Below are 68,119 nucleotides of genomic sequence, written 5' to 3' on the forward strand. Positions count from 1 at the left end.
CCTGCAGCTTTATCGTTAGACTTCTCCGTAGTCCACTTGCCCATGCATTTTGCATACTTTGGCTATTACATTTAAGCATAAAACGCTGATTTGTACTGATTTGTGTGCAATTCATAGATTTTCACATCTGATATTTTCAGTCACCCTACTCCCTCTGTTTGTTAGCTTCCCAAGTGCAAGTGGACTACTTACTTTGATTTGCGGTTAAAATTTTTAAAACGGGACTCTATGGAGAGTTAGGCCAATTTCTGGCCTAACTAAAATTGGCCATGATGTAATGCATCTTTAAATGGACCTGGCTTGTGATTGGTCGCCCAGATCGCGCTATGGTTTAAATCCTCCGGGCACGTGCAATTACCATTAACTACATCGTACACAGCAATCTATGGAATTTGCGGCATGTTTGATCTGGCGCGAAAGTTAAACTCTCAGTGGTGTGTATGGACGTACATTTAGCGCGTCTTACTACCATGCTTGGTACTTGCGGTTAAATTGGATTGATAAACAAGAATGATTGACAGTGTGTTTTAGATATCAAAGTCCCATGGTTAAGTTCTGCTTAAAAGTCAAATTACATAGTCGGATCTTTTACTCGGGCTTTCGCGATCAATAAACTGGTAGATTCCAAAATCAGAATTGCTCAATATTAAGTGAGCAATATAATTATGCAAGATATGTTACATTCAATATAACTTTTATTGTCACTAACCATCTAATTATATAAACTCTTTATGACCATTTTACTATTGAAAACTTTAATTCTAATAAACATCAGTATAATTTTGAGTTCAACGGAATGCGTTCATCATGATTAATATTATAACATATGTTTTTAATCAAAATTCGACTATGGCATAGTCTACTTTATCGTCTAATGAAACGCCCGCTTCTTTGAAATTCTACATTAGACTGTAAGCAGTGGAGTACCGTAGCCGCTCCTACCCCGAGGGGCTGAAGGAAATTCAATTTTGCCGCCCCTTCCTCTACAGCCCGAAAAGGTTGACCCAACTTTTTTTCGGTGGTTTGAAAATTGAAGAGGAAAAAAAATAAAATTTATACTTTTCAAATTTTTTCCGCCCTTTTTTCTTTACTAATTCTTTTTGGCGCCCCTTATTACTCTGCCGCCCCTTCGTTTGCCGCCCCTTCTTCTTGCGCCGCCCCTTCGTTTTGGCCTCCCCCTGCTTTTACCCCGGGGGGCTGGCGCCCACAAAGCCCCCCCCCCAATACGCGCATGGCCTATGCTTCGACTATATTTATTATACAGCTCAACTTACCGTACTTTGCCTAACCAGACAGTCCATGCCAAAATTGTTACTACACCTTTACATTTCATCGAATCTCTTTTGATGTCTGTCATTTTGAACATCACACTTGAAAGATGTATGCTATGTAGAAACTTTATTTTGCAATTTCATAATTTGCATATTATTAGCATATTTGCAAGAAAAAACATGAAAATCAATAAATACCTATATTTTTCACAATTTCAATATTTTATTAGAAATTAAGCATGAACGAAGCTGTTAAGGGTATACGAGGTATTGTTGGTCGAAGCAGCCAAACAAAAATTGATTTTCATTATCTGAATCAATATATTATTGAAAAATAACACTTTGTTGTTTTGTAAAAGCTCATTCTACAAATCATATATGTATACTTTGAAAACTTGCTTAATTTATTATTGTTAATGAGTTATGTACGTTTTACAAAAGTGTTGTTGTTTCAGCCCTCTTTACAACATAACTCAAGAACCACAGGGCCTACAAAAGTATATCTGTGATATTTGAATTCTTCTACACGCTCGCAATGAATTGAGCAATGCAATTTTTGCTAAAGCTCACTACCATTCGCAAGATGCTGTGAACTACCAAATCGCAACACTTTAAAATAGTGTCAAACCTTAAAACAGATTTTGATATTTTTGCTTATTTTTCCTTTTTTGCCCCAAAATGTGTAAAAATCAACATTTTTTGGATGACCTATATTTTCTTTGAATATTTATCAAATTTCTTAAGGGATCTAGAATGAGCGTTTATGGCGTTTCGACAGTATTTTTTGTGGGACATGAGAGCACCTCAGACGTATCGAATTGCATTCTGAATACGAAGCATGTCTTTCTGATATCAAATAATTTTCATTTTTGAAATTCACGATATAATACAAATTTTATGACAAATTATTAAAAGTTGATATTTTTCGAATTTTTGATATAAAACAGTCCTCGAAATAAATTTTTATAAATCTAATGATATATTCTTAAAGTGTATGCAGCTGGGAGGAAAAGCCGATGATCAATTGAAAATGTTGACCTTTTATATTGAAGATATGGATTTTTTCCCCAAAAGACCTTTTTTTTTTTTTTGTGTTTTGGAAAAAAAATCCATATCTTCAATACGAAAGGGCAAAATTTTCAATTGATCGTCGGCTTTTCATCCCACCTACATACACTTTAAGTATAAATCATCAGATTTATAAAGTTTATAAATGCAATTCGATATGTCTGATGTGCTCTCATGTCCCACAATAAATACTGTCCAAAGGTTCATACCCCACCCCTTAATTTAGGTATAATACAGTGCAGAAAAAGATGTCAAAAAAATCTGTTAAAACAGATTTCCAATAAATTGTTCCATTTTCCATTTTGGGTTAAATACTCAATTTTCATGCGCGGGATATTTGAAACATAAAATGAAAACATGTCCATTACACTTTTTCCTCGAGATGTACTATAATATCAAGGTTACGGATATATTATTGTTTACCCAGGTTGGTCCGTGAGGAACACATGCTAATCCATGGAAAACCATGGACCGTTCCAAGCTCATACAAATGCACAAGCCTGGATAGCCAGTGTAGGCTAATATATGCATGCTGGCCTAGATAGCTTTGATAAACAAAGCAAGAAATGGAAGAAAATAGCTAGGAAAAGAGAAAGAGAGAAGGCCACTCCCAAACACAATTGTACAATTTTACTCTTAGCCCTTACTTCGTGAGAAAGGAAACTGGAATTCCAATCTCAGGCCCCGATGCAAAGGCTTCCCTTCTTATCTTCACTGATCCATCAGAAAACCTCATTATAACGAAATCTGATACAAGAAAAACCCTGTTATAAAGAAGTATTTTTCCAAAAAACAAGATACAAAATTCTTTTGTTATTTATTGTTTTTACAACCCTGATATAACGAAATTTGGATATAAAGAACTAATTTCTCTGTCCCTGACAACTTCGTTATAATGAGTTTCCACTGTACCTATTGTTATGAATGATCAATGAAAAGGTTCAGAACTGGGCTAGCTACTAATGGTCTGTCAAGTATCTATAGTTATTTTCATGACTGTGTCAACTCAAAAATCATGCAAGGTCGAATGTAGGAAAAGTATGATCAGTTGAGCTGTACGTTTTTATAAATACGCACGTGACCACCTCCACGCTGCCATAACAGCTTGTATAGACAGCATGTCTCGAAGTGACCTTCTGCATAGTGAGTGGTCTTCCTATACATTTGAATGCAAAGGCGGAACAACATGAGACTGCTGTGCAGCAAAATTGTCTATTTTGTTCATCTTTGTGACTATATTGTAAACGTTTTCGTCGTTGAATATTTTTTTCCGTCGTCAAATAATTTCAAAATGTTGTTTTTTATAACATAGGCCTATTATAAAAATTCGGAATCCCCGCATGTGTAATAATTTTGCTATTCAATCATTACTTAAATTTGATGATATTTATCTATCATTTTCTGTATATTATAATCCCCGAAGTGGTCAATGCGTGAGGATTTGGTCACGCTTGCTGGTCTTGGCATGTCATGCCCATGGGTCACGTGCGTACTAAAATACGTATTCATAAATGATAGTCGAAGCATAGTGTTAGATCGTCTTAAAATTATACAATTCATAGTTTTATAACCTTTAAACGTTACATAAATTTACATAATAAGGTGGATATCATACTGCATTTTGACTGGGACAGTCCTGTCCAAAATCACTGGATATTGATGGGTACCAATTTTGATACACCCTGTATACAATCATGATTCAACAAAGGAATCGAATAGACAGCTCCAGAAATACTTTAAAAAACCTGAATAAAATCTTTTCAAAAAATCTTTCTCAATCTTGGCAGGTGCCTAGATTCAAGACAAAATGTTTTTAACCTGGGATGGCCTTATCAGTGTTGGTTACTTTGTGAAGTGTGACTCAATCAGGGCAGACTTGAATTGTCGTCTCCCCTCGTCTGTTTCATTAATCAGGCTTGATTTTTATAGCCCGCCCTCATCGTAAATTTTATACTTTGATAACGTATACGTATATCGTGATGGCGCTATTGCACATAATACATAATGGGGGGGGGGGGGGCACTCACTATGCTCACTGAAAAGATGCATGGTCACTTTGAACTCATTTTTCATTTCCTCACGCCCTATGACCCCCTTTATGTTTTTGGTGTTACCGAATGACCATCTTTTTTTCTTTAAAATGGCTAGAAATTCGATCGGCACTCACGGTTATATGGGCCCAAAATCACGGTCCAGGTCTCATAATTGTTGGCTTCTCATCTAATCCTAATGACCCCTTTTGATGCAAATTTTGATAGACCCTAGTTTTGAATAGCTGTGATACAACCTCGTTACTTCGAAAGTCGATTAGAAGGTGATTCTCGAGGGTACACGACAACCCCTTCTTCCAACTAAACTGTTATCATGGTTATGAGACAAAATTCCCACTGAATATTCAGTCGAATAATTTGAATTTTCAATCTAGAAGAGTGATTCTCAATTAATCTTTTAGGGACTGAAGTTTGGGAGAAATCTTTTCCGATTGTTCACTTGATTTTCATTCGAGAGATTAACACACTTCGTTTTTTCAGTCTTTCACCGATTGAAGTTAGGGACACAATCCTTTCTAACTGAATAAAGATTGAACATGTTCGCTGTAAAAAAAACATGAGAGCGTGGCGCAATGGTTAGGGTACTTGCCTTTATAGTGCATGAGGTCACGGGTCCAATTCCCGACGGTGGCGATTTGCTGGGATATTGACTTGGGAAAAAAATTGGCAACCTCTGTAGATTAAATTCAGACTTCTCCGCTCTCCTCATGGTTCATTTAGAATTGGGTAAATGAATCATGAAAGTACTCCGTCCTTCGGAGGGGACGTTAAGCCGTCGGTCCCGTGTGCAGAGAGCCATACCTGTACATGTATCTCGCAGCCAGTTTCGAAAAGAGTAGGGTGTTAACCCTGACTGTTCCCAACCCGACCCGGTGTTCAAATGAAAATAAGTTTCAATAGAGGCTTTCTTGGGTTATCAAAACCCGAACAAATCCAATCAAAATCAAAAATCTCATTCCAACCACATGCAACGCAACGCCATTTGGCAGTAAATTAGTAGTATAAAAATAACTTGATTGAATGATGACTAAAAGGGAAATAGTCAATCCAAAAATCCATTCAATCTATTCCTATCATCAATCATTAAAAGATTGAAATATTTCAATCGGTCAATTTAAGAGAGCAATGTTTTGATATCACATCCATTCTTTTATTGCTCGTGTAATGGGCTATACAGAAAATAAATGCACATCCCCTATAGAGGAGTACCTTTTAAATAACAGAAATGTCTGGATTTCCAAGTTTGCTTTCTGTAAAGAACTGGAATTCCAGTTGCCAATGTTACTGGAAAAAGGTTGGAAATGCAATTAAATGAGTGAAAAATCACGGAGTTAGGCCTATCCAAAATGAGCCTTTCAAACTCTGGATTTCTGATTTTGGACTATTTTTGCTGGATTTTTTCGCCTTTGGACAAATTAAAAGTTTGGATTTCCAACAATCATGACTGGACAAAAAGTCCGGAAATCCGAACTCCTCTATAGAGGGTGTGCATCTATTTTCTGGAATAACCCAATCATGTATTCGTCATGCGTAAATCACGGTGCATTTTTCTTTTCAATTTTTGTCGCCAAGGAAATAAAACACGCAAACAATTCACACAAAATCAATCAATTTCCAAACTCAATGTCTTTAATAATTGTTTAAAAAAATAATGGCGTGCAAACTTATATCACATCATTTTCTGCTAAAATATACAAAAATGCCATAATCAACAGATACACTGCTGTTGGACCAGAGGACACACATGTATGTTATTGTCATTCTCTCCCACAATAGCTGTCTCTAAAGCCCGATTCATACTTTATTCCATTCGACTTCGATCCAGCAAGTATGGTTATAAGTCATAATTATCTCCTGCATCCAGTGATTAGATAACGAAGTTCGTTTGCTGACGAGAAATAGACTATAAGTCGACGTCACCGATTCGAAATATTTGTTACAAAATCGGGCTTATATTCACGTGCTGTAAGATTGACAATAATTATTTTATGCTACATTATATATTTATTATAGGCTTTCATGCTGCTGCTGATATAGATGAGTTTTAAGTCAAGAAAAATGGCGTGGATGTATATATGAATATAAACTTATTAATTCATTTATTACCACAGCTTGATATAGATGAGTTTCACGTGAACACGGTGTAATGAACACATATATAGAGAGAGAATAATTTGTCTGATTCTGGTAAATGAAAACCTGTATTTGATTCCACAATTTCAGCTAAAGTTCTATACCTCATACTTTCCTTAAAGCAATACTAAATTAATTTACTTTGTTCTTGATCTCCGTTTACCCAACATCACTGTTTGCATATACCAGCATTTTTTTAAATGCGCATTTTTAAGCACATAAGCACATGTATACAGTGTAGGCCTACATTTTGCCCGCAACAACTTATTGCCTTAATGGTATACGAGGTATTGTTGGTCGAAGCAGCCAAAAAATCGATTTTCATTATCTGAATCAGTATATTATTGAAAAATAACACTTTGGTGTTTTGCAAAAGTTCATTCCACAAATCATACTTTGAAAACTTGCTTAATTTATTGTTGTTAACGAGTTATGTCATAGTGCACTTACGTCCACGGCGAATTCACCGTGACCTTTCCAGCCATAAACCCGCTTATTGAAGATTAAACCGATATATGCAGTACTAAACCATTATATAGTAATCTATTGTCCAATGCAAATTTATTACCACCTGATAATATTGATCCAATGAGCGACCGAATTGTCCGCTACGGACGACTAATCCAATCGATAATGAATCTACTGACATGTACGAGCGGAGCTCCACTGACCGAGTTTTGGGATATTTTTCACTGGTTTGCAGCTGTTTGCTGTCATTTACTCATCAAGGCGGACCACCGTTATTATAAGGACTATGCCAATTAGTTAAAGATTGACATGTAGAGAATAAGCCATAATTGATTGACAGAAAGTACTAAATTTGTACCTATGACGGTTTTATGACACCAATCTTCAAAATACGATCAAAAAATGGCTGCCCGGTGAAGTAAATGTGAATTGGAATAACACAGCGAGTTTGGATAGATGGTAGGATTTCTTTTTAATAAAAATGTATGTTCCCCCGTTATTAAAGCTTTTACCGGGTTGAAGATTCAGATATTTGGAAAAGAATAAGTAATTGAAACATAGAGAAAGTACTAAAATCATAGCTTTTATACTTTTTGATACATGATACTAACTAGTTCATCCCCAATAGCTACAACACAGCGCTACCAGTAGGGTTCAATTGCCTATTGTGAGTGCTCCTGTGTTGTGTGCATACATGTAGTTAACAATAACTGCATGATGTTCGTTTTACAAAACGTGTTGTTGTTTCAGCACTCTTTACAACATAACTCAAGAGCTACAGGACTTACAAAAGTATATCTGTGATATTTGAATTCTTCTATACGCTCGCTATGAATTGAGCAATGCAATTTCTGCTAAAACTCACTACCATTCGCAAGATGCTGTGAACTACATTTTTTGTTGCTGCTTCGACCAACAATACATCGTATACCCTTAGTAGAAGATTTTGTTATATGGGTCTCTTTATCATATCCGTTTCGGGAGCTCTATTGTTCAGAAACGAAAACGCAAGGGATTATGTGAGTTGATCTGTAATTTGATTTCATTGTACCAATCAGCTTAATATTTTAATAGAGGTGGATGCCTGCTGTCAATCAAGGCTGGATAAGACAAGATTATATTATAGAACACACACAGTGTGTGGAACACCGGTGTTTTTAGTGGTCTAGCGCCCTCTCGCTACCCAGCAAACATTGTAAGATTGGCCCAGTAATGGCTTAAACCGGTCTACTTCTGCCAATACCGGACACGGCTGACGGAATAACGCCAGTTCAAATCCGATACGGGTTAATGTTTGGCCGCCGTTTTCTTATCAGGATAAGCTGTGCCGTACTTGGTCCATTATTGGGCCAATTGAAGACTACCTGAATATGGCATCGAGCCGGCATGTACATACTGGCCCAGTTGCGGCAGAAACTTGTTGGCCGAGCTTGTAGGCCCCGAGTACCGGCCCTGTATTGGCCCAATGTTGCATTAATGTGGGCGTGGTTTGGAACCCTGACTTTTTTTACTATCAAAATACAATATTTGATCATTATCATCTTCATTTTGAAGGGCCACATGTTATTATTATTATAACGAAGAAGCAGCGAGTTTACGCTTGTTCCGAATATTTCATTTACTGCCTTGTAAAGAATCTACGTGAGCAAGGCATAATTGTTATCTGATGACACCATAGAATATATATTTCATTTATCAATGGCTCGGTTTTGTGAGCTTAGTTTGTTATCGAACTTTAATACTTTGCACATCAGGTAAATGAGGTAATACCAAGGATTCTCGAGTACTAATATACTATAGGATAAGCCACTCGTTTGCGCAAATGAAGTCAGTCATTCAGCCTGTGCGCGATAATGCATGTGATGGCATAGTACCCCTGTACGTGTAGGAGTGTATTTTCTGTGGAAGAGATGATGCGTGTTTACGTCATCATTTCAAAAAAAATTAAATGACGAAAAACGGCGAACACTTGGTCGAATTTTTCCATTACTATCATATCGTGAAAAACCAAATAGCTGAGGAGTTAGCTCAATATGCTAGGAAAATATTCTCTTCGATGACCCCATGACGAGACTGGCTAAATAAGCTGTATTTTTGCCGGAAAGGGTCCGAATAATTGGCAGTCGATGGGCGCCATCTTGGAAAAATAGCTCGAAATAGACTTCATCGACAGTCGTTCAAGATTGAGGAGATTTTAGCCTGACGATGTTAGACTTGATCAAGACGGAGTGTCGTTTGCACTGTATCGGTCTAAATGTGCACATTTCATACATAAAATTAGCTCGAAATTCAATAAAACAAGTAAAATATGGGTCTAATATTATCTCTACTAATATAAAATTTGATGAAAATGGCACTTCTTTCTTAAAACAAACAAACATACTTTCAAATTGCGTTACAATCGTACCTGTACTTGCAGGTCTGAAACTAAGACTAATTTACCACCTCGATGCCCAAGCAACTGTCAATCAAATACAGGATAAGTCCTTTTGACCAATAAAGCAGTAACGCGCATCATAGCCGTTCACAAGTACGTAAGTTTTAGGCTTACCACCTCGATGCATAGCAACCAGCATAGCAACCGTCACTCAAACTGCCGGCGAAGTGACTTCATTTTTTATACAGGGATTGAATACGAGTGTCACGGCCCTGGTAATACCAATTCAATTATGCTGAGTGCAAGTAAGTTTCCTTTTCAAAGGAAATATCTGGTTGAACAGGTGAAACTGCAATAATGCCTGAACCGGGTAAAAGAGGAATAGAATAACACTGCACAGCTAGACGTGGACCAAAAAAATAAATAAAATAAAATAAAAAGGACCAAAATTGGACCATTACCGTTTACTTACGGTTTCATAATGGGAATATATTGGCAATATTATATTGGCCCAGTACAGTATTGAATAAATTGGACCTGTACTGGGCCAATTTCAACCCATTTTGGCCCAGTGCTGTCAATATCTATTGGGCCAGTCGAATGCCCGTGTGCACGACCGTACCGGACCAATACTTTTTTGTATCAATGTAGCGCACCCTATTTCACCCCCTCCGAATCAGCACCCCCCCCGCGTCTGCTTAATTTCCCGTTATGGGCCGCTGCAACCATAATGGACCACAATACATCTAAACTATAGGGTGAGGGTAAACGTGTATTGCTGCCCATTTATTGTGGTTGCAGTGTAAGGCCTCTGCAGTAAAATGATGTTTTTATAGAGCATTTTGTGGATTAGTGTACGTCTAGTTCAGGAGTAAGTTGGCACTACAGTCTCTTAAAAAAAACCCGATATACTACTTATACATCGCCGATAAATAACGTGGTACCGTATATAGTCTCTTGCAGAATTTTGATTGATGTCGGCTTGTGTGTTTTTGGCGATTAATCTGAGTTCACAACTATGACCCCATTTATACGTTCATCATGTGACATTTTCCTGTAGTTCTTCACTACGTTGTGGTTTAAATCAGCCAATGATATACTCTTGAAAGCAAACTACTTGCCAACACAAATGGTGTATAGGCCATGAAAGACATCTGACCAGCAGTGGGTTCTGAAACGAGGAAAAACATCGAACAAAATTAATTAATATTTCATTTTCACATTATTTACGAAGTTAAAGTTTGACTAACATATCACTCAAGTCTGGCACTTTCCCACCTCCTTGAAACAAGCTATCGTCACACCTATCATAAAGAAGGCGACTCTGGATGAACTTAACAATTACAGACCTGTCTCCAATATTAAATGTTTTTACAAAATTATGGAAAAATATGTTATGACACAGATGTTTTCCCATATGTCTACAAATAGTTTGCAGGAGTCTTAACAATCTGCTTACAAGCGTAATCATGGAACAGATACTGCTCTTCTAAACATGCTAAAAGTGAAAAAAGACATGCTTTGTGCACTGGACAACAAAAAAGCTGTTTATCTTGTGTTATTGGATCTAAGAACAGCATTTGACACTATTGATTTTGATATTTTGAATGATTTTGAATGGCGTGAAAAATCTCTCGGCATTAATGGAGCTGTCCGATCCTGGATACTCTCCTACCTCAAAAGACGCAACAGCCAAGTTGGTAATAATAATAAATAATAATAATAATAATAATAATAATAATAATAATAATAATAATAATAATAATAATAATAATAATAATAATACAAAGTACTTTATAAAAACAAAAAAGCTCTCAATGTGCTTAAAAACATCTTAAAAATACAACTAAAAGCATTATAACACGAAATCAGAATTATTAAGCATGCAAGGCAAAATATACATAGCATGCCTAACAATAACTTTAAACCAACTATAGTAATAAAATACACAATAAAAGCAACATAAAGGCAAGTAACTATATTTCCAAAATCAGTTTCAACAACACAATACATTAAGAAACAGTAGAAGCTGATGACGAGGAAACTACAATCAGTCTTTGGTGCACAAATGTGTTTTTCAGTGCGGTTTTGAACCGGTCGATGGAATTAGAGTTCCGAATGTGAGTCTGGGGGTTGCAACCGAAAACGCCCGATCACCGTAAGTAGTTGTAAGTCTTGGTTGATGATCCTTGTTCTGGCAGGTAACAGTTCATCAATACAGCGGTTGAGTAGCCAAGTAGGCAATGGGTCACACGAGCAGAATTTCGGTGGCATGTCAGATATCAGCTTTCTGATATCATCTTCAGAGAGGTAGCCATATTCATACAACTTTGTGGCGCACAGAGCTTCTGGAGATGCGACATATCTTATCAATGGCATATAGGTGATGACTTTTCTAAAACTAAAAAAATGGAATTTGACTTAACCCAGGGATCAGTGATAGGTCCTGGGATATTTAGCTACTACACATACCCACTTGGAACAACTATCCAGAAACACAGATTAAACTATCACATATACGCAGACGATACGCAAGTGTATACAGAATTTAATCCCCGCATACCTGGAGATAGTGTAACTGCTCTTTCCGAATTGGAATCATGTATTGCTGAAATCAAGAATTGGATGAATGTAAATAAGCTTAAGCTGAATGAGGATACAACATAATTCTTTGTTGCTCGCCCTGCATATAACAGCTTATAACGTAATATATAATGAACCAACTCTCAACGTATATGTGGAACAATCATCAAACCATCTGATTCTGTACGCAAACTTGGAGTTCTTTTTGATTCAACCATGTCTATGTCATCTCAAATATCTGCTGTCTCTATAGCTCTTTAAATTATCATCTTCGTAATATAGGACGCATTCGCTGTTATACTGATAAAGATACTTGCAACCATGCTGTCCGCTCACTTGTTATTTCTCGAATTGATTATTGTAACTCTTTGTTATATGGAACAACTGTAAAAAAACACACACAAACTACAAAAGATACAAAACAAAGCTGCAAGACTTGCTTTCAAGGCAAACCGTATGGAACACACCACTCCGCTGCTGAATGAGTTTCACTGCACTGCTACCAGTAAATGAGCGAATTACCTAAAACCTACTCACATTCGCTTATAAAAGCAGACATGAAACAACACCAGTCATACAACTTATGGGGTTAATGCCTTCTGCAATTCTGTGCCAGCTCTCTGGAACCAATTACTTGTAAAACTTCGTACTTCACCAAGTCTGGCCACTTTTAAATCTCTGAAAACCAATTTGTTTCCAAACTAATTGATTATAAGTTTTTTTAGTTCAGTTGTACATTAAGATGTAGTGTAAGTTGTACTTTTTAAGATCACTGTAAAGCGCTTTGTTCATACTTATGCTAAGTCGCTATAAAAAATTCCGTTTATTGTTTATTGACCTCAAGGTACGCCTACTTCGTGCAACTGTGTTTTCCATTGCCACTTATGGATGCGAGTCTTGGGCTATGACCAAGAATGATAGGAAAAGAGTAGATGCTTTTGAGATGTGGTGTTACAGGAGGCTTCTACGAGTGACATGGAAAGACAGGAGAACAAATTCTTGGATCCTCGACAAGATTGGTACAAGTCTAACCATCAGAAGCTGCATAATGGAGAGAAAGCTGAAGTACTTTGGCCATATTGTCAGGAAACATGGAGGTGTAGAAAAGCAAGGGGCTATGGAAGGCAAACGAGGAAGAGCTAGGACGTCCACCAACATCTTGGACTAATGACGTGAAGCTGGTTTCTAACCAAGGAATGCAAGGTGCAAGAGAGATGGCGTACTCTTGTGAAGACCACAGCAGCGCTACACAGCGCCACCTGACACACACAGAGAGAGAAAAGATATGTTAATGGGGCCCGCCCCACAATGCTCCTGGTCTATGGGCCCGAGGCTCTTGAACCTATATAAGGTATCCCCTGTATAGGACAACCGAAAACCGCTTCAGCACCCTTTTTAGTATAGAAAACGTATATGGCAAGCCAAGTACAGTGAACAATAATCGAGAAACCGTGTTTCGCGATCAAAAGACCAGCTTTCTCGCCGAGAATCGTGGATTATTGACCGAGATTTCAAGATTCCTGATCAAGAATCTCGGAGAAACGACGTTTGTTGATCGAGAAATCACAACGTAAAATGTATAAAGTTGAATACAACGACGCTTCAAATATTATTTCATAGAGTTAAGGTACATTACCGTTTTCTTTGACTTCATACGTAGTTACCATTCCACCTAACAGGTGATCATTTACATGACAATGTAACAACCAATGGCCCGGTTCTTTCAGCTTCATTTGGACAGATGAAAATAAACCTGCATGCAAAAAAACATGGAATGAATGTGTTAGAAGTATAACTCTTAAGTGTAATCACCACCAGTGGTTCCTCCAAATCCTGAAAGTTTCCAAAGTATACGTGTTTCCTGCTGACGTTTATAGCCATGCATGTACAGTCTGTATAAGTTTGGAATCAATTATACATGCCTTATGAGACTAGTCGTATCTAGATATCAGACACCATTCCACTATTTGATAATCGCCAATCGCCACTGATATACCTGTTTTTAGCCTCTGGTCTTATTTTTGACGATCAATACCGATAGAGGTTATCCACTTTACTCATGCGTGACTTCTAACAAAAGGCGCTGATTCCCGTAGTATTCCTCTTTCAAACCAATTCAATACACGACCTCGGAGTTACCTGCCTGACTTTGGCGGGCCATTTTGAAACAGTCATGGTTGCACATTCAGGTCCTTCTTTGAAAGTCCGAAACAAGGTATAGCAGTCGCTGAAAGGATATGCAACTTATAGAACACGGATAACCTCTACACAACAACGTCGTATTGTCTCGTAGTGACGAACCCGTGATGTACCGTCTCTTTGTATTATACTGAATGTAGAAGGCGACGCTATCAAGGTTATGCAGTGAAAGCCGTTATGTCATACGTGCGCTAGGCCAATCGCGTCGGCACTTCACGGGTTACATTATAGAGACTGTGTATATTTGTAATTTGATAATCGCCACTATGCGAAATGCGTCATATTTATTAACATTCAAATGAAAAACACACACATAGTGATAGATTTCTTAATAACGTAAATACCTGGGAACATTTCTACGACATCAACTCGATGTTTGCTAAATTGCTGGTAAAGTACTGATTGACCATGGAAATGTACTGTATGAATATCCACTTCTTCGCCAACTGATATCAGATACCATTCCACCGTCTCGTCCACGTACATCTCTAGATTCTTGAGGTTGCCAAATAGATAACCATTGATTCCTAAACAAACAAGAAAGTTAGCAAATTTAGCCAAGTTCAGTTCAGCATACTAGCCCTCAAAAGAGCCGTACAGACGGTTCACTTGGTAGCCATTCTTCTAGCTCACACCATATACCGTATTATACCGTTTCTCCCTGATGTTGTCAACCCATTCTGACCATTTGCTGACCGCCTGCTTCTGAGATGGACATCTAAATATCACATGTTTGTGTACGTATTATAGAGAATGGACGGTTGTATATTTTCAATCTCTTTAAGTATGATTAGTCACTATAGTAACAACGCTGAAACTATTTTATCATAAAACATTTAACAAAAGTAGGAACATCAGGCAAGCGTTTAAAGGTTACCACTTGTGTTTTTAGTTCGTCACAGGTGGGTCATCTTAAGTATGTGTATACCAATAGTACCTGTGCCACCTGGACAACATTCCAACCACGTCCATAGCAGCTTAATCCCCAGGCGATTGTATGCAATTGTGCATGGTATTCAGATCGATTCGGCGCTATTGGCGAAAGGCCGATTCTATTCGTCGTTTACATTAAGTCATTTGGGAGCGAGGCAAGGGTTCCCCGCGTTTTGTTTTCAACAATATATTTACTTCACCAATATCATACTGGTATTGAAAATGTTGTTGTCATTTCAATAAACATGTTGGTGAGTTAGAGATAACGAGCCAGAAGGGCCAACATCATGAACATGTTTTATCATCAGAATTTTGCTGCTACAGAGGTCAATGAAATGATCAAACTCCTACCTTCCATCAAATTGCAACATTGTGATCAATTTGCAGCACCTGCGTAGCTGCACTTTTCATGTAACTATATATTCGTGCTTACCATGCATTAGATTACTTTCTTCAAATTCTCCATCAGTGACATCCACCTCCTCAGGTTCTATTGCGTACCTCTTAATGTTATCATCCAAATACCAACTCTGATTCTCATCAAACACGTTAAACAACAGTACAAACTCCCTATTAACATCCCAGCGCATGCTGTCAATTCCAAGCGTTCCTTGCTTACAGATTACTAACGGTCCAATAAGGCCAGAATGCGTGTCCCGCACGCGATCCACATCTGAATAATACGCGTATAGCACACAGTCTTGGTCACCGTCTCCTGGACCAGCTTCTTCAGGTACATTCCAGGTGTATGGCTGGATGCCATCTGGATTTACTCGATGTTCTTGCTTCGCGTCTAAGGCATCTTTGGAGTACATTAAACCATGGAGGTAAATTGAATAATCCCTAGATGCCATATTCTTGAAGATAATCTTGATTTGGTCGCCAACCTCGGCGTGTATTATTGGTCCTAAGATACCTAAATGTTGTTGCGATTGTTCCGGGATAACTTCGGTCGTAAATGTTTCGTCTTCGTATTGTCTGAAAACGGCTTTCTTGTAGACGCTGCCCAGGAATGGACCCTCGTGTTTGACGAAAACATTACCCGGGCTGCAATGGTAAATTAGTATAAATCATTAATAACCTTCTTGATGAATTATGGCGGGCATAGAGGTATCGGCGCACCGCTGGGGATTATCATACATTTTATTTGAGTATCCAGCAAACCAAAAGGGTGAAGGCATGAGCAAGATGTAGAGTACATCTTGTGCGCAGTTCAACCTTGTTTTAAGCCCTTTAACTTTCCCGGATCTCCAATCAAAATGTTATCGTCCCCGGTGCGCCGATAGCTTTATCGGCTCTAAATGGATGTTCATCCTTATATGTACTGACGAAACCAGGAGAATCGACAACAAGATACAAACAGAAACGTTGTATATTAGTTTAATGTTTAGTATGTTGGTTGGTTTGGTCAGCATAATCAATACTAGATTTACGTCATATAGGGCCTAGTGCAAATAGAATAGGAAATAGATGCAAATATTCAAAAGACAAAGATGTTTTAATTGGCAAGGAGAAAAGAAATGCAAACCTTTCTTCATTTAAGAGTGACACGTTTTTGATGAAATCAAAACTATTCGGTGCAAAGTCCCATTCAATTTCTGTAGCTGCAATATGGAATGTGCGTACAATATCTGGTTTTGGTGCCATCTCTTCAGTGACATCATTATATGTTGCGTTGACGGTATACATGGCTGTCATTCCATTGACGTAATGGCTGTTAGTCATGCATTCAATTCCCCATGTGCCTACAACGTAGAGAAAGGTAGAAATCGTGCAATAAATGTCATATATTTTATATCTCAATTCATGTAGTCAAACAATGCCTATAGGATTTGGCCTGTCAACAATGCCTCAGACAAAGGCCATTTCCTAGAAACCAGTCCGATGTGGCTCAGACTGATAACTCATTGGGACGTTTGTTATACGGAGTGACTGAGGCTACAGGAACTGAGCTAAGGAACTACATGACTGTAAAAGGTTTATCGTAACTTGTTGATCCATTTGGGCCATTAAATGACTCTGGCTAGTATATGAAGCCATGTTAATATGGTCACCCCAGTTTCAGATAGGAAACATCAGAACTCAAGCTATGAAGTGAAAATTCAAATGTGCTTAAGGCAAATTTAACGTAGGCCCCTAATATTCAATTCTATTCTCAATTGTGAAAACTAAAAACTCACATGAAGCTGATAGCAGGGCAGATTTTTTTTAGTTGAAAGAATTGAGACCCATCATTATTAGATGAGATAAGGTGTATGGCGATGAGCAAATTACGTTCGACATTACTGTTGTCATGATTGCTTTAAAATTCCCATCAAGAGTGCCCGAGATGCTTCCTTGTCCTATAGTTCACGAAACAGTCCAGCTACTCAAATCATCAATGTTACATGCTGATACAATCGTGATACGTGTGTATTTTCATTTCCCCGGATAAAAATCAACGTTTCCAACCTACCTGTCCTTAGTGGCTTCATGAGTGCTGTTGCTGAAACACCTGGCGTTAAACTGATTGTATCGACATGCTGACCATTGTGAGTTACTGTGTGACCCCGGAAGTGAATGGTATGTTGATCGGTGTCACCTCCCAGCGTCGATACATGCCAGCTAACAGTTTGATCAGGATGAATGTTATTTAACCCAGGAAGGTTAGCGAACGAATAACCATTAATACCTGTGAATAAGAAATGATCCAATTGCACGAGTCACATATATCAATAAACCGCTCCTTTGTATCATATTGACGGATACTTTGATCAGCTCGTAATCGGCGGGAATTATTAGGCTTTTCCTCCTATGCCGAAAAGTAGACCCACGTTAAAATTGAAAAAGTTCATCTACCTGGTCAATATTTTGCGTGTTAAAGAAAGTAAACAAAGTATAGGACTTCAGTTAATAATAATTATATAATACTTCTGGCGAGATGTCACAACGTCACAAGACAATAAAATATATTAATATTAATCCGCGATGTTATAAGGCCCGCCGATTACGAGCTGATCAAACTATAGAAGGCGACGTTATCAAATTTTGTTGCAGTACAAAGCTATTTTTGTCATAGTCGTTATCCGCGCTCGGCGAATCGCGTAAGGCACTACACTGTAGCGCTATTCCAGTTGAAATCCATTATACACCCCCCATGGAAGACATAATCTCAAATGGATTCACCCATTCAGGTAATCCCGTTTGAATTCGCACTCGCTGTGTAGGATGATTAAGGCCATGTCTTCCATAGGGGGTGTATGGATTTCAAATGGAATAGCCATTAAGCATGAGGAAGGCTGATGTAATGTGGTATTCCTCAGTTTGCCAAAATTACAGGGCAAATCACGCCTATATGTTATTACATTGTTGAAACAAAGTGATACGATCCACCCAGTACATAAGGCACGACGTCTAATTTGGTCCTGTAGCGCTATCGGTGTCCCGATAGGTATAATTGAAGACCGAACTATAAAAAGACTAGTTTGCGTCTGACGTGAAGGCAAAGGCGCGGTGTGATTGGTTGCCGACCTGGCGCAGTACGGAATTTTTGGTCTGGTTGTCAGGACGTCATATGCGAACTAGTCTTTTTAATTCTGTCTTAAATTACATACAACACATACCGATAACTCTTTCTATCGTACCCTGAACGAGCACAGTGCTTTCCTGTATTCAAATGAAGAACGATATCACTACGCAAATATTATGTTTGATACAAATTATTGCATAACCAGGATATATGGTAGTAAGGGTCATCGGTGCCTAACCGAGTACCGATAGCGCCAGAGGACCAAATTCGATGTAGTGCCTAAAGACATTTACCTTTTGTTCAGAACCTTTGATTAATAGAAGTTTACCTTCCATAAGATTGGATTCCATGAACTCATCATCATCCATTGCGTCATCTGGAGACAGACTAGTGAACATAATAATATTATCATCGATGTACCAACTCCTGTTTTCATCAACTTTCATAAGAAAAAGATGAAATTCTTGAACATCTTCCTAGCAAAAAAATAAAGCATGTATTTTAATCAGAATTGTTTATCAAAAACAATGTATATTATTTGTCTTGTTTGGTATCTGCCAAAACTGCCAAAAATTATGGTAGATTAATTTAATCACCACACTGCCACAGTCAACAACTATTATACGTGAATAATAAGAACTGAATCTACTGCTTATAGTTCTAGGGACACTCTATACTTTCATTTATTTCTGCTGCACGGTATTCTGGCGGACAAACAGACTACCTTATGAATGTATAGCAGATTTATATCTTGGTGTAGATTATTCATCCAGTAGTTCAAAACATTAATTTGTAAATTAAATCTAATACTGGAACTAATTTGCAACTCACTTTGCTGACGAAGTCCGATGATTTCGGACGCAACGTAGCAAAGTGAGTTGCAAATTAGTTACAGTATTAGATTTAATTTACAAATTAATATAGCAGATTTATTGCGCGTCAGAACTCTCGCTCTTTATGTGATGAACTTTTAAGTCAAAGAGTAATTACAACAACAACAACAACAACAACAACAACAACAACAACAACAACAACAACAACAAAAAACTCCATGTACTTGTCAAAACAAGCACATAACATTCTGTATCTATATCTGCGTGAGCTTTATTTTAAGCGAGGTAACTTTTTAAGAGAGCAACACTTTGGCGCTATCGAGTTGGTACTCCTTGAGTACGCATCTATGGCTTCAAAGTACCCTGTCCCAACGTCTATCACTTCACATGAATACAGAATTTAGCTTTATTCCAGTTGAATTCACCATCATTGTCGGCGTGACTACTCACCCTTTTCCCGTCGTCATTAAGAGTTCCAGATCGACAAACCAAAAGTGGTCCAACAAGACCCGAGTACACATCCTTTACAGGATCGACAGCGGAATAATACAGCCATGTAATACAATCCTCGTCTTCCCGAGTGGGAGCATAGTGATCTGGTACTGTCCAGCGGTACCTATGGGTCTCACCAGGGGAAACTGCGTCGTCCATTTTGTCTGATCCTGGAGGCAATAAAATTATTGATTATTTTGTAGATCAACAGATCAAACTCTCCGTGAAATTTTGTTTGTTTCATTGAAAATTTTCTGGACACGTGACTAATGCGAATCAATGTGAGTGTAATCTAGAGCCCGATCCCTGACCCCCGGCGGTGACCTCGCTATACAAGTCTTAGTTATTTTGGATTGGAATAGTATTTTTGGCCGCAGTTTCGATAGAAATTCGTGCATTGCAAAATTAATTTTTTCACAATATCATCAAAACGTAATTTCAAAAATATCTACCTACGGAAAAAAAAATTATCTACGGAAACTCTTGTTATAACATTATTAACTTGCGACAAGTAACTTATTTTGCATCCAAGGAGAAATTTTCCCTATTCAAATACATTGGAAGACTACCCGCTGTGCTCGGGGTCACATTCCATAATGCTAATATGTCTGCGCCCATGGGTGTCACGTGTCCAGAAAATTTTCCCGTGAAAATTTTCCTATTAATCTTGACTGCCCTTCATCCCCTCCTGGATACGTCCCAGCCTGCTTATGTTTCATACAAGGCGACTTACCAGTTGTCCTATCGGCATATCCAAATCCTTCATTTGCTTTATTGTACATAACTCCGTGTGCGAAAATATTATACGCTCTGCTGGCATTGTTTCTAAATGTCACTGCTATCTCATCGCCGACTTCTACCCGTATAACAGGACCAAGGAACCCAAGATGGTCCTCTTCAGTACCTCTTGCCTTACGGGTAGAGAATGTTGCGTCTGTGTAGCCAACATAGCCGACCTTCTTGTATCGTCCGCCGATTCGATTCGTGTCATTAATGAAGAATGGATAGCTTGGACTAAACACGAAATAATGTGAATAAGCAAGTGGTAAAATCAATAGTAAATGATATAGTAGTAGTAGTAACAATTAGTTTAGAGTTACCTTCATTACTTTACAGGCTTAACTTCAGGAAAATGCAGAAATTTTCCTTGTTACAAGCCTCTTACATATTATGCAACAACATTTAACGGAGTTGTCCTGCATGAGAATTCATGAGAACATTGATTTAGCAAAGAGACGAATCGCAATTTGGCATTTTGCCAACTTCACACCGATATGTACTAACTAAGGGTTACTCCAAACATGAATTTCGGCCGGACAGTTTGAACGAAGCTTTTATTGTCACTGCTGGGTTACGTTGTTTGTAATGGTTGATATTGATTCGAGAAGATAAGAGTTACGTTCACGAATACCTGCATTGACAGTTCTTTGAAATATAAACATCTCAAACAAGAAATGTCTTTAAAAAAGACAATGCCTCAAGAGATTCCAGCGGGCACCATTTGTTATTAGCTTATAAGAGATACTTGAAATGCTAGCTTTAAGCCATCCTGCAATGGTAATAATTCTGTTGTATTTAATGTAGGAATACCTGCATGCCGGGTGGTAGTCCGAATAATCAGTCCCAAAACAAAATAGGCCTAGGCCCTATTCATTTACTGACATGATCGATGGACCCTGCATTTTTCAATACATTGATGCTGTAGCCTTCGTACTGAGGCTACACACAAGGAAACTAGGCTATAATCACGTATCATGAGCCCCGGATGCTTATATATAATAGAGGGCCTCCTTCAACTCCCAACTTGTGACCACAGAAATAGCTTAATAACTGTGTAGGAAATACAAAAAAATTGAAATTTGGACACCAGAAACTTAAGGTTGAAAGTCAAAAAGTGTCAATTGGTACACCTTTATACAGCAGAAGTTATCATACAGTGATAGTAAGATTTTTTCAAATAAAATCTCTTTTCTGTAAAATTGATTGCTGTGCTGAAAAATGTTGCATAATGGGTACTTGCTTTTTTGTACAGGTATTCATTGTAAGGTACCATCAATGATGGTCACAGAATTGGGAAAAATACATTTGCCCAAGTTAAATAATCACCTTTCTAAACAAAACAATTTCAATGTGAAATATCCTACTTGCAGGGTTGTCACCAGGACCAAAAAAAGTACTAAAAAGGCTACTTCGAAATTTGATGATCATACCTAGCATAGGCCTAGGACAGGCCTAGGCAAAAACCCCCTTTTTTTCTAATAATTTCTCCGCAAGCGTCATTTATGTCGACAAATTGTTCACATATCCACAGCAGGGTTGCAAATATACCGTACCATATGTCACTCAGAGTGCGACAATTTGTACAGATAAATTTATCACAACAGGTAATTTGGCCATTCGTCTGCATATTACTAAAAATAACGTCATTTATGTCGACAAATTGTTCGCAAATCCATCGGTTAGTTTTAAGGATATAATATATGGCATAAAATATGACAAATGCTTTTGTGGATATTTGCTAATACAATATATACATCTGACATGTGTAGATGATTTATGTCTTCAGTAGGAATTCGGCTGAGGGAATTCCAATTGAATGAACTTTCAATAGCGTGACGAATTTTTGCGTACACTGCGCGATATACGCCAGCGTGTGCGATTGTGTGTGAGTATCACGGAAGTGAATCCAACCATGCCAACGCACTCATAGACATACCACCTAGACCTATGAGTGCCCATCCCTAACCAGGGCAGTAGGTGAAGCCACGTATCCAAGGTGATTTTGGTCGGTTGGTCAGACGCGGAGAAAAAAAGCGTTCATATCTGGAGAGAAAGACGCGCTTTGCGTGATTGCTGCGCCATTATCACTCGTGTCAAATGCAACATGTTCTGTACACGCGACTGGAGAGAAAGGCGCGCTGGTTTGTGTGATTCCAGCGCCATTATCGCTCGCATCAAATACAACATGTTCCGTAGACGCGAACATATCTGCTTGCTTGCGCCCAGGTATGCGTCCGTGTCAAAGTCGTTGCTAAGCAGTGTCCGCTTCACTACGCGAGTCAAAGTCACTGGTCTAGGTGCTCGTTTGTCTGGGAATGCACTCGTGATTGGTTAGCATTGTATCCAAGGTCGTGCGTTCGCGTTGTAGTTTGAAATACGCGATATACGATCGCGGTTGGATCGAGTGCAGCTGTTGAAACCTGCGTTCATTCAAAAGTCTCAGCCTCCGGTTGTAGTAAGTAGGTATGCCAGGTGAATTCAAATTTGCCATCAAACTGCATCATTTTATATATCAAATTAAAGCCCTTGAGTAAAGAAAGCCAAAACTGAAAACCTTTTTTTCATAGCACTTTCCATAGTAAAGTTACATCTTGTCAAAGATTGACTTTCATCAAAAAGATTCATCTAGCAAAATTCCCGGTGGTGTTTCTAGATCTTAGACCTCATGTTGATAGCAGCTTTTTTAATGGAACTGCTATCAAAATCCCTCAAAAATTCCATGTGCGAGTGACTTATCACCATAAAAAATCATATATTTGGGTTCAGTGAAGTATAGACAACATATTTATGTAGGTTTCCTTGACCGGCCAGTTCTTTTATATTTCTATGTAAATATATGTATTGTGTTCTAGGCGAATTTGGCTGACTAGCAAATGTGTTAACTAAGGTTTGCCTGGCATACCTATAGTAACGCTACAATTTTCAAATGTTTGCGTAGGCCTACCCGGGGGTACCTGTATTTTCCCGGTATTTTCACATCATATTTTGTGGTCAAAATGATTACAAATGTGTAAATTTGCAATCATTTCGTCGTGTGTACGGCGATACTCTCGAAGAGAGGAATGTACTCACCGGTAGAAGAAGAAGAAGAACGTTGTGAGTGCTACTACTTCAATAGTGAAACAGTTGACGCGAATTTCTCCAACATGTCGAATGCTAATTTATGCACCCTTATCAGCAAAAATACAGCTGATTTAGCCAAAGTGAACATGAAGTCATCGGTTATAATATTTTCCTAGCATATTGAGCTAACACCACAGCTACTTTTTTTACAATATACTAGTATTAAAATAAAGAAAATCAGTAAAGCTTAACCCATCGAGCGATGCTTTAAAACCGGAGACAGCCTGAGACGAATATACCTAGTATAGGGGAGACCGGGGCAAAGTGGAACACATTTTTTTTGTGGCCCAATCAGGATTACGAAGGAAGGCAAGGCAAAATTTAAGGTTTACAAGATACATATTTGGTGCATACGCACCAATATGAACCTCGCGCCAATCGGGCCGTCTTCACGTACCAGAGGTAAAGTTTGACATATCGCACGACTCTGGGATATTTGGTTAAAAGGATAGAGGGTTAAGTGCACAAAGTACAAAAAAGTAACTATATCTCATTAACAATGATCCTATAGATATGCGACCACTGACTTTTTTTGTTCCTTATGACCAGAGGAAATGTTTGACATATCGCACAACTCTGTGGTATATTTGGTTAACAAGATAGAGGGTTAAATGCACAAAGTAGAAAAAAGTGACTATATCTCATTAACCAATAATCCTACAGATATGCGACCACTGACTTTTTTGTTCCTTATGACCAGAGGAAAAGTATGACATATCGCACGACTCTGTGGTATATTTGGTTAAAAGATAGAGGGCTAAATGCACAAAGTAGAAAAAAGTGACTATATCTCATAAACCAATGATCCTACAGAAATGCGACCACTGACTTTTTTGTTCCTTATGACCAGAGGAAAAATTTGACATATCGCACGACTCTGTGGTATATTTGGTTAAAAAGATAGAGGGTTAAATGCACAAAGTAGAAAAAAGTGACTATATCTCATCAACCAATGATCCTACAGATATGCGACCACTGACTTTTTTGTTCCTTATGACCAGTGGAAAAGTATGACATATCGCACGACTCTGTGGTATATTTGGTTAAAAAGATAGAGGGCTAAATGCACAAAGTAGAAAAAAGTTACTATATCTCATAAACCAATGATCCTACAGAAATGCGACCACTGACTTTTTTTGTTCCTTATGACCAGAGGAAAAGTTTGACATATCGCACGACTCTGTGGTATATTTGGTTAAAAAGATAGAGGGTTAAATGCACAAAGTAGAAAAAGTGACTATATCTCGTTAACCAATGATCCTACAGATATGCGACCACTGACTTTTTTTGTTCCTTATGACCAGAGGAAAAGTTTGACATATCGCACGACTCTGTGGGATATTTGGTTAAAAGATAGAGGGTTAAGTACACAAAGTACAAAAAAGGATGCAGCCAAAGATAGGAGCTTGTAGTCACCTGTTCCGCAGCCGACTGATGATTCCGCTTTGCCCCGTGTTCCACTTTGCCCCGATCTCCCCTAAATATTCGTCTCAGGCTGAACTATTTAGCTACCGTTCACAAAAAAATTCGACATTTTTGTAAGACGGGGGTGCAGGCCCTTTAAATATCCCTAAAATCCTTCACAGATACCTTATTTCAGATTAACTTCTTTAAAACAATAAAAACTTTACACATTCAAAGCTTTATATTCTTTTCAAAGTCCAGAATCAAGTCAAACATTTTTATAATCACTCTTCAAGGCAAACATTTTACTACAACCCCGTATAAAGAATTTATGACCGTCCCTGTCATTTTTTTTTTTCTAATGCATAATTCATTAGCCCGAAATGCAGACTCATTGAGCATTTTGTACTGTAAGAACTTCGTGGCAACATGGAAAACGTAGCCCAAATGTACTTGACAGAATGATTTGTCATGGCAATCCGGCCATTATTTCGCCCAATAGTCGTGTTTCATGTTCCAATTCGAATACATACTGCTTTCGGCAGAAAAAAGTAATCACCCCCTTTACACAATGGCCATTATTCAAAAACGGGATATTGTATTACAAATTAGTAAAATGCGTTGGAAGCAGAATTTATTTCTGCGCATTTTGACACCTCATTTGATACGATGTAGTGAAGTTGGACTTACAACAATACAAAAACACTCAGATAACATTACACAGATATTCTTCCATTATTCTGAATACAAATCAATAGATGTTACTGCAAATTTCAAATCTTGGGTTAGGCCTACATTGATTTAAATGTATTAGTACGCTGCGACGTCAATATTTAGACAATTGCTACAAATGAGGTGTCAAAAAGCACAGAAATAAATTCTGCTTCCAACGCATTTTACAGATTTGTAATACAATAGCCCGGTTTTGAACAATAGCCATTATTTAAGGGGGTACTTTTTTTTAGATGTGTAGTATATTCATATTCTGTGTTGATTTGCTCAGTTCCTTAAAATTGATTGCTTAGACATGTTTTAAAAAAATTTCATTTTGGTCGAGAGATCAGGTGCTGCAAAAAAATAATTTTGCAGGTATATTGTTTGTTTGTGTAAATTTGTCTTATTATTTATCTTATTAGTTAGCTTAAATTACTTTCAAATGCTGAATGCACACATCTGTATTATTTGTTCCAAATATGTTAATGAAATTGATAACAACCATAATTACTGCATTGTATGTCATGGTTATGCTCACAATGATTGCATCCTTGTAAACAGGAATGAAATATCTTCAAATCTTTGGAGTTGTTCTGAATGTACCACAAGAATAGTTAATTTTCCTTTTAATCATTATAGTGATGATGATGATTTCACTGATGCTATTGAAGGATCAGATGAAGACTTTCATGTTAATGCTGATAATATTCATTGTTATGATCACTTGTGTTTTAATCCTCTAAGAGATGATGATGATCTCAATTCAAATGAAAGCGAGCAAAACACAAACTGTAACAGCACTTATTTCACCTATGATAGCTTTAACAGTCATGTTAACAACTCGAGCTCAATCAGTGAAGGTACATCTGGTCTTTCAATTTTTCATCTTAATATAGACAGTATGAACAAGCATTTTGATGAACTGAAGTTATTGTTGCAATCCATCAACCAACAGTTCTCGATCATTGCCGTCACCGAAACTTACTTTAAATGTACACCACCTGATTATTTTCAGCTACCAGGTTACCAATTTGTGTATAAAAACAGAGTAGATAGACCCAAAGGTGGTGTTGGCATTTTGTTCACAATGACATAAATTTCAAAATTAGATCTGACTTAACTGAAATAACATCTCAAACATTTGAATCAGTGTTTGTCGAAATTGAAAGAGAAAATTGCAAGAATATTATTGTAGGAGCTATCTACAGACCTCCGGGAAATGATAACCCCATTGCCCATTTCAACTCTGAGTTTGATTATACTTTGAATAAAATTTCGAATGAGAATAAAATCAGCTACTTACTCGGTGATTATAACATAGACCTGCTGAAGGAAGAGATTCATAGACCAATAGGCGATTTTCTGAACATGGTATATTCTTATACATTTCATCCAATAATTAATAAGCCAACCAGAATCACCAAAACTTCTGCTACTATTATTGACAACATAATTACGAATAACAACACTCAGTATCATTCTGGTATATTTGTAGCAGATATCAGTGATCATCTTCCAATATTTGCCAGGACTAATATTGATTTAAATAGTAAAAAAAATAATCTATGCAAAGAAAATAAAAGTAACTATAAAAGGCAATTTACAGATGATAACATAAACTTACTAAACAACAGACTTTCTTTAGTCAACTGGGATGAATTCTTAAATTGTCAATCACCAAATGATGCTAACGCAATGTATAATAAATTCATGGATAAATTTAGTATTTTATATGATGAGTGTATTCCCACCAAGAAATTAAAAAATAGGAGGAAAAATGAGCCGATTTCGCCATGGATAACTAAAGGTATTCTGAATTCAATTAATCATAAAAATAAATTATACAAATCGTTTCTGAAACACCGAACGGCCGATAAACAAGATCGATATAAACTTTATAGAAACAAATTAAATTCAGTGCTAAGGAAAGCTAAGAAAAATTATTACACTCATAAATTAGAAAATTACAAGCATGATATGAGAAATACTTGGAAAACTTTAAAAAATATTTTGAATAAGAATAAAGTTTTAAAACAGTCTAATAAATTTCGGGACAAAAATAAAGTTTACACTAATTCAAAGGATATTGCTAATGGCTTTAACGAGTTCTTTGTAAACATTGGTCCAAATCTAGGTCAATCAATTGACAGTATTCCTGGCATTGACTATTCACATTTTCTTTCAAAGAGTAAGATTGCGAACAACAACAGCGTCCTATTTACACCCATCACTGAACATGAAATTCTCAAAATAATCAATAAACTTGATTCAAATAAAAGTCCAGGCCAGGATGGTCTTGGTTCATTCATCATCAAAAAGATAGCTCCTGGAATAGTGCATCCACTTGTAACCATTTTCAATGTATCCATTTCCACTGGCAGAGTACCAGACAGTCTTAAAATAGCAAAGGTCATTCCCCTGTATAAGAAGGATGAATGTGATTTGTTTTCAAACTATCGTCCTGTTTCTGTTTTACCCATTCTATCAAAGATTCTTGAACGTCTTGTATTCAACAGATCTGTATCATACTTAGATACACATAGCATTTTGTATAAGCGCCAATATGGTTTTAGAAAGAACCACAGTACATATATGGCAGTGATAGATTTGGTGAATAAAATTACGGACGCAGTAAATGAAAACAAATTTACTGCTGGTATCTTCCTGGATTTATCGAAAGCGTTCGATACAATTGATCACTCAATACTTCTTAGTAAACTATACCATTATGGCTTTAGAGGTGTATGTTATGACTGGTTTAAAGACTATCTGTGTAACAGAAAACAGTTTGTAACCTACAATGGTGTTTCATCAGAGAGCAAAAATATCACTTGTGGCGTGCCTCAGGGGTCAATATTGGGGCCACTGCTCTTTATTCTGTATGTGAATGATATCCATCTCGTTACAAATTCTCTCGATGTTATATCCTTTGCAGATGATACCAACTTGTTTTTCTCACACAGCCAACTTGAGGAGGTAGAAACAGTAATGAATAAAGAGCTTACTCATATAGACAGATGGTTTAAAGTAAACAAACTATCTGTAAACGCCAAAAAAACCAACTACATGTTACTTGGCAATGGTAAAAATACATGCTCTGACTATACTCTACATCTTTGTCTTGACTCAAATGATAGTGAAGTCACCCCTCTTGAAAGAGTCACCAGCACAAAGTTTCTAGGCCTTCAAATTGATCAAAATCTTACTTGGAAGGAGCATATTGTAAATGTCATTAAAACTTGTTCTCGAAATGTCGGCGTCATTAACAGAGTTAAACATTTTCTACCCAGTGAAGCTTTGTATACATTATATTGTTCGTTAGTCTTGCCGTACATGAATTATAGTATTTTAGCATGGGGATGTGCCTGCTCTTCATATATTCATAATCTGTTTAAAATTCAAAAAAGAGCATTGCGTATTATTAGTAACAGTAATTACAGATCTAGAACTAATCCTCTATTACTTAAATATAATACTTTAAGCATCAAAGATATGTACGCTCTAGAGCTTGGGACATTCATGTATAAACATACAAATTGCTTATTACCCAATGTTTTTGACGACCTTTTACAAAGCACTCTGAAATTCACGCTATAAACACTAGATATAGAAACAATCTCATCTTACCTCGAGTCAAGAAAGTCTTTTGTGAGAAATCTATTAAATATGCAGGTATAAAGCTTTGGAATGCTATTGATTCTGATATCAAGTGCTCGTCATCAGTGAAGCAATTCCGGAAAAAGTATAAACAACATCTTATGCAAAGCTATTCTTAGTCTTTCAATCATGTGTACCTCACCAATATTTTGTTCATTAATTTCATTAATTTACTTCAATAATTAGTTTTTGATATGTGCATTTTTGTTTTTGTTTTTTCTTTGTTTTTTCCTTAAATGTTAACATAGGATATGTCATTGATGGACATGACAGCTGGTTGGTTGGACTCGGCATTTTTGTTGTCTACCAACCTGCTGCCATGTCAAATAAATGCCATATACCTGTATCAAGGGGTTACAGAGCTACAGGCCTTTGGGCCTTTACTGTAATTCCTTCACTCATCGTTGTATTATGCATTTCCATAATTATTATATTTGTATTATTATTTATATCTTTATAATGTATTATTCTTATGTATTTTTCTTGTATCATGTAATGAGTGAAAAGATAATAATAAATCTAATCTAATCTAATCTAATATACCTTTCTGGGTCTGTTAGCGAGATACCGTGATATCTATCCTCGCCGCTTGGCGCATAGTCCCAAATGTACTCCTCCGCTTGTATAAAGTATTCCCTCCTTTTTGTTGGTGAAAAATCTGGATTGGTCACTTGGTTTGCACAATTTGGATCAACGTTGTAAAGTGCCAAAGATCCGGCTATATATCATGCAATTAGCAATGTATGTACGAGGGGTAATAAAATAACGAATAGTTCCTGATCAGAAAATGAACTACACAAATTCAACAGTGTAAAATTGACATTATTGAAAGTTTTCTCATATTGACGAATTTCAAGTAACTAAAATCATCCCCTTTGTATTTAACCGACTGTAAAGGGCGACGTTATCGATTGGTAGCAGTGTAAAAGGTTTTGGTCACGGATCCACGCTCGGTGAATCTCGTAAGGAACTTCGAGGGATAGGCTAAATAGGGACGATCAGTAATCTGGCGTTTGTCAGTATCTGAAATCACGACGGTACGTTGTAACATTCACCTTTTCGGAAAATCCCATAATCTTTTCCGTGTGGACCACTGATGTCGTCATTTGACGTCACGCCGATGCGCACATCGCTTAGCGAACATCGTTACTGCGCATTTTCAAAGCCGTAAAGTGCGCAGTAACGATGTGCGCATCGGCGACGTGACGATCAGGGATCTAAACGTAAAGGCTCATGGGATTTACTGAAAAGGTGAATACATTTCCCCGCCATTTGAGATACGATTTGTTTGATTTTACTGAAACTATTGAAGAGGACTGAGGCGAAAAATCAAAAGTCTTTAAGTTCTTTGGATAAACCTCAGAATGATAAATTGTTTGCACCGTGTTGTGTACCGGGGTTGTGTAGCATATAAATATAATGATTGCAAAAATCGTACCTTGGTAATGCGTATTGACCTCTGACCTAAGTAGCCACTTTCCTGGATTAAATGTTTTCATCTCACCAGTCACAAAAATGGCTGGACTAATACTGAAAGAATCACGCCGATGGTTGCGGATGTTCTGTGAAAACATTATGGTTGATAAATAATAGCATTGCGTGGACATAATGAATGATTTTCAATTAACCATACAGAATAATAAAAACAAAGAAAACACCTCACCCCCCCCACCCACACACCCCAACACAAGAACACCCCAAAACGAAAAATGACAGATTTTATCAATTAAAAATATATATAAACTTGCGTTTCCTATACTTTGTAAATACTACTCTGGGTATGGAAGAAACACCCTTACGAAAGGCATTCAGTTATTGAGAATAAATATCTCTTGAAACTATGATTTGGACAAAATAAACCATAATGCAAGATATATAAACCTGTAGCTATCTTGCAAAATACGTATAGAGTAATACCACACATGATCACTATCTCAATTTCGCAGGACAATTAAAATGTCAAAGTATTGTTTCAATATGAGGGACCGCTCTGCCTGTTTATGTATATTCATTTCAACAGTGTAACATCGGCCAACTATTCTTAACCCCATGAGAACTACCTGCCGATTGGCCAAAAAGAATTTCTCATTATCATTTGGCCCAATCAGCAACATTGTTAAAATAATTTCACCATGCAAAAAAAAGGGGGTTAATTATTTGCAAAACTCCATTCTGATTGGTGATTAAAGTGAAAATATCATGTAATTGACCAATCAAAGGCAATGTTAGATATAGTGCTCAGGGGGGAAACAAACAAAAACGTTGGAAGAAAATGTTTGGCTCTTGGTGTTAACCTGACATAAATAACTGGTAGTTGCTACCAAACATTGAAAGTAAGTTGACACATATCCTGTTAGTATATAAAGAAGCTCGACCCACATAAAGTTTTATATTTAGTAATATCTCAAGTTTGTAAGGTCCGATTTCTCGAAGCTTGGCTAGTGGTCAGGCTTCCTAAGCCATAAGGCTTAAGTCCAATTGGCCAGTGCTTACAATTTCACATCGTACATCACCTAGAAAGATAAATCAATAAAGTGGATATACATGGTAGGGCTAGCATGTTGGCATAGGAAGCCTGACATCTATAGCCATGCTTCGAGAAACCGGCCCTAACAGTCTTCTTACCAGTATATTTCCGTGAAAGAGTAACGTATGCAAATCAGTTTCTGTTCCTAATCCAAAGACGTGCCAAGCCACTCGGTCACCCTGGCACATGTCCAGACCCGGCAGATTACCATAAACATAACCATTTATGCTGTGCATCTTGTTACTTTCTTGAAAATCTTCATCATCTGTAATATAAACAAACAAACAAACGCGTATGTTTTTTTTGTTTTTGTTTTGTTTTTAGTGTTTTTGTTTTTGTTTTTTTGTTTTTTTGATATTGAGGTTTAGCAGCTTTCATTGAATGACAGTTTTTCTTTTTTCCATCTTTGAGAAAGTTTTACAATTAAATTCCACTTTAGCATGTTTAGTCTCATGAAATCCAAAAAGCCAAACGAATTGTACACATTTTTCTCATTAAATGGTCCATATCTCAAGACCATCACAATTAAGGTTAACTGAAAAGTAAACACTTTGTAGCATTAATCATATTTACAGCGCTCCCATTTACGTTAACGCGCCTTTGTATTGACAGGCAAAAATAAATAAATTGTTTGGTTGCCGAAGACAAACATTTAGAGGGTTGGATGGATCCTTTTTTTCCTTTTTTTCATAGGCTTTTCCTCGATTTTTCCTCCATTTTGAATAGGTTTGCATTGACAAAATGCTTGATGGACTGGATTTAAATGGAAATACTTCTTGTTTTTAATCAAATATGCATTTAATAAATAAAACGAGTGAATAACAAATTTATAATAAATGTCCTTGATACTGTCCAAATTTAAGGTTTCTTCTAAAAAAAGTGATTAAAAAAACATCCGACCCAAGATTTCTAATTTTTTGGGTCGGTCTCTGAGGGCAACGAAACATATTTTTTTGGCCTTATAAGGGTCAATTTGTTATTATTGTCTTTTAAGATCAACTTGCTAAGGGACCGTTCACAAACACTTGTGGGGGGGCTGATGCAAAAAATTTCATCGCTAAATTTCCCCCCCCTTTTCAGTTATCAAAATGTTTCAGGACCCCCCTTTTCGACATGAAAATTATGGGTCAACCCCAATCTCCAGGAGAATGTATGGTAATTTTTTCCAAGGCCCCCCATAGGTTGATCAAAACTGATAAGGGCCCTTTCTGCATCACCCCCCCCTAACAAGTGTTTGTGAACGGTCCCTTACTTGGAAAAAAATAAATCAAAATTAACCTTGATGTCAACTCAAAAACGTTGACGGCAGATCCAAAAACCGGATTAAGATAATCCACACTATTCTGCATTTATAGTTGTACTGGTTTAACCTTTACTTATAGAATACATGCATAAATGTGTGAATGTAATCACAACAGCATAGAGTTGGATGAATTTCAAACCCCTGCATGCTCCTCATATGGCATATACAGATACGTATTTCTAAAGGAGATATTTAGGGAATATCCCTTGAATGAAAATGGCCGTTGTCATGACACGACATGACAAAGATACATCCGCAATAACTAAGTAGCCCTACCGCTTCTTTAAATGACTATGATAGCGGAAACCAAACCTGTTTAATGCCGATGTTATCAATGGTTATTAAAATTAGAACATACATTTTTCTCTAAAAAATATTTATTTAACTGTTTAAAATTATTGATTAGGGGCAATATGCAACATGATGAACATGACGCAACCTGATCACACATTTTAGAATACTGTCAGACGATGGTGGTCGTCGTCATTTTAATGCGGCAACAGCCAATATCGAAGCAAAACTGGCAATGTGACGGCAATTCTTCCAAGACGTTGGACGCGATATTTTTCCCCGAGCCGGGTTACAGAAAAAAGTGCACAAATCATATTTCCTAGTACAATGTATACATTTTCACATGAAAACAAACAATTTTGGGGCAAAAATTTATTGAACTCGGGACACAATAAGGCGAGAGTTACACAAACTAACCGTTACACAAACTTACTCATGTACGAAGTTTTAAATCTATATCAAAAACAAATGGTAACCAAACGCGAAAAGAATTTAAAAACTTTACATTGGGTTGTACTATCAGTCACACCTCAACGGATTTAGACTAGTAACATAATAACATAAATACACTTCAGGAATTATTTGTCATAGTTTTGTATTTACATGGTAAACCAATGACGACGTCAAAATTTAGTAAATCTTGGTCTTTAGACCCCCCCCCCCCCCGAAACTGTATAGAATGTATAGGAAGCCGAATTTAATACCTGGATCGACACTCCCTGGGTCTGTGCAATACTTGTGGATGTTGTCATCAATATAATAGCTTAGATTCTCGTCTGTTACTGTAACCAGGAGAACAAAGTCTTTGTTGACATCTGTCCGTCTGCCTTCCTCATTCAAAATGCCTGAAAAATAATTGGGAGGAATTAAATTAGCTCAAGATAAAAAAAAAAAAAGGATGATGAAGTGAAGAAATAAGCAGTAGGCCTATAATAGCTGGAAAAGCAGCTGAACGGAATAAGAAGAATACACCATGTACGTCGATGACAACGAAGAGGAATATGAAGAAGAGGGAGAAGACGACGAAACGAAGAGGGCGGGAAGAAGGTGAAGGAAGAACACGAAGAAGAAACTAAACGAGCAGGCATGGTAATACATTTCAATGAAAAAACGGGGAAATGATGAAAAAACAGGAAGAAGCCGTAGAATCTGGCAAAATTGCTCCAACACGAGCCAAAAAGATGTAAAAATACGGAAAATTGAACAAAACTAGAAAAAAGGAGGAAAAAAAGAAACGTGAATAAGAAAGTGAAAACTACAAAAAAGAGAAAAAGATGGCAGTGGCTGTGGAGGAAATGAAGAAAAGCCGATTAGTAGAAACAAGAACTGTCTTTAAAAAAGACAACGCCATAGATCAGGCATGAGAAAGATCATCCTTGAAAAAACCCGAAGTGTTTGAAAAAAGCCTGAAAATGAGGCTAAAAGGGTCAAAAACGGGCTGAAATTAAAAGAAAGTGCGGAAATTTGGACAACAAAAAAACCCGAATTCAGGATTAAATCTGAAAATTATCATGCCTGATAGATGAAGATCATGTTTCATATTTTTACAATAACAAGTACTTGTAATGCTAATAATTATTTGTGTGTGGAATAATTAACCAGGTAGGAAATGATAAATACCACCAATGATATACTGGAAAATACTGTGAAATACTCGGGAATTTTCATGTTGAAAGCTGATTTGAAAAATGTGTCTAAATGTGTCTACATTAAATTCCTACTTGTTAGGCTAAAATGACCAAATATGATGTTAATTTGGTCAAAAATCCACATACAGGCGTCAACATTGGGGATATGATTGTATTGATCATTTTCATCCCCCACTCAAAATATTGGGGATTTTCCCCCCCCCCCCCAATCTACGCCTATGTCCATCATGTTCATATCAATCTTATGACTCCTACAACTTCCTGACAACTATTTAATTCATATAAGTCCAAACTTCTTCGATCTTTTTGCCTTTTCTGTCTTTTACCTAAATGAGGGAGCAGAGAAGAGCGACTCTCGTATGATTGAAAAGATTGAACTAAACAATATAGACATTGACTGCAACTCCAGTTGATGCTGTTTCTTGCTAACAATTTACCTTTTCTGCAAATTATGCATGTGCCAACAAGGCCCGTGTTCGTCCCGCTAGATGTGATGACGTGACTGTGATATGGCCATGCGATACAATTGGGATCCCCATCAGCAGGTCCTGATATCTCATCAACTCGCCATTTGTAAGTGTGATTCGCACCAGGGACCACACTATCGTCAACACGCTGCTTAGCACTTGTCTTATCCTCATATCTGGCTCCTGGAAGGAAAATTAAGAAGATGTGAAAAAAAGACACATAGGGATATAAGGGAGTGCTCATTAATACTTTAGTGGGGGTTGGAAAAGTTGGAGCCTTCGACGTAAACATATTTTGATCCCCTTCACGGTCTTATTTTTTTGTCAACTTTTTGGTGCAACAAGTAGGCTATTCGTTCCCATTCTATTTCCAGTTATGTTTAAACCTCTAATGAATGTAACGAATGTTTATTGACATGAATTGAAACAGATTCAATAACGAATGCTTGTTGAACGAATATCGAATATTCGACGGCAAATACAATGGAGTATGAATCGGCCATAACTCGCGTTTGCACACACTGGCTATACGCACTTAAAATTAAAATGTGTGAATTTCAAAAACAGAATGCTATATAAAACAACCCAACTTAAAACAGTCAGAAGGTTAAAAGGGTATTAAGTACACAATGGAAGGCAATGTCAACTTGAAAATGCATTGACAGAGCAGTGACAGGTCGCAAAACATGAACTTGCTTGCGATCATTTCTCAGCACATATTTGGGAATGCCGAATCTTTGTACTCAACAATTGCACACACAATCGATTTTGTTCGAAAAATTATGCATATTTTCATTGACAGTTTAGACATTTGACTATACTAGAAAATACCTACATTGTATTACTTGCAATAAAGTTGGTTCGATAAAATATATCATCATAATGACAACTACTTGCTATATGTACAACCGCAAAAATATACAAAATTTTACCAAAAATAGACCCAAACATATAAATTATTGATTATTTCTACTATATACTATGTAAAAACAGTGCTTAGCGATTAAACACTTTTCTAAACACAATTTTGCCACCAACATTTCTCAACATTGGTCAGTGATGGTGTTTCATTTCTAAACATCTGATATCCATATTCTAAACATAACGTTTCTAAACACATTCTTGCCACCACTTTCTAAATTTGATCAACTCATCTAAAATTCATTGGAAATAGAACACGATATGTGATGAGATCGGATTATCCGGCCCCGTATCCGGCCTCCTTTAACCATGCTTTAACACGTGCGTATTGTATAATAAAGCAAGTTTGTAAATTTTGTATACTAAAGTACTGCACAGTCTGCATACGTGATAAGTTAAAGGCCTATAATTAGGACGCGATGCAATAAATTGAGCAACACAACGACGTTTAATTAAAATAATCCCGATTCTAATAATTGAAACTATTGCCACTATAAACCCAGCAAACACAAAAACGTTTTAAAAACGTTTTTAATAAGTTATATTGTGGCTTTTGGTTTACATAAAAACGTTTTAATAACATTAAAATGTCGGGTTATATAAAGGTCATGAAAACGTTTTAAAACGTTTTGTATGAAAACACACTACAACAATATTTTTAAAATGTTTTCAAAAATGTTATTGTAAACTATTTTTGCAAACATTTTCTGCCAAATATTTTGTCAACACTTAAATAACATTATGTTAAAATATTTGCACCCAGCAAACACAGAAATGTTCTTAAAATGTTTTTATCAAAACGTTTTAATAACATTTAAATGTCGGGTTATATAAAGGTAATGAAAACGTTTTTAAAACGTTATTGCAAATATTTTGGGCAAACATTTTTCGCAAGATATTTTTTCAACCCCAAAATAACATTCTGTTTAGAATGTTTTGTATCAAGTTTTCAAAAATGTTTTTGGAATGTTATTAAAACGTTTTTATACCCTTTATATAACCCGACATTTAAACGTTTTCTGTAAAACATTAATAATTGCTGAGCAGTAGATTATAAAAAAATGATTTTTAATGTTATGAAAACGTTTTATACCCTTAATATACCCTTTATATAACCCGACATTTAAACGTTTTCTGACAACCTTTTATAACCTTTAGCGAATGATGTCGAAAACGTTTTGTGTTTGCTGGGAAGGACCCTAAATATCCATTGCAGTGGATGCAATTAAGTAATCGTATTTTGTCGCATGTTACAACGGTGACTACATCTGTACGTTTATACGCCCGCCTAGGTATCTACATTTTCATTTATTTTAAGGGGATGACCGATTTTTCATTTGCACTGGCATATCCACAACAGCACTATAGCAATCACTAAATTACGCAAGCATTGCAATACACAATACACCGAGACCTGCTAAAAAACATGACATAGTGACATTTAAATATTATTAAAAAGTTTTGACCAAACCCAAAACACGTTTATAACACGCTTTAAAAACATTTTTGTGTTCGCCATACATATAAACCCTTAAACATTCAGGGACGCAGCTCAATTAAATGTGCCTCCTAGTCCTAGTCTACCCACATAATAAACCATCGCAACCAGGATCAGCTCACCGAGTAACGTAATTAGGGCTATATAGTCAGGATTAGTGCTAGGAAATAGGTTACGGTTAGAGTCAGCGTTATAATTAGAATCAGGGTTAAGGTTGGGTTTCGGCTAACGCGTAAGTTGCAGGCTAGGGTTATGGTTGGGTTAAGTTCAGTGGCTATGGTACGCCTAAGGGTAAGGGTTAGGGTTCATAACGACCATTTTCTTGGTTTCAGACTAACATGACTAATGACCCTTCAGACCGATCATACTGCAGTTACTGTCCGTTTTCCTATACACAATACACAGAGCTCTCACAATTGACGCGTGACCTCTACAAGTAGTGTATGTTAGAAGTATAGGCAATTGCCTAGTTAACGTCACTGTGTGAAAAATATCCGGCCAATATTTAAAGTATTCTCTGAAATTCTAGAAAATATAGTTTTGTAACATTAATGTTCAGCTAATTTAGGTGTTTGGAAATATTCGCACTTTGGTGTTTTAGTGTATGTTATAGGTAATAGGACATTGCCTATAGTTAACGTCACTGTGTGAAAAATAACCGGCCGATATTTAAAGTATTCTCTGAAATTCTAGAAAATATAGTTTGTAACATTTTTAGCTAATTTAGGTGTTTGGAAATATTCGCACTTTTGTGTTTTAGGAAGGACATGTAAACGACAGATAACACCAAAAAATATGAAGAAATTATTTCCAACCTGTGTTAAGTCTGCAAACGATTATGCTTCTCATTTTCAAGAACGCTGGTATAAGCAGACTATTGTCTCATTTCGTAAACAAAAGCTCACCAGTATTGTTACCTTGCGTTCGCTTTATAATCGTTGACCCAACTGAAACTATAATACCAGCTCATTGCACAGGTAAAACAGAAACATAGTGTGGATTTAACCAGAGAAGATCTGCTTTAATCAGTTGAGCTTGTTTTCAATGAGTGTTATCTTGGTTTAATAGCTTTTAATGGGGTTTAAGTCATGCAAAGGTCGTGGTGAATTCTACTGTAGACATGACTGCATCATGTGAGCTACATTGTAGGCCCTATAACCGATATTTTTGCCAGGATCAAATTTACAACTAAACCCTATGGGCGAGAAGTCGTGGTACAACTTGCCCGACATTTAACAACTACTAACCTTCCGATGCTTTATCATATAATACTCCATGTGCATGTATCGAGTATGGTCTGGAGGCAAGATTTCTTGAATATCACTTCTATGGTATCGCCAACTTCACCATACAGAATGGGTCCTAGCAAACCTTGCCACTCTTCCTTTGGTATCTCCTCCGTAAATGTCTCGTCGGTGTATTGAATGAATACGGCCTTGCCGTATTTACGCCCGATGCGGTTGTTTCCACCTATCAAATATTTGGCTTCAATACTGTAAAATATATATAAATAAGATAAAATGGAATACATTATACAATATCACAATTTTTTTTACAGTCAAAACATCCACGCAAAGTGATCCCGAGCATCGAACCCATGACATGCGGTTTGTGAAACCCGCGCTACGGGATCATCGTTATTAGAGGCTGTAACTACATCCACGCAAAGTGATCCCGAGCATCGAACCTATGACCTAAGGTTTGTGAGACCCGCGCTACGGGATCATCGTTATTAGAGGCTGTAACTACATCCACGCAAAGTGATCCCGAGCATCGAACCTATGACCTAAGGTTTGTGAGACCCGCGCTACGGGATCATCGTTATTAGAGGCTGTAACTACATCCACGCAAATTGATCCCGAGCATCGAACCCATGACCTGAGGTTTGTGAAACCCGCGCTACGGGTTCATCGTTATTAGAGGCTGTAACTTTGATATGCTCAACTAAACATCCTTTCCGCAAATTACCCATAGCATAGCCTAACCAGAGAAAAGATATAGGTCTTCTCTGCCTAAACTGGTCTACTTCATCTAACTCAGTCCATTTTTTCCGAAATGAAATCACTCAATTCAGAGATTGCGATGTTTTGTATCCAAAATGAAATAATTCAGAGATTGCGATGATAATTAGGATAAAGAGAAAACCAATTTTGCAGAAAGAAATTTGTATACTGATACCGTTTCCGCGGGACGTTCACTGATATTTCGTCAAGATAATACAGCAAACTTAAGGTTTATAAACCATTGTGAACTGTGATTTTGATAAAAGCATAAAATAGTTACTATATAAAAGTACAGGTTATCCATACGAGCATGGGAAACGTTAATATCGGGATATATTAAAACGTTGCAATAAATTTTATAAAAAAATGAACACTTGCTGCAACACATTCTAAAAAAGTGTCGACAAAATTTTGGCAAAATGTCAAAATATTTTTTAACAGCATATAAAAAACACCTTAAGATGCACAAAGTTGGCCTTTTTGCAAAAAAAAAAAAAAAAAATATATGGAATATGGAATCAAACTTTTATTACTAAAGAAAGTCCAATGCTTGTAACAAAATTTTCCATTGATAAACGGAATCTTCAAGGTAAAAATGGGAATGAAAATATGGAAAATGCCAAGTAAATGGGCTATTCCATTTAAAATCCACACTACCCCGGTGGAAAAATTTGGAAATATCTTCCACAGGGGGAGTATGAATTTCAAATGGAATTAACACATATCATTAGCTCCATTTGAAACTCACTCTCCCTCAGGGGAAGATTCAAGTTGAATCTTTCTCAGAGGGTGCATGAATTTCAAATGGAGCTGCCTAATGCACCCATTCCATTTGAAATTCATACTCCCCCTGTGGCAGATATTTCCAAAATCTTCCACAGGGGTAGTGTGGATTTTAAATGCAATAGCCCAATATATCATTAGATTTATCAAGTTTACTTCGAGGTCTGTTATATAATAAAAATATCAATTTTCAATCATTTGCCATAAAATGTGTATTATATCGCGAATGTCAAAAAATCAAAATTATTTGATATCAGAAGGACATTTTTCGTATTCAGAATGCAATTCAATTTCTGATGTGCTCTCATGTCCCACAACAAATACTGACCAAACGTTGCTACCAAATAGGGAAAGTACTTTTGCGTTTAAAATCGACATTCAAATCGAACGAAACGATCTGTTAAATTTCTTGTGAAAATTTTGCAAAAGAAAAATATTATTCAAAATACGTTAAAACTCCTCTCATTATGGGAGCCAAAAATTGCGCTCTTCAACTTTTAACGTATACAATCAAGTCTCAAATTATCGTGCTATATTAAATGTATGTTCATAGATCTATGGTATGTTGAAGTTCACAAAACGTATTCAATTTGTATTCATTTGTAAGTTGTAGCTACGAATACCAGAACGATAACCCGCTGATAACCCGAATATTTTTAAAACACGAACAACTCTTAACCCAATTGTTTTCACTTCTATTCCATGTTTAATGTCATGTGTCATATCGTCAGCCTGCTACGCTAATTGCTTAAGTCATTTTTTTGTAATTTTGAGAACAAAGAACAAAATGTAGTTCAAGCATGCATCAGTTACGAAATTGCCATAATTATTTCGGATTATTGCCTTTCATTTGTATCATTATCATTTGTTCTTGTTCAAAGATTGGCGAATAAAAATGTTTAACTGTATGCTTGAACCATATTTTGTACTTTGTTCTCACAATTACAAAAAATGACTTAGACAAAAAGCGTAGCAGGCTATCATTTTCATGACACTCCAATCTCCCTCATTCCTATCGTGTAGGGACCGTTCAATATTTACGGGGTGGGGTGAGTGTGAGTTTTAAGGGGGATTCCAAAATTTCTTAGGGGGTCTTGAGGGGGAATATGAATTTTGTACTTGAACCATGAGGGGGAATGTTAAGTTTGAAATCGAGAAAGGGAGACAACGAGGGGAATTTCATAGTCATAACTCCTATTCCCCGCGGTAGGCCTAAACATTGAAGGGTCCCTTATAAATAATTCTACAACAGGTGCTATACGGGGTGTCTCAAGAAAGCATTGCCCACTTTGGACCCTTTTCAGGTTTTCCTTATATTCAATGGTTATAATGTTTACATAAAACTGCATAGGTTCTATAAAACATGTCAATTAGGATTTAGTGTCGTTAAAATATGACAATTTTCAAATTGAGCCCATTTTGATATTCTTCTCCTTATGCTCGTGATTGCACGGCGTGTGTGTGTGTGTGTGTGGGGGGGGGGGATGCCTAAGTTTGGTTTTGCCTATGTATATAGCTTAATAATGATCGTATTTTAAAAACAGAAAAAAAAAGGTGATAATTTTCCGCAATTCAATACCCAATTCACCCAATTTCGTTTACTACAGCCGTACTGCAGTTTAAGACGTGTCGCGGAAAGAAGTCATGGCCGTTCAACTAAAAAAAACCCAACCCAATTTGTTACACCTTGAAGATTTGAATGGGTATAATGAAATGCTAAACATGAAGTTTCAAAAATAGCTAAGGATACATTTAAAGCATCGCAGTTCTTGAGATATGTGCCGTTTTATGAAGATATTTCGCTCAGTCGACACTCCTTACATAATCTAACTCAAGCACCAGAAGACCTACAAAATTGTACCTGTGATATCTGAATTCTTCAAAATATCACAACTTTCATCAAAGGTCATACTATTCAAAGGGTATACTACGGTTCAATCTGATCTTAGGAAAAAAAGAGAGGTAAAAAAACCAAAAACACAATTTAAAACTGCACGCATTGTTTCGATGGTACCATTTCAGTGTAATTACTGCAAAAATTAAATTGGGACTTGTCACAGTCAATGTTACATTGTAACCACAATAATCATTAGTCAATTGTAACCCCGGTTCCAGCACTCCGTGTATCCGCGGGTACTCATGCTTGTCGGCGAACTTTGAAAACACCCTTTTTGCATCTCATTTCGCGAAGATTTCAGGATAAAAACACCCCTATTTTTAGCGATTTCGCGAAGTTTTTGGCCTTCATCAATGCCCCTTTTTTGGCTAAAACGCGAATGATATTTATGATATCGAGGGCTTAGAGCAAGAACTAGCCATGTCCATTTGTTTTCTCAATTACCATGATTACGTGTTACTCATTTCGGCAACAAATGTACGGTTAATTCTGCCCTCCATAATAAATGCAAGTGACTTTGGGGATTGGGGTATGCATGATGGTCACTTAAACAGTTAGACGCAAGTGCCCATGCATACCCCAAAGTCAGTACATTTTCTTATGGAGGGCAGAATTAACCGTCCACCCAGCAAACGCAAAACGTTTTCGACATCATTCGCAACCTTGGTATAAAACGTTTTCATAACATTCAACATCATTTTTTGATACTGCAGCAAACAAAAAATGTTGTACAGAAAACGTTTAAATCCCGGTGGGTTCAGTCTTCACTGACAATGTGTACGCATGATGGTTGGGGTAAAAATTCAAAAGCGTCCTTAAATGGTAAAAATAGGGGTATTTATTTCGAAAAAATGTCCTTGATTCCTCGTGATAAGGGGTGAAATGAAAATGCGTCCTCAAAATGATAAAAAATAGGGGAGATATTTGGGGGAAAATTTTCCTTGATTTCGCGCAAAATAGGGGGTAAAATTGCTGCAAATGTCCTCGATTCCCCGTGAAATAGGGGTCATTTTCAAATCCTGGAACGGTCATACGTCCTACCTTTAAATACAAACTGAACCCACCGGGGTTTAAATGTCGGGTTATATATTCGGGTATAAAAACGTTTTAATAACATTCCAAAAACATTTTGGAAAACTTGATACAAAACATTCTAAACATAATGTTATTTTGGGGTTGAAAAAATATTTTGCGAAAAATGTTTGCCCAAAATATTTGCAATAACGTTTTAAAAACGTTTTCATGACCTTTATATAACCCGACATTTAAATGTTATCAAAACGTTTTGAAAAAATAAAAACATTTTAAGAACATTTCTGTGTTTGCTGGGTGCAAATATGTTAACATAATGTTATTTAAGTGTTCACAAAATATTTGGCAAAACATGTTTGCAAAAATAGTTTACAATAATATTTTTAAAAACATTTTAAAAATATTGTTGCAGTGTGTTTTCATACAAAACATTTTAAAACGTTTTCATGACCTTTATATAACCCGACATTTTAATGTTATTAAAACGTTTTATGTAAACCAAAAGCCAAAATATAACTTATTAAAAACGTTTTTCGTTTTTGTGTTTGCTGGGCATTTGTTACCGAAATGACGTATGTATAACGGTTGAGTTACTTTTTGTGAGGTCTTTAAATTTGGTAAACGTTAACTCAGAAGCGCATGATTTCAATTTCGCGGACAACTTAAAAAAAAGCTTGAGGCTAAATAAATTGTCCCTCAACGACGCAAAATGCAAATTTCACATTGGTTTGGCAAACATTTTAGACAATGCAGTTTACGAATTATGAAAAAACTCTTGACTGTTTTTATTGACACACCCTGTAGGCCTATAGTTTGTCTCAATACAAATTTGCTCATACTTCGAGTCACAACTCAAAAATCAATCTTGTACAATGTACATAAAACATTAAATCAATGGTTTGAAATAGGTAATATACGTACCTTAGGCAGCTGTACAGGGCAGGGACACCGTAAACTGTGTCAATAATTGTATACAGCTCTTTAATAGGAAATTGCACGTGTACTGCGTTTTACCACGTGGTATAACTTTAATAACATTATTTTTTCAAGTTTGCATGCACTGAGTATTCCTCCCGGTATTCCTACCACAGGAGGTTGATACGAGTCTCGTATTATTTTTCTTGTTGAAAATTGTCAAATTGAGTTTTAGATAATCTGGGGTCGATACTTTAATAGCCTATAATTAACAGGGTTCATGATTAATCATATAAACAACAAAACAAAAACAAAAACAAAAAAAGTAAAATAAAAAAAAAAATGTATTTTACTCAAAACGTGAAACTATGAAATATGGAATTTAAAAACATGGTCCATAATTTATGTTGCCCGGACGGATACTATTATATTGCAGAGATGATTTCACAGAAATATCTTTTACTTCCTCGATACCAAAATTCTATTTCAATTTCACTTACCTATGTTCATGAATAGTCTCATTCGTGATGACATTTGTTCCCGTTGGTGCATAGTCCCATTCAATATCTACAGCCGCAACGAAATACCTCCTTGCTTGTGTACGTGAGTGACAATAAGGCAATAGAGCCAGCAGAAATAATATCAAAACATTAAGCATCGTTTTTCCTCTGATTATCCAATTATGTCAAAAATGACAGAATTTTAATAAGAAACGTTGGACTAGGTTTCAGAAAAATCTATCAATTTTGTCGGAATGATTCCACAATACGAATATGGTTTAAAATGTTTCTAGCATGCCGGAGCTATATAAGCTTATATATTTCGTAGCGTAGTATAGTAGTATTAACCAGTTCAGTCACATCATAGATCCTAGCACATGGCAAAGGGCATTGCGAGTAACACGATTCCAGCATGCTGTGCGATATAAATAATTGGCTGTGTTTTGTGAGCGAGCCAAGCACGTGGTAGTCTTCATCACTGTTCATGGTCTTTGGCACACCACTCTTCGCCATACATACATTCTCCCAGCCACATTTCCCTAACATAATATGAAATATAAAAAAATAAATAAAAATGAAATTTATTTTGGCAGAGGCGCCGGCGGGGTTCGAACCCACGCTGCACTGAGCAGTACTATACAGTATTGACATAACACCAGCGCCTTAGACCGCTCGGCTTGATTGCATCATGATGAAAATTTAAACATATAATCGCAACTTCATTATACTACAACATAGGCCTACCACGTGACAAGCAAAGACAGAAAACGTACCATATTTTGGAATTTTATTTGTTTAAAAACATTAATGTGTATTAATAGCGCTCAATTGTTGATAACTGCGTGTTCTATATACAATAAATGAGCCTACGCACAATAGTTTTTTCATACATTAGGCCCATGAAAGTCAATTCCGAGTTTATCGTCCCTTTTTTTCCCAGGTTGGTGAGGTGACTTTTTCATTTTTCATTTTTCATTATTTCATCAGATTTCATTATTGACCTAAAGTGGGTGTTGATAACATGTTTTTGTATGGGTAGGGACTAGAAAAGTTAGAAAAGAGCCTGGTTTTGGTTCCAAGTTATAAATTTATATGTTTTACAAACAAAAATATATGTTTCCAATTGCTAAAACTGGTGAAAACACTGATACTTTGAAAATAATGAATTATTTTGGCATTTTTTAAATTTGACGCGGGTGTTTTTGGTGTCCAAAAAATGATGCGGGCGGGGACGATAAACTCGGAATCGACTTTCACGCGCCTTATATCGATTTTGACTCGCACGTGCTCGCCGCCGTATACCAAAAGTATGTCGGTGTGGCGTGGCCTACCATTTTTCTTGTAGCTTCTTGTATACACGTCGATGTTTTCATCATTTATACAATAAATCCACATTAGACCCCTAATTTTATTTCAGGAAATAAAATATTAGATTACCATAAAAACGAAACAGTAATCATTGGTAGGGTCTAATGTCATTTTTACATGGAATTTTCAAGGTTTTTTCTATCGCCATTCTCGCTCTATTAAAAAAATATTTTGGCGTATATAAAATTGAAATAAAATTGTCTGCCTCATAAACGACATCAAATGTGCCACAATTCTCGCTATTCGCAATAAGGGCGCCGCCAGCGGTTCGCGATGTAATCGTGATGTATCATGGGAAAATCGTGATGTATCATGTTTGAAAATTTTTTTAGTTTGTCAAAATAAAGGTGTTACACGCGAATCGATACTCAATAATACTTAATAATGTGATTTGAAATGTGCACAATTAATTTTTTCTATCGATTTGCGTGTAATACCGTTATATTGACAAACTAAAAATATTGTCACGTGTTCCTATGTAATAGCATGGTAATATTCGTATTGCGCGGACTTGGATGTCGACCTTTTCCCATGATACATCACGATTACATCGCAAACCGCTGGCGGCGCCCTTATTGCGAATAGCGAGAATTGGGTATCACGAATCGTTATATATGATGTGCAGTTAATATTCATATTTTCTTTTATACAGAGGATGCTTCAGTTTTGACAGGACAAATATTTTCTTAAAAACCCTCCCACTCGGTTATTTCAAAACGGTAACCACGCTTCCCTAGAATGTGCAATAAATTAGCATTAAAAATTGTCTTATTCTAACAGCAAGCGTTTCTAAAACGCAGTATGGCGAAATGTGGTGTAGGTCATGGGAATAATACAATTCCAATTCCGTAGCCAAGCCCCGAGGGGGCGGAAGAGATACTGGTTTGAAAGTATCAGAAGGCTGGTTCAGAAACCGATTTCAGCACAGATATTGTTCCAATTATCTGTGATTTCAGAAAGTTACTTTTTCACAATTTTAAAACAAAGAAATAAAAAATAAACAAAATATGGCCCACGTACTCCCGAGATGGAAAACATTTCACGTTGTTTAGATATGCACGGTAATGCACCATTAGCAATCAAGGAGGGGGGGTGAAAGGGGTTGAAAAAACAAAGTGGGAAAACTATAGCCTCATATTTGGTTACTTTAACTTTCCAATTTTCTCGCGGTCTTTTGGAAAAAAAAAAGCACATCTTCAATACGAAATGTCGAAATTTTAAAATGATAGACGGCTTTTCCTCCTAGCTACATACACTTTAAGTACATATCATAAGATTTGTAAAGTTTACTTCGAGGACCATTATTAAAATATCAAAAATATCAATTCTTGATCAATTTGCCATAACATTTGTATTAGGCCTATATCGAAAATGTCAAAATAGCAAAATTATTTGATATTCCTCGTATTCAGAATTTTGTGTGTGTGATGTGCTCGCAGGTCCCATCACAAAAAATACTGTGCAAACGTTGCTATCCGATTAATCATGTAGGCCTACATTAAAACAACCCTTTCTAAGCTTTTGCTAATATTTTTTGAAACTTAATGTTTGCTGGGAAGGCAGAACAAGCCCAGACATCAATGCCCCCGGAGCTGGGCTAAGTTAACAAAAGTACCCCTTTCAACCATTTGAGGGTGAAAACAAAAGTTAGGGGAAAATAATAGAAAACCTCAGAGAATTATGAAGTTGCTATATGATAGAGCTGGTGTGTGCACTTCTTTTTTGACAATGTGCATGTATTATGTGCTCGTTTCACTGCAAAAACAAGTGTTAATAGATAAAACACTATTTGAGTAACACTTTTTAAACATGTTAAACCGTTAATATATTAACATTTATGTAAAAACAATTGTGTGTTAAAATATAAACACAAATGTTAATATTTGAACACATTATGACGGTTTAACGTGTTTAAAAAGTAACACTTAATATATTAACACTTGTTTTTGGAAAGTGGTGTTAACGTGCTTTAAAAAGCGTTTAAAAATTAACATCCTCATTTAACCATAGTGTTAATGTGTTAATAAAAGTGTAAAAGTGTTAATATTTTATTAACACACAATTGTTAATATTTTAACACAAATGTTAATATTTTAACACATTTCGGTTTAACATGTTTAAAAAGTGTTACTCAAATAGTGTTAATGTATTAACACTTGTTTTTGAAGTGTGGTATTCTTGATTGTGTTCAGTTTGAGTATGTAAAAAGTGTTACAGGTAATTAAACGTGTAACAGTGTTTAGTTTCTATATAAATGCTGTGACATGTTTAGTTTCTACAGCTGTCCTCAACACTAGTTAGAAACTAAAGTGTTTTAGTTCATTTGTTGACCTGGACACTATAGTGTTTAGTTTCATGTTTCTAAACATGCATGGTGTTGACTGTTATAGAAACTAGAAAATAAAAACTGTGACACGTTTTTTATCATTCAATTTGCATTAACTTATTTTATATTAAATATTGGAATTTGAGTGACTGTAATTGAAAAAAAAGAAGAAGAAAGAACACAGCACTACCCCATTCTGTATTGAATTACATACAAACGATACAAATTTGGTGTTGAAATTTTCAGTTACACCTTTTCACTGTAAAATTAATTTTGTCCACCAAATTAAAAAGAAATAATTTTCATTTTTTCAGTAAATGTCAGGAAAAACTATAATGTTTGGTACTGTATATTTTTTCAAACCCTGTTGTTAAACTTAGGTATGAAATTTAGGCTTCTGGTGAAGGATTTTCGATTTTCATAGGCTTTACTTGCCCCGCGAGCTTTTTTTAAGGGGGGTTCAACGTTTTTGCTTTTCATAAGTAACATAATTCGCTAATGAAAAATATTCTCCAACTTTCTAAAGCATATAGGCCTACCATAGTTTTGTCAGAATTTCGGTTTTGATTGCACCATTTTTCAATTCCGACAACCAATTTTGTCAAAATCAACTCGCACCCATGGATGGATGATTTTGCAAGCCACAATGAAATATCGATTATTTCTGCTGGTTATATTAGAAATGAAGTACTGAGTTGGACATTTTGGGAGTCGCAATTGGAAAAGGTTCATTAATTATGCAAATATGCAAATTAGAGGGCGGCTTCACTATATAATACATTAGAACATATTAGAAACACTTTGACCAAGTTTCAGGGCAAAAGTATGCAAAATAAAAGTACCCTGAACATTTATGCATTGATTTTTAGCAAAATATTGGAAAAAATTACATATTAATAAGCCTTTCCAGTCCTTTTAGCTCATTAACTATATTGATTATTGACAAAAACAATAGGATACAAAGAAAATATAAATTGATGTATTTTGGAAACCGTATGTCCGATTTGCTCCAAACAAAAGGCATATTGATCAGTGTAGGGCCTACTTTACCCTACTCAATTAATATATTTAAAACATGCTCAAAGCATTTTCTAATTTATAGAAAATGCATCCAATACCACCTTAAGATTGCGCTGTTTACGAAACATTGCTTACGATTTTAACCAATATCTGTTTAAAGGCACATATTTTCTTTTAAACAATTTGGTTTAACAGGTTTAAACAGAAAAGTTTAAGATCCGTTAACTTTTCACAAGTTAAAGCCTTTAAGCAAGTGGGTTAGTTACGGAAAAATCCTAGTTGTTTAAAGGGACATTTACAGATTTTGTGGGCATGGTCAACGGAATTCGGAATCTCTCATGATGTGGCGCAATCAACTTGAAATAACAAATGAAAATTGCAACAATATTTATTTTGACAAAACAGCATGATTTGTGAAAGTTATGAATTTCTCATCACTATAGGCCTATACCCAAAACTATATGTTTGTTTGTGGGGGGGGGGGTGTGAGTGTGTGAATATATCGTTTTGTTGCAAGCGTATTCTGACTTACAAGATAAAGTAAGTCTAAATTTTATAGCGGCAAATGCCTGGAATATTAATTAATGTGATCAAGGCAGAACCTTGGAACGCACTGGGCATAACAGACATGATCACTTGACGTGCCAAAATAGTTTTCTTCATATTTAACTTGTCTAGTTTGTACTTTAAATGGCCGGTTATTATGCAAGTCTGTTTACAAACATTGAAACTTAAAAATTTACCAGAACATGCTGAATGTCCCTTTAACGATACATTTCGCCGATTCTCGCGCCGCGGAATTTTAACCAATTATTGTTTAAAATGACAAAGCATGGCGGCCACGAGTGAATGCTGGTCGTGCTGCGTATGGTCTCCTGAAACTTCGTTCAAATAGGTAGGTTTGAGTCAATCAGGTTGCACCAAACTCGAGATTCGTTTGATAAGTTATGCATAGACATCGTTGAGACATAAAGGATGGATATTTATGGGTTTATTTGCTAGATTTAACAACATCATTGGGATTGACATTCTACTGTACTGTTCTACGTGCACGGTGCATGTATATCACCAATGTGTGTACCGCGATAGTAGTCCGACGAGTAGGACCTGTTTTTTTCTTAGTTTACCAACTATACTCTAAACTCTGATCGCTCAAGAAAGATTAACCACAAAAGTCCACTAATTGCTCCTCCCGAAAAAAAAGCATTTTATTTTGGGGGGCGCGGTCACTGGACTTTCGCGATTCATCTTTCTTGCGCCATGTGAGATAGTGATCATAGTGTGAAATGTGTATAGTCTGGTACACTCTGGTAACTTAGAAATAAAAGGTCCTACTCGTCGGACTACGCGATAGGGCATACGTACAAGCATGACAATAGCTTATAGGTCTGTCACACTACGACGGACTGGATCAACGTACATCACCGAATACAAAAATATTTTATTCGGTGGAAAAATCACCAGTTCGGCAGAAGATTCGGTGGGATTGTGGGTCCGATTCCCGTTCGTCTCTCTATGCGTTGTGGCCGCTAATAATCCTGCAGGCGTCTTATATCCGATCGTTCAACGTCCGACAAATGACCGGATTTGGGGTCCGATTCCCGTTCGTTTCTCTATGCGTTGTGGCCGCTAATAATCCTGCAGGCGTCTTATATTCGATCGTTCAACGTCCGACAAATGAACGGATTTGGGGGTCAACGTCCGACAAATGTGCGGATTTGGGGGTCCGATTCCCGTTCGTCTCTCTATGCGTTGTGGCCGCTAATAATCCTGCAGGCGTTTTATATTCAATCGTTCAACGTCCGACAAATGACCGGCGAATCCGTGGCATGTGGCACCAACAGGGACGTCCACCCTATCAGAAAAGTGGGGGAGGAGAGGGTGTTTGAGAGGGTTTTTGACCCCTTAGAGGCAGTGACGTAGTAAGCACTTTTTCAGAGGGTGAACAAAGTGGGGAAAGACAACTTTTAAGGGCGAAAACTTTGACGAAAATGGTCAAATATTGGCTAATATGTACAAAAGGGCTACAAATCTTATTTATCAGGGCAACCAGCGTCCGGGGGCAATAGAGATGAGAAACCTTTGGACAATGAAGGCCCAATTGAAGCCACTTGTCATTTTTTGGATCAATTTTAGCACTATTATTGGGTACTATATTAGTTTGAAACAGCCGCAAATTGGTGAAACGAAAGCCTAATTGAAGCCATTGAAAAGTTTTCACCATTATAATATAAACAATTGTTTTAAAAATAACACGTGGATGTCCATAGCAGAAGCAAAAAGGAAGACTTGTTTATTTTTCAAACTGAAGGTCCAATTGAAGCCATTTGCATGGGGACTGTAGGGCCTATTTACATTATTAGGCCTAGGCCTATTGTGTAAAAATTTAGTTTTAAAAATGGAAAATTTGGAAAATTGTTTTTGGTGCATCATTTTTACACTATTATTGCTTTAAACAAAAACCAAAGAAGGCCCGAACTGAATTTGCAAAATTTAAAATGTTACACTGATCCACGGACACTTTAATATAAGACTTCAGACTCATAATTTCAGGTAAAGCATGCATGGATTGATATGTTAAAGTCAGTAATAGACCTAAGTCCGTCTTAAATACTGACTTTGGTGACAAAATGTCACGGGCCCTACATATCGACGGGCCGGCAGTAATTTTCACAGGCTTTGAGGCCAAGGAACCACATTTAAGCACTGCCTATAATAATCACAGGCCTATACTTAGGCTTACTATATACTATCCTGGGCCTACTCAATAACGTACAATTTACCTTTTCCATGTTTTCTCTTCTTTTTTTTTTCTTGTCAATCACTAAAACTGGTAGGAATTTGATATTGCGTCCTCTACCCTTCAGAAAGTGCCCCTCTCTCAATACTACTTACATGCATAGGCCTACTAAATTACGTGCAATTTAACTTTTTCTCTTCTCTTCTCTCTTCAATTTTTCTCACTTTCTTTTCTTTTTCTCTCCTTTCCCCTTTTTCTACTTGCCAGTCACTAAAGTACTGGGGAAATATGATATTGCGTCACACACCCTTCAGAAAGTCCCCCCATGATCGATGCACATGTTCGCCATAGGCCTACATCCGGCACAAGCGCCTGCGAAACCTTGCAAACACCTGCGGTATATAAACGAAAGAATAACGAACAAACCCAGGGTATATATACAGAACAGTACGAACACACATTGGACAGCTTCCGAACATGTGTATTCGGCACACTCCGTTTCAAGTTTTGTGCATGCACAAAACTTACAACGTATTGTCGACGGACTAAACAAACATCACCTAACACGAAACGCATTTGGCGGATAATAGCAGGACATATGAAGAACATAAAACGAACATTGACGAACACTAACGGATTTGCTAAAATACCATCCGTTTCTTATACGGAAGACCTATCCGGTGTAGTGTGACACTAACACGGTCTGGGTCAACGTACATCACCGAATGCAAAAATATGCTATCCGGTGGTGAAGGCCTCACAGGAACGTATTTGCAACGAACACGGGCCGAGTGCAACGAACAAAGAACGAACATGAACGAAAGGAGAGCGAACAAACTCCGGCAATATGCAGCACCATACGAACACATATCGGATAAATACCGAACATGTGTATTCGGTACACTCCGTTTCAAGTTTTGTGCATGCACAAAACTTGCCGACGGACTTAACGAACATCACCTAACACGAAACGCATTTGGCGGATGGTAGCAGGACATAAAAAGAACATAAAACGATCATTGACGAACAACAACGGATTTACTAAAATACCATCCGTTTCTTGTACGGAATACCTATTCGGTGTAGTGTGACAGAAGCATTACAATGTAGACGAGATGGATACCGTATCGAGTGTGTGAATTTATTAGGGTTGATGCCGGGGGTTGATGCATTGTATTTTAGCATTGTATCGTAATGCATGCGAGAGAGAAAGGCTTATACTAGATTTTAATTTTTACTCGGATACATTGCCCGGATACATAGCGGGTTGAACTGATAAAAAAAAACCCAAAATACTTTATGCATGAAATTGTATTTTTGAACGAATCTCATAGCTGACCAAGATCTGATGACTTCAAATCTATCATGAATTATGTTTCAGTATAAAATTTAAAAGAAAGAAAGAAAGAAAGAAAGTCCCAATCATATTGACCTATTCATATATTTAAGCAATTATTGTTTAAGACGAGCGTCTTTTAAGCAATAAACGTTTACAATCTTTAAACAATTGGTTGTTTAAAGTCTTAAACGTGCAAATGTTTATTTTTAAAGCATTTAAGCATTTATTGGGTTAAGGTTTAAGCAATAATTGTATAAGATGTTAAACAGTGCCAAAGTTTAAGGCTTTTAACCAATTATTAGAAGAGAGGGCCACGTAAACAATGATTGGTTAAGATTGGTTAAGGATTTCTATATCGGAGGATAAGAGTGTACACCTAAATGGAATTTGTCAGTTCAATGTCGTATTCAGACATTAAAACTTCCGTATACAACTCCACGTTAAATTACTACAACAGCCGGTGGGATTTTTCTATCGGCTAAAATGAACAGAAACCTTTCATAACAGTTATTACTAATATTCTCAGTATTTTAAGTAAACAATAACAAAATATATACAAATTTGATGGAAATCGTACATCGTATCCATGGCTTTAAGAGTTTGATAAATGTCCATTTTCATGTCAATTTTTTAATATGATGGCTCTCAGTTTCATGAAACTATTGTTTAAAAAAAGGACGTTATTTCAACATTTTTGAAAAAATCTATAAAAGCAAAATGAATCCCGAATTAAGTAAATCTACATTATTATTATTATTACAACACTTACATGACGCTCTACACGACGACTGACTTTAGTTTTCAACAGACAATTTCTGGTATAAATTCGAGTCACTCTTTCGTCAAATGTATCTGATAATACCCGCGGCAGCGAGCTACCAACATAGGAGTGTCTAAAGATTCATGTCGATAATGTATGAGATATCTACAGATTCACGTCGATCATGTATGATGTGTCTAAAGATTCACGTCGGTAAAGTATGACCCAGGGGGGGGGCACATCAAAAAATTTTGGTGGGTATGCTCCCCCGGAATTTTGAGGTGGTGGGTCTTTGGGAGCTGACGGCGTACCGGTAAAAGGGGGTCTTTCGGAGCTGCGAACCGGGCTGTGAACAAGTAAAATGGGGTCTTTTGGAGCTGCGAAAAGTCAAAATCAAGGGTCTTTCTTGGCTTTTGGGTTGAAAATCGCCTGAAAAAACAAGAAATATGAGGAATGAGCAATTTTGGGGTCTTTTAGAGCTGAAATTATCAAAATCAAGGGTCTTTCGGAGCGTTATTTTGGTCAAATATAGGGGGTCTTTCGGAGCTGCGAAACCCAAAAAGGGGGTCTTTCCGGGGGAGCATACCCGTATGGTCATTTGTGTTGAGTGCCCCCGGGAGTATGACGTGTCTAAAGATTCATGTTGATAAAGTATGTAGGTGTCTAAAGATTCACGTGACGTCGGTAAAATATGACTTGTCTAAAGATTTGTAAAGTACAGGATGTCCAAATAAAAACAGAGCCCTCATTGCGTCCTCTTTTTCTCCTATTTCTGACAAGTTGATCGTTAGCTTTAATAAACCGAAAGGAATATTTCAATCGGCTCACAACCTTTGAAGATATGCCCTTTTAAAGAAATACACCCGTTTTTTTTTTTTTTTTCGAAGGAGGTTTGGCTACTTCAAATATTGAAAAGGAGTACACGTACCATGTCTGAATATCAAGCATTCTTCGATGATAACTTTATAATATAACGAATTTTATTTAGGGGTGGGTGGATTGTGGATTGTGTTAAGTGTCATTAAGTGTCTTTAACTTGTCGGAATGGATGTGGGGTGGGACTTCCCTTGCTATACTTGCAATTAAGCGTATCTTTTTCTTGGATATTTATGCCTTTTTGTTTTATTATCCGTTATTATCTTATTCTTGCTTTCTTTACAAGCCGACGACAAAGTCGGCTTGTTCTGTCGTACGCCAATTCTTTCTTTCTGTCTTTACAAGCCGACGACAAAGTCGGCTTGTTCTGTTTTACGCTAATTCTTTCTTTCTTTACAAGCCGACGACAAAGTCGGCTTGTTCTGTTTTACGCTAATTACAAGCCGACGACAAAGTCGGCTTGTTCTGTTTTACGCTAATTCTTTCTTTCTTTCTTTCTGGCAATCTGCCTCTTCTTCTACAAACAAAATGCGCCGAAGCTCTAATTAATACATGTTGGTCACTAGTGGCATGGGTATTCAGGGTGTTCACAGCTTGACCATTGCTTGACCTTTGACCCCGTATGCAATACAAACTAAATTTGAACAACAAGATATGTCAAGTTATAGTGCTGCATATGATAGACCTTAGTGAGACAAAACAAAAAGTCAATGGTGACCTCCTTGTACAATGTTTACTTTGGGGTCAAAAGGTCAAAATGTGTAAAATTTCAAACAACGAGGTATGGCAAATCTGAGCGCTGCATATGATAGACCTTACTGGGACAAAACAAAAAGTCAATGGTGACCCCTTTGTACAATGTTTACTTTGGGGCCAAAAGGTCAAAATGTGTATAATTTGAAACAACAAGGTATGGCAAATCTGAGTGCCGCATATGATAGACCTTAGTGAGACAAAACAAAAAGTCAATGGTGACCTCTTTGTACAATGCTTACTTTGGGGTCAAAAGGTCAAAATGTGTAAAATTTGAAAGAATGAGGTATGACAAATCTGAGTGCTGCATATGATAGACCTCAGTGAGACAAAACAAAAAGTTAATGGTGACCTCTTTGTACTTGGGGTCAAAAGGTCAAAATATGTAAAATTTCAAACAGCGAGGTATGGCAAATCTGAGTGCTGCATATGATAGACCTTAGTGAGACAAAACAAAAAGTCAATGGTGACGGTCAAAGTTTAGGGGTCGAAGGTCAAATTTTGAAATTGGTCAAAATTGACCCATTAATATTATATTTACTGCCGGCGGCTTGTACTCAGAATCTATTGACTCTAGTTCTTTCTTTCTTTCTTTCTGGCAATCTGCCTCTTCTTCTACAAACAAAATGCGCCGAAGCTCTAATTAATACATGTTGGTCACTAGTGGCATGGGTATTCAGGGTGTTCACAGCTTGACCATTGCTTGACCTTTGACCCCGTATGCAATACAAACTAAATTTGAACAACAAGATATGTCAAGTTATAGTGCTGCATATGATAGACCTTAGTGAGACAAAACAAAAAGTTAATGGTGACCTCCTTGTACAATGTTTACTTTGGGGTCAAAAGGTCAAAATGTGTAAAATGTCAAACAACGAGCTAGCTCCGCCAGGGATTGACAGATTTCAACCATACTTGACCCAAATGACCACTGGGCTAGGCCAAACCTTCCATTTGACTTTGACCTGGCTGTGACCTTTGACCTAGCTACAATGGTCAAAAACGTGATTTCGCTTTAAAACGTATCTTCTTCTACAAACAACATGCGATGGTGACATGGCGAAGTCATGTGACTCGACTTTGGTCGGTGCATATAGGGTGTTCACAGATAAGGGGTCAAAGGGCATTAAGGGGTCATTTCCGATCAAAGTCTAAAGAACTTCAAAAATTCATATCTGCTATGTGTGAAATAGCTAGGAGAAGTCACTTGCACACATGCATGGCCATTGACTGATGTCTACTGGGGAGTCACAGATTTGGGGTCAAAGGTCATCTAAGGTCTTTTTTGGCACTCGATAAAATGCTTAAAATTTAGCCAAATCGGCTGTATCTCAGCCTATGGAAGACGGATAGGGCCCATTATTGCTACAGTGATGCAACATTAATGGTAGGGAGGTCTGTGATAGTCTTGACTCCATAAGTCAAAGTTCAAGGTCAAAAGTCAAAATCTACAAATAAGCTCCGATTGAGCTGAAATTCACCAGGAATAATCCTTGTGACATCCTAAACACAAAACAAGTACAGTTGACCCCATCCGTGACCCAGAGGTCACGCTATACAGGTCAAAGGTTAAATAACCGACATACTTGGATTGGGGGACTTTATGACACTCTAAACACGAGAAAAATGCATTTAATGACATTTGTGACCCAGGGATCAAGTTATAGGGGTCAAAGGTCAAATTTAAAATTGGTCCAATCGAGTTTAAATTCAACAGGAATAAATTCTTACGACATTCTAAACAGGTTAAAATATTTTTGATCCCAAAGGTCAAAGTAGAGGGGTCAAAGGTCAAATTTTAAAATTGGTCAAAATTGACCCATTAATTTCTTTCTTTCTTTCTTTCTTTCTTTCTGGCTATGTGCCTCTTCTTCTACAAACAAAATGCGCTAAAGCTCTCATTAAAGCATGTTAGTCAGTACTGGCATGGGTATTCAGGGTGTTCACAGCTTGACCATTGCTTGACCTTTAACCCCGTATGCAATACAAAATAAATTCGAACAACAAGATATGTCAAATCTTAGTGATGCATATGATAGACCTTAGTGAGACAAAACAAAAAGTCAATGGTGACCTCCTTGTACAATGTTTACTTTGGGGTCAAAAGGTCAAAATGTGTAAAATTTCAAACAACGAGGTATGGCAAATCTGAGTGCTGCATATGATAGACCTTAGTGAGACAAAACAAAAGGTCAATGGTGACATCTTTGTACAATGTTTACTTTGGGGTCAAAAGGTCAAAATGTGTAAAATTTAAAACAGCCAGGGTATGGCAAATCTGAGTGCTGCATATGATAGACCTTAGTGAGACAAAACAAAAAGTCGATGGTGACATCTTTGTACAATGTTTACTTTGGGGTCAAAAGGTCAAAATGTATAAAATTTCAAACAACGAGATATGGCAAATCTAAGTACTGCATATGATAGACCTTAGTGAGACAAAACAAAAAGTCAATGGTGACCTCTTTGTACAATGCTTACTTTGGGGTCAAAAGGTCAAAATGTGTAAAATTTCAAACAGTGAGGTATGGCAAATCTGAGTGCTGCATATGATAGACCTTAGTGAGACAAAACAAAGTCAATGGTGATGGTCAAAGTTTAGGGATCGAAGGTCAAATTTTGAAATTGGTCAAAATTTACCCATTACCCATTATTAATGTTATTCCTGGCCGGCGGCTTGTACCCAGAATCTATTGACTCTAGTTCTTTCTGGCAATCTGCCTCTTCTTCTACAAACAAGATGCGCCGAAGCTCTAATTAATACATGTTGGTCACTAGTGGCATGGGTATTCAGGGTGTTCACAGCTTGACCATTGCTTGACCTTTGACCCTGTATGCAATACAAACTAAATTTGAACAACAAGATATGTCAAGTTATAGTGCTGCATATGATAGACCTTAGTGAGACAAAACAAAAAGTCAATGGTGACCTCCTTGTACAATGTTTACTTTGGGGTCAAAAGGTCAAAATGTGTAAAATTTCAAACAACGAGGTATAGCAAATCTGAGTGCTGTATATGATAGACCGTAGTGAGACAAAATAAAAAGTCAATGGTGACATCTTTGTACAATGTTTACTTTGGGGTCAAAAGGTCAAAATGTGTATAATTTGAAACAACGAGGTATGGCAAATCTGAGTGCTGCATATGATAGACCTTAGTGAGACAAAACAAAAAGTCAATGGTGACCTCTTTGTACAATGCTTACTTTGGGGTCAAAAGGTCAAAATGTGTACAATTTGAAACAACGAGGTATGTCAAATCTGAGTGCTGCATATGATAGACCTTAGTGAGACAAAACAAAAAGTCAATGGTGACCTCTTTGTACTTGGGGTCAAAAGGTCAAAATGTGTAAAATTTCAAACAGCGAGGTATGGCAAATCTGAATGCTGCATATGATAGACCTTAGTGAGACAAAACAAAAAGTCAATGGTGACGGTCAAAGTTTAGGGGTCGAAGGTCAAATTTTGAAATTGGTCCAAATTGACCCATTAATGTTATATTTACTGCCGGCGGCTTGTACTCAGAATCTATTGACTCTAGTTCTTTCTTTCTTTCTTTCTCTCTTTCTTTCTTTCTTTCTTTCTTTCTTTCTTTCTTTCTTTCTTTCTTTTCTTTCTTTCTTTCTTTCTTTCTTTCTTTCTTTCTTTCTTTCTTTCTTTCTTGCAACCAGCCTCTTCTTCTACAAACAAAATGTGCTGAAGCTCTTATTAATGCATGTTAGTCAGTACTGACATGGGTATTCAGGGTGTTCACAGCTTGACCATTGCTTGACCTTTGACCCTGTATGCAGTACAAACTAAATTTGAACAACAAGAAATGTCAAGTCATAGTGCTGCATATGATAGACCTTAGTGAGACAAAACAAAAAGTCAACGGTGACCTCCTTGTACAATGTTTACTTTGGGGTCAAAAGGTCAAAATGTGTAAAATTTCAAACAACGAGGTATAGCAAATCTGAGTGCTGTATATGATAGACCTTAGTGAGACAAAACAAAAAGTCAACGGTGACCTCTTTATACAATGCTTACTTTGGGGTCAAAAGGTCAAAATGTGTAAAATTTGATACAACGAGGTATGGCAAATCTGAGTGCTGCATATGATAGACCTTTATAGTGAGACAAAACAAAAAGTCAATGGTGACCTCTTTGTACTTGGGGTCAAAAGGTCAAAAGGTGTAAAATTTCAAACAGCGAGGTATGGCAAATCTGAGTGCTGCATATGATAGACCTTAGTGAGACAAAACAAAAAGTCAATGGTGACGGTCAAAGTTTAGGGGTCGAAGGTCAAATTTTGAAATTGGTCAAAATTGACCGGTCCCATTAATGTTACTGCCGGCGGCTTGTACTCATAATCTATTGACTCTAGTTACAAGCCGACGACAAAGTCGGCTTGTTCTGTCTTACGCTAATTCTTTCTTTCTTTCTTTCTGGCAATCTGCCTCTTCTTCTACAAACAAGATGGGCCAAAGCTCTAATTAATACATGTTGGTCACTAGTGGCATGGGTATTCAGGGTGTTCACAGCTTGACCATTGCTTGACCTTTGACCCCGTATGCAATACAAACTAAATTTGAACAACATGATATGTCAACTCTTAGTATTGCATATGATAGACTTTAGTAAGACAAAACAAAAAGTCAATGGTGACCTCTTTGTACAATGTTTACTTTGGGGTCAAAATGTCAAAATATGTAAAATTTCAAACAACGAGGTATGGCAAATCTGAGTGCTGTATATGATAGACCTTAGTGAGACAAAACAAAAAGTCAATGGTGACATCTTTGTACAGTGTTTACTTTGGGGTCAGAAGGTCAAAATGTGTATAATTTGAAACAACGAGGTATGGCAAATCTGAGTGCTGCATATGATAGACCTTAGTGAGACAAAACAAAAAGTCAATGGTGACCTCTTTGTACAATGCTTACTTTGGGGTCAAAAGGTCAAAATGTGTAAAATTTGAAACTGCGAGGTATGGCAAATCTGAGTGCTGCATATGATAGACCTTAGCGAGACAAAACAAAAAGTCAACGGTGACGGTCAAAGTTTAGGGGTCAAAGGTCAAATTTTGAAATTGGTCACAATTGACCCATTAATGTTATATTTACTGCCGGCTTGTACTCAGAATCTATTGACTCTAAAGTCGGCTTGTTCTGTTTTACGCTAATTCTTTCTTTCTTTCTTTCTGGCAATCTGCCTCTTCTTCTACAAACAAAATGCGCCGAAGCTCTAATTAATACATGTTGGTCACTAGTGGCATGGGTATTCAGGGTGTTCGCAGCTTGACCATTGCTTGACCTTTGACCCCGTATGCAATACAAACTAAATTTGAACAACAAGATATGTCAAGTTATAGTGCTGCATATGATAGACCTTAGTGAAACAAAACAAAAAGTCAATGGTGACCTCCTTGTACAATGTTTACTTTGGGGTCAAAAGGTCAAAATGTGTAAAATTTCAAACAACAAGGTATAGCAAATCTGAGTGCTGTATATGATGGACCTTAGTGAGACAAAATAAAAAGTCAATGGTGACATCTTTGTACAATGTTTACTTTGGGGTCAAAAGGTCAAAATGTGTATAATTTGAAACAACGAGGTATGGCAAATCTGAGTGCTGCATATGATAGACCTTAGTGAGACAAAACAAAAAGTCAATGGTGACCTCTTTGTACAATGCTTACTTTGGGGTCAAACGGTCAAAATGTGTATAATTTGAAACAACGAGGTATGGCAAATCTGAGTGCTGCATATGATAGACCTTTGTGAGACAAAACAAAAAGTCAATGGTGACCTCTTTGTACAATGCTTACTTTGGGGTCAAAAGGTCAAAATGTGTAAAATTTGAAACAACGAGGTATGGCAAATCCGAGTGCTGCATATGATAGACCTCAGTGAGACAAAACAAAAAGTCAATGGTGACCTCTTTGTACTTGGGGTCAAAAGGTCAAAATGTGTAAAATTTCAAACAGCGAGGTATGGCAAATCTGAATGCTGCATATGATAGACCTTAGTGAGACAAAACAAAAAGTCAATGGTGACGGTCAAAGTTTAGGGGTCAAAGGTCAAATTTTGAAATTGGTCAAAATTGACCCATTAATGTTATATTTACTGCCGGCGGCTTGTACTCAGAATCTATTGACTCTAGTTCTTTGTTGTTTCTTGCTTTCTCTTTATTCAAAGCATGGTATTTTCAATTTTGGGATAAAGGGTAGCCCGAAAAGGGCTCTTTGGTATGTCTTTGGTTCTTCTGAAGAGAGTTTACTGTCACTTTGCCCTCTACCTGGTTGCCACCTTGACGAATATAGGTTTCAGCCCTGGTCCTCATTGCATCAATTGCATTGCGTGCCCTCCTTGTGCGCCGTATACTTGCGAATGCAGCAGTAAATACGGTTGCGAAGATGTTGGAGGCTAGCTGGTGATTCTCACTCATTACAAGCCGACGACAAAGTCGGCTTGTTCTGTCTTACGCCAATTCTTTCTTTCTGGCAACCTCCCTTTTCTAATACATGTTGGTCACTAGTGGCAAGGGTATTCAGGGTGTTCACAGCTTGACCATTGCTTGACCTTTGACCCTGTATGCAATACAAACTAAATTTGAACAACAAGATATGTCAAGTTATAGTGCTGCATATGATAGACCTTAGTGAGACAAAACAAAAAGTCAATGGTGACCTCCTTGTACAATGTTTACTTTGGGGTCAAAATGTGTAAAATTTCAAACAACGAGGTATAGCAAATCTGAGTGCTGTATTTTTCTACTTGCCAGTCACTAAAGTACTGGGGGAAATATGATATTGCGTCACACACCCTTCAGAAAGTCCCCCCATGATCGATGCACATGTTCGCCATAGGCCTACATCCGGCACAAGCGCCTGCGAAACCTTGCAAACACCTGCGGTATATAAACGAAAGAATAACGAACAAACCCAGGGTATATATACAGAACAGTACGAACACACATTGGACAGCTTCCGAACATGTGTATTCGGCACACTCCGTTTCAAGTTTTGTGCATGCACAAAACTTGAAACGTATTGTCGACGGACTAAACAAACATCACCTAACACGAAACGCATTTGGCGGATAATAGCAGGACATATGAAGAACATAAAACGAACATTGACGAACACTAACGGATTTGCTAAAATACCATCCGTTTCTTATACGGAAGACCTATCCGGTGTAGTGTGACACTAACACGGTCTGGGTCAACGTACATCACCGAATGCAAAAATATGCTATCCGGTGGTGAAGGCCTCACAGGAACGTATTTGCAACGAACACGGGCCGAGTGCAACGAACAAAGAACGAACATGAACGAAAGGAGAGCGAACAAACTCCGGCAATATGCAGCACCATACGAACACATATCGGATAAATACCGAACATGTGTATTCGGTACATCCGTTTCAAGTTTTGTGCATGCACAAAACTTGCCGACGGAACTTAACGAACATCACCTAACACGAAACGCATTTGGCGGATGGTAGCAGGACATAAAAAGAACATAAAACGATCATTGACGAACAACAACGGATTTACTAAAATACCATCCGTTTCTTGTACGGAAGACCTATTCGGTGTAGTGTGACAGAAGCATTACAATGTAGACGAGATGGATACCGTATCGAGTGTGTGAATTTATTAGGGTTGATGCCGGGGGTTGATGCATTGTATTTTAGCATTGTATCGTAATGCATGCGAGAGAAAGGCTTATACTAGATTTTAATTTTTACTCGGATACATTGCCCGGATACATAGCGGTTGAACTGATAAAAAAACCCAAAATACTTTATGCATGAAATTGTATTTTTGAACGAATCTCATAGCTGACCAAGATCTGATGACTTCAAATCTATCATGAATTATGTTTCAGTATAAAATTTAAAAGAAAGAAAGAAAGAAAGAAAGTCCCAATCATATTGACCTATTCATATATTTAAGCAATTATTGTTTAAGACGAGCGTCTTTTAAGCAATAAACGTTTACAATCTTTAAACAATTGGTTGTTTAAAGTCTTAAACGTGCAAATGTTTATTTTTAAAGCATTTAAGCATTTATTGGGTTAAGGTTTAAGCAATAATTGTATAAGATGTTAAACAGTGCCAAAGTTTAAGGCTTTTAACCAATTATTAGAAGAGAGGGCCACGTAAACAATGATTGGTTAAGATTGGTTAAGGATTTCTATATCGGAGGATAAGAGTGTACACCTAAATGGAATTTGTCAGTTCAATGTCGTATTCAGACATTAAAACTTCCGTATACAACTCCACGTTAAATTACTACAACAGCCGGTGGGATTTTTCTATCGGCTAAAATGAACAGAAACCTTTCATAACAGTTATTACTAATATTCTCAGTATTTTAAGTAAACAATAACAAAATATATACAAATTTGATGGAAATCGTACATCGTATCCATGGCTTTAAGAGTTTGATAAATGTCCATTTTCATGTCAATTTTTTAATATGATGGCTCTCAGTTTCATGAAACTATTGTTTAAAAAAAGGACGTTATTTCAACATTTTTTGAAAAATCTATAAAAGCAAAATGAATCCCGAATTAAGTAAATCTACATTATTATTATTATTACAACACTTACATGACGCTCTACACGACGACTGACTTTAGTTTTCAACAGACAATTTCTGGTATAAATTCGAGTCACTCTTTCGTCAAATGTATCTGATAATACCCGCGGCAGCGAGCTACCAACATAGGAGTGTCTAAAGATTCATGTCGATAATGTATGAGATATCTACAGATTCACGTCGATCATGTATGATGTGTCTAAAGATTCACGTCGGTAAAGTATGACCCCGGGGGGGGCACATCAAAAATTTTGGTGGGTATGCTCCCCAGAATTTTGAAGTGGTGGGTCTTTGGGAGCTGACGGCGTACCGGTAAAAGGGGGTCTTTCGGAGCTGCGAACCGGGCTGTGAACAAGTAAAATGGGGTCTTTTGGAGCTGCGAAAAGTCAAAATCAAGGGTCTTTCTTGGCTTTTGGGTTGAAAATCGCCTGAAAAAACAAGAAATATGAGGAATGAGCAATTTTGGGGTCTTTTAGAGCTGAAATTATCAAAATCAAGGGTCTTTCGGAGCGTTATTTTGGTCAAATGTAGGGGTCTTTCGGAGCTGCGAAACCCAAAAAGGGGGTCTTTCCGGGGGAGCATACCCGTATGGTCATTTGTGTTGAGTGCCCCCGGGAGTATGACGTGTCTAAAGATTCATGTTGATAAAGTATGTAGGTGTCTAAAGATTCACGTGACGTCGGTAAAATATGACTTGTCTAAAGATTTGTAAAGTACAGGATGTCCAAATAAAAACAGAGCCCTCATTGCGTCCTCTTTTTCTCCTATTTCTGACAAGTTGATCGTTAGCTTTAATAAACCGAAAGGAATATTTCAATCGGCTCACAACCTTTGAAGATATGCCCTTTTAAAGAAATACACCCGTTTTTCACTCTGTACACGAAGGAGGTTTGGCTACTTCAAATATTGAAAAGGAGTACACGTACCATGTCTGAATATCAAGCATTCTTCGATGATAACTTTATAATATAACGAATTTTATTTAGGGGTGGGTGGATTGTGGATTGTGTTAAGTGTCATTAAGTGTCTTTAACTTGTCGGAATGGATGTGGGGTGGGACTTCCCTTGCTATACTTGCAATTAAGCGTATCTTTTTCTTGGATATTTATGCCTTTTTGTTTTATTATCTTATTATCTTATTCTTGCTTTCTTTACAAGCCGACGACAAAGTCGGCTTGTTCTGTCGTACGCCAATTCTTTCTTTCTTTCTTTCTTTCTTTCTTTCTTTTTCTTTCTTTCTTTCTTTCTTTCTTTCTTTCTTTCTTTCTTTCTTTCTTTCTTTCTTTCTTTCTTTCTTTCTTTCTTTCTTTCTTTCTTTCTTTCTTTCTTTCTTTCTTTCTTTCTTTCTTTCTTGCAACCAGCCTCTTCTTCTACAAACAAAATGTGCTGAAGCTCTTATTAATGCATGTTAGTCAGTACTGACATGGGTATTCAGGGTGTTCACAGCTTGACCATTGCTTGACCTTTGACCCTGTATGCAATACAAACTAAATTTGAACAACAAGAAATGTCAAGTCATAGTGCTGCATATGATAGACCTTAGTGAGACAAAACAAAAAGTCAACGGTGACCTCCTTGTACAATGTTTACTTTGGGGTCAAAAGGTCAAAATGTGTAAAATTTCAAACAACGAGGTATAGCAAATCTGAGTGCTGTATATGATAGACCTTAGTGAGACAAAACAAAAAGTCAACGGTGACCTCTTTATACAATGCTTACTTTGGGGTCAAAAGGTCAAAATGTGTAAAATTTGATACAACGAGGTATGGCAAATCTGAGTGCTGCATATGATAGACCTTAGTGAGACAAAACAAAAAGTCAATGGTGACCTCTTTGTACTTGGGGTCAAAAGGTCAAAAGGTGTAAAATTTCAAACAGCGAGGTATGGCAAATCTGAGTGCTGCATATGATAGACCTTAGTGAGACAAAACAAAAAGTCAATGGTGACGGTCAAAGTTTAGGGGTCGAAGGTCAAATTTTGAAATTGGTCAAAATTGACCGGTCCCATTAATGTTACTGCCGGCGGCTTGTACTCATAATCTATTGACTCTAGTTCTTTGTTGTTTCTTGCTTTCTCTTTATTTAAAGCATGGTATTTTCAATTTTGGGATAAAGGGTAGCCCGAAAAGGGCTCTTTGGTATGTCTTTGGTTCTTCTGAAGAGAGTTTACTGTCACTTTGCCCTCTACCTGGTTGCCACCTTGACGAATATAGGTTTCAGCCCTGGTCCTCATTGCATCAATTGCATTGCGTGCCCTCCTTGTGCGCCGTATACTTGCGAATGCAGCAGTAAATACGGTTGCGAAGATGTTGGAGGCTAGCTGGTGATTCTCACTCATTACAAGCCGACGACAAAGTCGGCTTGTTCTGTCTTACGCCAATTCTTTCTTTCTGGCAACCTCCCTTTTATAATACATGTTGGTCACTAGTGGCAAGGGTATTCAGGGTGTTCACAGCTTGACCATTGCTTGACCTTTGACCCTGTATGCAATACAAACTAAATTTGAATAACAAGATATGTCAAGTTATAGTGCTGCATATGATAGACCTTAGTGAGACAAAACAAAAAGTCAATGGTGACCTCCTTGTACAATGTTTACTTTGGGGTCAAAATGTGTAAAATTTCAAACAACGAGGTATAGCAAATCTGAGTGCTGTATGATAGACCTTAGTGAGACAAAACAAAAAGTCAATGGTGACATCTTTGTACAGTGTTTACTTTGGGGTCAAAAGGTGAAAATGTGTATAATTTGAAACAACGAGTGAGGTATGGCAAATCTGAGTGCTGCATATGATATACCTTAGTGAGACATAACAAAAAGTCAATGGTGACCTCTTTGTACAATGCTTACTTTGGGGTCAAAAGGTCAAAATGTGTAAAATTTGAAACAACGAGGTATGGCAAATCCGAGTGCTGCATATGATAGACCTTAGTGAGACAAAACAAAAAGTCAGTGGTGACCTCT

At 37.0% G+C, this 68,119-nt stretch overlaps 1 protein-coding gene across 1 annotated transcript; it reads right to left on the minus strand.

Moving 5' to 3' along the window:
• Positions 1-6,001: 6,001 nt before the first annotated feature.
• Positions 6,002-45,630, minus strand: LOC140150881 (hephaestin-like protein). Its single transcript, XM_072173040.1, is given in 18 exon segments — positions 6,002-10,539; positions 11,932-11,976; positions 13,588-13,704; positions 14,495-14,677; positions 15,517-16,130; positions 16,612-16,828; positions 17,539-17,754; positions 18,920-19,067; positions 19,875-20,086; positions 20,650-20,930; positions 30,138-30,312; positions 31,033-31,156; positions 32,220-32,386; positions 34,420-34,560; positions 35,802-36,014; positions 39,498-39,561; positions 39,563-39,743; positions 45,381-45,630. Coding segments are annotated over 18 exon segments (3,348 nt in total). The 5' UTR covers positions 45,539-45,630; the 3' UTR covers positions 6,002-10,447.
• Between the last annotated feature and the right edge of the window lie 22,489 nt (positions 45,631-68,119).

This window comes from Amphiura filiformis, chromosome 4 (assembly GCF_039555335.1).
Source record: "Amphiura filiformis chromosome 4, Afil_fr2py, whole genome shotgun sequence".
Lineage (NCBI taxonomy): Eukaryota > Metazoa > Echinodermata > Ophiuroidea > Amphilepidida > Amphiuridae > Amphiura > Amphiura filiformis.